Source organism: Gouania willdenowi, chromosome 4, assembly GCF_900634775.1.
Source record: "Gouania willdenowi chromosome 4, fGouWil2.1, whole genome shotgun sequence".
Lineage (NCBI taxonomy): Eukaryota > Metazoa > Chordata > Actinopteri > Blenniiformes > Gobiesocidae > Gouania > Gouania willdenowi.
In genome coordinates this window covers 29,016,328-29,088,416 of record NC_041047.1, presented here as the reverse complement: position 1 = coordinate 29,088,416, position 72,089 = coordinate 29,016,328, and the positions used below count along the sequence as shown (strand labels likewise).

Below are 72,089 nucleotides of genomic sequence, written 5' to 3'. Positions count from 1 at the left end.
GCAGCAATTTAAAATTGCTAATATTTTTCCTACTACTGCCAAAAATATTATACCCCCAATAGCTAGCATTATCCATTTAAGGTACCACATTATTTCTTTGGTCCACCACCAAACATTTTGAGCAGTTTCAACCACTCCCTTTTTTACTCCCTGTACGGCGACCCCGATCATCATAGCCCCAAACATCCTCCAAGCTGGCAGGCCTGTCCCCCTTTTTTCCATACTCTTTTCTCTATAACTATGCTTCCCTATTGCTTCACAGTTAAAAACATCATCCGAGGCCTCCAGTACAATTCTTGAGTTATCGATTTCTGTCACTGCACAATTCCTCACAGTATCAGTTGGGATATACCATGGGCTATCTTCTTTTAGTTTCATTTTTGTATTATCATTTTTCCATTCCTGAAAAATTGGAACAGTTTTCTCCCTATTTTTCAATTTGTTTCCATCACAAAGCACATTTCTAACAAACCTCAATCTATCATACATCAATCCTCCTATGTCTATTCCCTGTAACCATCCGACAGACGCCACATGGGATGGCCAGTGAGGTACCCTCACATGCTTTCCGGGAATCACACACATCCCTCTTCTGTTCTCGGTCAGCATATCGTGTGATGCAAAGGCATATGTGGAATTTACAGTTTTCTTTAGTTCCTGTATTAGAGTTTTATCTTTAAGACACTCCCATTCGCCTCCTCTCATCCTACAAGGTTGCCATTCAACTTCAGCTGTATTCCATATATTTTCTACATAAGTCTCACCATTCTTTATTACTGGTTTCTTTCCAATTATTCTCGCACCTGCCGCCTCTGTAATCGTCAGATTCCATGATTCATCTTCGTGAGACCAGCGAAGCTGATGCCATTGAGCATCAGGAGTTAGTGGCAACCATTTCTTAAATATTGTCTCATTATCCTTTTCGCCGTTCCAATCATTTATGGGTGCCGTGAGGAATAATGATCTCTCGGTGGTATAGAGGAAAGTCATTTGATAGGGGAACGGTGACTGTATGAAGTCTTGCCAATTCCATTCACCCTGGTGTTTGTGATGCTTTTTAATTGTGTGCAAAAAGTCTGGGAGTAGATGGCGGATTTTCCTATCTTCATTTGTTAATGTATATTTTTTTGCAGCTAATTTTTCTGCCCAAGGTTTAATCCAGATTTCACCTGTACTCTCTGTATTCTCATATTCTATTCTTTGTAAAAATGCTTTGTATGCCTTATACATTTTCATCACATCCATCCACTCTTGTCTCTTTCCAAAAGTAGTTTTTGTCAGGTACGAATAAAAGAACTGCATCTGCCAACGTATATGCATGTCCTCTATTAATATGCGCATCTCCTCTGGCAAAAACTCCTTCCTTGCTTCTCCCCATTCTGTCATATTTTCTACCCTGATCTCATCAGAGAAACTCCCCAAATCCTTCTTAACTTCTATTTTTCCTTTCCAATCAAAGGTGTTCCTCTCATTAAAAAATTCCAAACCGTCATGGTCTTCGGGAGGCAATGGATAAGCCAAAAATTTATGTAACACCGACCCATCCTCCCTAGGGATTGCTATCAGGTGCGGAATCACTAAGACTCCCATTACAGCCGAATCAAAACTATTCCAGCCTTCATTCTGTCCCAGTAATAAACCTGCTAATTGACTCCATTCCCAGGCTTCAAAGAATGCAGAGGGCCTCATCTTTGCTTCCTTTCTTAGTTCTGTGAGATTTATAGGTAGGTGTCCGCTGCAGTTCCACATCGCCTCTTCCCATAAATCACTTCTAAACGGTTCTTCAGCTACCTTTCTGCTGGTGTTGCTGAAGACCACTTCCAGTATTAATTTATATGCATTCGTAGCCTGCGTCAAATCAACCCCAAGTGTGAGAGACATACATCTCCTTGCCTTTACCCACCATGCTGTTTGGTTAATTTCTACCCATTTTTTGTATTTATTTTGTGTCATCATAGGTACCGTTATCCCAACAATTTGCCTAAAACAGCTACCCCCTTTGTCGGTGGGATTAAGATTCCTTCCATTTTTTGCATATCTACTCTGGCATAACAGATCATTTTCCTGATGCTCATCCGTCTCATACCACATGATTCTTTGTTGAACCTTAGGAAATTTCTGAAGAAATTTCATCATCTCAGGACCTTTTGTATGTCTTTTGTGACGAGCAGGATTTTCCCCTGCGTTATGCTTTTCTGAAGGTAATACAAACAATAGCCACTTCCAATAGACTCCTCTAAGCGCGGAATTAGCAGTAAAACAGTCTTCACTACTTCTATTGCATATTCCTAATCCTTCGGCAGTATTGCTATGTGGGTATAACGTTGGTATCACATGGGTGTCAGGTGCCACACTGGATGCCCACATTGGCGTTGTATTATAGGCATTAAGGTAAAAACATTGTTTGACTTCCTCCTCCTTATAAAGTCCCAACTCAACTGACTTATCGCCATTGGTCAATCTTCTCACCGGAATTTGGTTGTAATAGAAAACGCAATGTCTTAAAGGATTTCTGTCATCGTTTCCCTGTGTAATCCAATATTTCCTCCCTTGAATCCGTGACAGACTATCATTCCTTGTACGATATTGGTTCCCATTTAATTCTTTATCCCAAAATTCCTGCATCATTATTTTGTCCAAAATAGTCTCCTGTAACTTTATTGATTTACACTGCGTCCCATTACCATATGTGAAATTCCTAGTCCAATTACTTGTCACATCTTTCCATTTCTGGAAAATGTTGACATACCATTTTACGGCGTCCACGCTACATTTTTGTCCCCTATATTTTCCAATACCACGTTTCCATCTAATTTTCTTTGAGCTCTCCTTGTCTTTTTGTATTGCAAACCCCGGGGTCACCAATGGCATAGTCCTAATGTCATAAACCAGGGCCTTATTTTCTAAAGATTCTATTTTAAAATTACCAAAAACCTCTTCATTAATCGCATACGGATATTTTACAATGCTATACTGTTCTTCTGTGATCTCATCATGAGATGGAACATTCCACACGGAGTGTTCGTCTATTTTTTGGCATGTTTTATACATACCGAACTTCTCTTTAGTTATTTCCCATTTTTTCCTTATTATCTGGCTATAAGCTTGATACCTGCATTCTATTGAAGTATTCCTCCTTTCTATCCCTGACAGGATCAAATATCCCTCCTTTTCACTAATACGACTCTTTCTCACAACAAATCCTTCTTTATTAGTATTGCCATAAATCTCCTCATAATCTTCCCACGTGTATATTTTCATGTCCCCACTTACTGCCTCACACATGTTTTTATAGGCCACTCTTGAGAGTTGTTCCATTATCCTCATTATCATTTCCTCACAGCATGGCCCCTGATAAGCCTCAAAGGTTATCTTGCATCCGTTAAGTTTCATTGTTTCCATTTTCTTTACACACTTCTTACTTCCTTTATTTGTTATATTACCATTTGTACTGTCTAATGCAGCCGTCGGGGGAGTTGTTGTGTTTATCTTCCTTATAGGTGACTCAGGTGAAATTTTACTTTGTGGCTTTGTAATGTTTATACTCACTAATCCCGTTGGAGACAGTGTTTGCTCCTCCTTTGACCTTACACCCCGTGGGTGCGGGAACAGAGAAATACATCCCTCTATTGCATAGCCTATTTCTCCTTTATAGTCACTCAGGCCCCTTTTAACCATTTCTAACTTTATAAGTCTTATTTTCCTGCATATTTCCTCCCCTTTATCCATAAGATTTTCCATTAAAGCTGTGTTGTTTCTTAGCACCAGCTTTTTCCACATTAATTCCTTTAGGCATTTGTCAGGCCGATTTGACCTCGGGTGTTGGTCATATTCAATGCAGCTAAGCCGCCTATTCTCATCTCCCTCATTATGCCCTTGTTTTAATTTATGATCCGTAATTTCAGGGAGAAAAAATTCCCTGTCACATCTTCCCACCAAGCCTCGGGTGAGAGCTAGGAATTGGATCCCTCCTCTTATGTATCTTTCTTGATCAAAGACCATCTTTCTCCCAGTGCCAAAAGGGATGGGGATCTCTACCTCTGCCCTGGGTGTATATACATTACATGATTTACACCTAACCAGTTTCTCTTTAACCACTCGTTTAATGGAACCTGTCCTCCCTAGTTCCATCCATGTCCTGACTCCAATTGCCGTTAATAGGCCGAGGAGTGTCAATATCAGAAAGATTACAACGGCCTTACTGATTATCCCTATTTTTGATTTTTCATCCCATCTCCGCCTCCATTCCTTTCTTTTCCTATTCTTTTCGGCTATGGCGTAAGGTTTAAGTCTGTTTTCTTTGATATCCTTGATATAATCTCTTTCCCATAATACCTTTCTAGCCTCCTTATCATAATGTCTTTTATTCCAAATTAGGTGGAGCCGTTCCATTCTTCCGATGGGATGACTTCTCTCTCTGTAACGAGAATAGTACCACAATTATTTCCTTATATTATTCACATCTTTCCATTTCTATTTTTATCTCTCTATATTTTTTTTTTTTTTTTTGACGCTATTCATTATCAGATTCGTTTTCCTGTGGTCTTTTTACATCTCTTTCTTCACTAAAGACAAGCTTTCTCCTCGATCCTTCCTTTTCCTTATTATTATGTGCATTCACAGGAGCATCCACCCAAGTCTCCCTTGGTTCAACTTCTGCTCCCGTGAGGTCATCATCCTCTGTTTGATTTCTCCTTTTTGTCCATTCCGTTAGCCACCTAAGCCTCTTTTTCTTATCTTTTGGAGCCACCCGCATTAATTTTGATGTCCTGATTATTCCACCGCGGACCCATGCTTTAGCAGCTACAGCAATGATCTGACTCATGTTAGATTTATTTTCTATGCATCTTTGAGTGAGAACCTCCATAATTAAATAAAGATCCTCATATCTCTCTTCTGTTTTTCTCTTATCTTTTCTTTTTCCTGTCACTTCAGACCCCACTAAGATACTTAATTTACATTTTATCACTTGAACCCTCATTGGGTCCCCAGCCGGATTCACACTCCCCGTTGTTATCCAATCTTTCTGTGATGCACTTAGCGTTTGAGGCGTCCATTCCTCAATTTTTCCTCCCTCCTTTTCCTCCTGCAGGGCTATAATCATTTCTCCTAGCTTTTCTCCTATGTTTGTGAGCTCTACTTTATCTTTAGCAAACCTCCGTTTAGTTTTAGAAATTCGGCAGGCCCCAGCCAACTCTATTCCTGCCATCTTTCTCTACCAGCCGACAGTCATATCCTAACCTCCTGTCCTGTCTTCTACCCATCCATCTGAGACAGAAAACTTCCTCCATACATAGACAACACTTCCCCGGTTGATACTCCCTCTCCGTGGGAAGAGAACCAGGAAAATGTCCTGGAAACAGCACACGTACCGTTATTATCTCATCCACGGAGCAGAGAGCATCACCAATCCCATGGTCAGGTGGGCTCGGTCCAGTAAGACCTGGTAAAACTCATCAGCCTCCGAAGGGTGATACGGAACCTCCCAAGTGGGGAGAACCGCTTCTTCCACCTCAGTTTTTTGAAGTCATAAGTTCGGAGGCCCTGTTGGAATTGTGTCCTGCCTATCAATCCCTTTTACATCATTATTCCTTAAACCGCCTTTTAACTCGGACTTGCTGGGGGTGATATTTTTCCTCCATCCGTAATGTATATTACGTTACCTTCCTGTCGGTCGATTACCCGGAATTCTTTTCCGTTTTTTATCCACCTGTCTTTTGCCTGTAACACAGGATAATTCTGGGTCAATCTGGTAACTGTTTTTGATGTTTAGGCTGGCTTAATATTTGGTTGATGTAAAATAAATTGTCATGGCTCCACCAGTCTTTCCCTATCGCGGCTATTGCTTCTTTCGCTGATCTAACAGCTCGTTCCGCAACACCGTTTGTATTGGATTGGTATGTGATCGCAAGAACGTATTCTATTTGAAGATCATACAACAGTTTCTGGAACTTTGACTCAGAGAACATTGTGGCATTATCACTTTTTACTTCTGTTATTGTCATGTTTCCCTGTAGATATGACAGCGAGCATTTTTCTGCCTCTTCTTGTGTCTCAGGCATCAGGGGAAATATCCTTGTATTTCCTCCTGCGTTATCTGCTATTACCAAGAACTTTTTATATATTATTTATTTATTTATTTATTTATTTATTTATTTATTTATCTATTTATTTATATTTTTTTTTTCTTAATCTAATTTTTTCTTCTCTATCCTTACTTCGCTTGCCGTTTTTCTTGGATATTTTCCTGTTTTAATATCTCTCCTGTTTATATCCTTATTGACTGATATGGGCCATCGCGTTGCCACCCATCTCGCCACTCCGCCATTGTTGCTGGGTTGTTCTTTGTTGTTTTGTTTTTATTTATTTTATTTCTTTTTGTTGCTTGTTTTGTGCACCAACCACCAAGTCAAATTCCTTGTACTGTCCTCAAAACTGTACATGGCAAATAAAACATTTCTGATTCTGATTCTGATTCTGATTCTGATCTTCCCCACGGGGATTTCTTGGGTTTAGAATAGTACATTTTGGCCCTGATATTTCTGCCACCAATGTGTCTCCTAGGTTTGCTCTTACTGTTGTAATCACGTCATTGAATCTCACAGTTTCAATCTCTCTGCTAAGTACCCTAGTACCGGTGGAGCCTGTTGACAATCCTCCTGTCGAAACTCTTCGAACAGGAGAAAAAAATGGGGAGGTAACTCCCTCCGCCATTGCTTTATCTTACGTTCGTGTCAAAGTATTCCCGTAAGCGGAGACTGAGGTATCTCCTTGAGAAGAGGGCTTCAATAGCCTTTTTCCCCTCTGATTCCACGCGTGTTTGAATAGGCTTACCTCAACCTGATTCTTTTAATAAAGGAAACCTTTCTGATTTCGTGTTCAAAGTGTTAGACCTCACACTTCTAATCTCTCACTCTTTTTCTTTGCACACTCTGTCCAGGGTGATCAGGTCTGCCAGAGTAACAATTACTAAAGAGCTGGAGATTTTTCCACTACTTTCGTACTGAGTTATCCTTTATTCCTCATAGGGTGAAAGTCAATCGATTCACCCTCCTCCTACCAAGCAGTATGGTAGGGAAATGAGACTCTCTCTCTCTACTCCTTTATTTAGGGACACTCCGTAGGTTTTCTAATTAGACTCGGTACTCGTTTTATTTTTCCCGGACTAATAGGTTAACTTAGTCGAGCTCCACGTATGGGCGCCATGACGATAGCCCGCGGGACTTTATAACGGTAGGGGATCTAAAACTGCCGTTCTTAATACAAGAATTCCCCCTCTACCTTGTCACCGAGGCTGGCTGCCTATCCTTTATTATTGTTTTCTAATAAAAGATAAGACTAATTGTACCTCCTCTTATAGGAAGTCTAAGAGTCGTCTCGCTATTTTGTGGGATTGATATTAAGACCCACCGAGTGTAAGTCAAAGCTGGAAACAATTCTTTTTTACAACAGTATGAGCTAGCCCCCCCCCTTTCCCTTCTCTGTGAGGAAAGGAACCGAGGGGGCTTTCACTTACCAGAGGTCTAGGAGTGTGTTTTCAAAACCCGGGCGCTGTCTCAGGTGGATGATTGCAGGCGGTTAATTTACTCAAGAAGGCTTCTTAATAGTTAATATATTTTATTAAAGGTTTCACAAAAATTAAACAAAAAGAAAATCAAAAGTCAATCACAAGTTTCAAAGTATCAAAGTCCTGAACTGACAGCCGACAAGAACGGACAGGGGCCTGCCGAACAACTAGAATGTCCGTCTCTAAAAAGCTCTCCCTCTAAAAAGCTCCCGTTCTTAAAAATCAGTGAGATATATATAGCAAGAAGCGTGGCGTGATAGTGTGTCATAATTCATGCCCTGACCGCCTTAGCGAATAGGAAAAGAGAATACAAGTTCATTTTTTTTTTTTCAATGCCTTACTGGTGTAACAGATGCTTCAAGTTCACTCAGATGTCATGGCATACAAGAGTACAAAAGGTTATGCATATATGCAGATGTCATGGTTCAACGGGAGTACAACAGTGTAAAAGGTTGCACAAGGCGTTTTAGCAAAACACAGTATCCCTTTTTTATGAAAATAGAAGTATTAGCACCAGATGGTCATAACTTTTCTTGTGTAACATTTTTCCTATCATTAATAATGGCAGTTTAATAGGCGTGACACATCAGGACAGGCATATAGCTGTAGTGGTTAAATAAACACTTCTTTGCAGAATAATGAATGAATGATTAATACACACAACGTACAACAGATAATAAACTCAACTTCCAACTTCCTCAAAGCAAAGAACAACAAAAAGGGGTACATTTAAACAGCTTTCATGGGAAACGTGACAGTCACAATCAAGCGACGAGGCATCTCATTCTGTTGTTTGATTGGTTGATGAGTCAGTGGTGATGTCAGAGATAAATAAAGCCTTGCACACACACTTGTCTGGGGTAATTTATTCTTTCCCTTCATTATACAGGCCTCTGCGTCATTTCAAGGGTTTTGTTGTTTTTCTCGAGTACAGAGACAATTAAAAGGAACTTACATGTTAATTTGGTAGACGATGAAGGATATTTAGATATTCAAGTGATCAGGATAAATTGCACATCATTATTTTGATTGTATCCATCAGCTGACATAAACAGTTTTAGGGCTTTAACAAAGATAAAAAGAGATGTCAGAGGATCACAACCTCTCTCTGCTTTATGTGATGATGATTAGGATAAATATTTCTGCAAATGCATAGAAAGCGTGAATATCCCAGAGCTGCTTGATTTTGAGCCAGCAGATCAAACACTATAATAACAAAATATATTAATCTGATAGGATTACATTTAGTTTCTATCAAACCTAAAACAAAACCCTGAAGATATATCACAAAGATATACCTTTTTCATTTTTTTTAATGACTGTTTCCAATACTATCTCTAAAAGCGCATAAATCGGTCATTCAGAACTAAAGAGACCACTTCCTACAACCACCCACTGGTATAAAATGAAAGTGAAACTTTGTTCTAACAATTACAACACTATTCAGAAAATAGAGTTCTCGTAGAATAGAAATTATTCTATCTATCACTGGACATTTCTCTCTCCAATGAAGTACACTCACCCACCTAGCCAACCGACCGTGATGCAAAATGCATTTATGTTTTTGCCTGGTTAGGTTTTTGCCTTGGTTGTGCCCACATCTTGTGAGACAACTCAAAAAATTTCCAAGATTGAAGAGAGTTTTAAAGATATTTAAATGAGTTATAAATACTGTCTCCCAGAACATTTTCACCTTTTGACAAAACAAGAAAAAGTGCGATAGCGTCACTGTTGACTGGTTAAATGGTCTTGTAGATGTCAATTTAACCTAAAAGTGTGGTGGGAAACTGGAGAAGGTGGAGTAAACCCACACACTCACAGAAAGACTACGAACAGTAAGACTTGAACTCTCAATCACCATAGTGTAAGGCAGAAGATCCAGAGGTCCAGATGTGTACTTATGTAACATCACATCATTTCTTAGACTTGCTGCAGTGTAACCAACTCAGTCAGAACAAATCATATATTGTATTTAGATTTGTGTTAAATAAACATAAATAAATAGTATGTGTGTCCAATGTTTCAGGATAGCACAGATAGCCTGAAGCCGAGAGCCCCTTGGTAGAACTTAAGTCCCCGTTGAGTATTTCGTATTTCGGTTCGAACAACCATAAACACAACAACCTGACATTTTGATGCGACTGTTCAGTGTTAGATTTTTGTTATTTTCCTCGTGTGATGTAGACAATGTTGGGTAAATAGTCCGAGGCAGTACTTTTGTTTCCACAATGCGCACGCATCTGACTGATGATGGAGGCTGTGATTGGGTTTATGAAGACCTCGCATTACAGCAAATCAACAAATGCATTTTGTTTTAATGGATAAGAATTGGCAGTGGCTATCCGTATGGTTGGCTTATCAATATATCGACATTCCATCCTCACGCAGCACCCGTCATTGGCCAGTTTAGGTCACAAGATAGGTAAGTCATTGGCCAGTTTAGGTCACAAGATAGGTCAGTCATTGGCCAGTTTACTTCAGGTGACTAAGACTAAAACTAACCGGAAACCTTACCCTAACCCGAAAAAATGTTGTGATATAGGGTTATAACCAAACCCTAAACCTAAACATAACCCTAAACCTTAAATTAACCCTTACCCTAAGACGCTATATACGTGTACTTGGATAAACCGACCAATAGCACTGGGGGGTTTGTCCGTACGGCAACCGAACAAGTAGACATTTTCCTAAAAAATTCGATTGTGACTGGTTTAGTCATCGTCTGCGTCTTTGGTGGAGTATTTTTAAAGTCCCTCCTCAATCATTTAAGTGGCTCATATAATTTTAAAGCTGTCTTTCAAAATTCAGGTAAAACTGAAGCCTTTATTTGTCTTAATGTGCCCTTTAAAGACTACTGACGTCACACACATACCCAAAATGCATTACAGGCAATTAGAATTTTAAATCTCTATTCACTATTCTTTTGTTGGAGGACTCACTCATTCCTCGCTGATATTAATGTATCCTCCACTTTAAGTGGAGCCTTCTGAGTCAATGTAATATTTACCCTTCAAATCTCAGTGTGTGAAGTGAAGGGCTCAGCACTAAGCATACAGGCAGCCTTCGGCTAGAACCTCTTCACCAGACCACTTCATTGGATGAGGAGCGATTTCCTGTTTTCTCAGCAACAAAGAAGTATTAAGTAATACAGGAGAAAACATTCAGACCAAATCAACAAACTGTCAATGCAATCACCTACTGCGGTGATGGGCACATCTAATCCATAGCTGAATATGCTCGGCTAATCTTAGGGAGAACATGCCAACCTCCATGCATTACGTGTAGGACAACAAGACTTTAGTAAATCTTTGAAGCTAATTTGCTCAAATCTGACCAACAGAAATAGAAAATAGGTCAACTGTACCAGATGATATAGCTGCTAGAAGCTGACATATTGTTTGAGTGATTATTACACTCACATACTACATAAATATTCCAGTTTTAAACAGGTTAGTAATAATAATTTGTCTTTGGATCAAACTCATCTACGTTCAGGGGATGAATACGGAGCAGATTGGTCTCACGTGGGCCACAGTTTTAAGTATGGAAAAGTTTGCATTTCCACATATAAATGATGTACAGTACATTGTACCCCGACAATATCCAACTAATCAGTCCCTACAGGATCTCCACCCCAAAACTTCTTGATTTTGGGACTTTGTAATTTAGAGGAATATTGTGGCTTTTTTGTAAGAAATTGTAAGAATTAGTAGGATATTAAAGAAATTGAGAATTCTTTCAACAATTTATGACTGTAGTCATAAGCAAATTATATTCTTGAATTTTATTACATTTATGAATTTGGCAGGACTAAGATATCTACAACGCAATGATGATCATTTACGCAATGATTCATGTTTTCTCGATTATATTTTATTTTCCTGCAGGCTGACTAGGATGTTTTGGACTGTTATGTAAAATAGCTAAATATACGCCAACAACTACAAATATTACATTATCATTCTTGACAATATGTAAGATACACAGACCATTAAAACCAAATTTTATTTTTTAAATTATAATTTACCGACACTAGGATGACAGACAGTGCACATATCAAAATAAAGAAAAAAAATGCCTTCTGCTAATGTAAAAAATAAATAAATATATATAAGTAGATTCATAACAGTAGAATGAATTTTAATTGTTTGTATAGTCTAAATGTATTTGGGTTTAAAACAACATTGAAATAAATGTTCACTAGTATTGGAATATTATTACAAAAGATATGTAAATAAGTTTTAAATGTAATCAGTTTCTCTGATTTTGTCACGTTAAGTTTAAGTAGTTATGTGCCTTCACATACTGTAGATGTACTGAGCACTAATAATAATAATAATAATAATAATAATACAAATAATACAGTGCTCCCAGCATGTGTCTTGTGCAATCTTAGAAGTCACGAACTTCAGTTTAAAAACTCCAACAAGCAAAGACAAAACTGATACCAAACTTTATATGCTTTTTGATACATTTCAAATTAACAAAACATCTCAAAAAGAAAAATCACTTGAGTCGTCACATTTTTTTAAATGGAACAGTTAAATTACATTTTTGAGTTTTGGTTTATTTTTTAACAAAATAAAAATAAAAAAACAAATTCCTTTCTGGCAACAGGAGAGTCCGAAGTCGGAATACATTATTTTACATGGTGGGAAATGAAGTGTTTCCTTATAATCTCAGGAAAGCGGTGCTTGAGTTTAGTCTTTGGTTGCTTCAAAGTAGATGAAGGTGGAGGTGTATTGCAGGAGGAGATTGAAGCCACTTGTGTGTTTTGCTGCGTTGTCCCTCCTTTTGTTTGAAAGTCTTTTGGAATTTTGCTTGTCTTGTTTTTGATCATTTGTGTAGACTTTGGTTTTCTATCTTCCATGTTCATGTCTGTTGCTTTGTTGACAGAGGGTGAAACCTTACAGTCTTTCTTGTAGAAGCATCCCCGGCCTTGGTGGAGCAGTTCCTCCTCCTTGACCATTTTGGGGCTCTGGCCTAAGGTGACAAAGCCATACGGGGTGGTGACCTTGGTTAGATGTGGAAGAGAGAGGGCGGCTTTGCTTGTGGGGTCCAGGCACTGTTGGCTCTCCATGTGGGTGAGAGAAAAGTGTGTTTCTCTTTGAAGGAGAGGTTTGCTCTTGATTAAAGGGTCCGAGACACTGCGCTCAGCTTTCCGCTCCGATAAGACCAAATTGTTCATGGAGGACGATAAAGATGACGAGGTAGTGGCACTTGCCTGAGGAATCGATGACTTGTCTATATCCTGATCCAGTGATCCTAAACTGGTCTTTACACACAGGCTCGGTATAGTGAACTGTGGGATGCAGTCTGGTGTCAGGATGTTTGAATAAATACTCTCACGACTTGCCTGAGAGTCTGTTGAATCCCCAAATGTCTTGGCTTTGCTGGTGGCCCACAGGAGTGCTCGGATCCCTGCACTGCTTTGCCTGCGAATTGTGGAGAAGTTATCTGAAGCCTCTGGTCCACTGCCGATGCCTCCCAAGCTCAGCACTCTTGTGACCGCAGTCTTATCCATTTGTCTTCCACTTGTTGTCCACACAAGCTTGGTTGAAGGTTGGTGAGTTCAGTAGCAACTGGCAGCTTTTATACCTTCCTCCACTTTACAATAGCCTCCATCAAAATACATCAAAGTATATGTAAATGTCTCAAAACCGGAAATATCGACCAACTAAGGAGCTGGTTTTTCCAGGGGAATAATATTCAAGGATCTCGTCATTCTTTTCATATGCTAAAAAGCAGACGGAAGAACTGCATCATGCTTTTTGTCTGTGTAGTCGAGTGGAAAGACAATAATTTCTCTATTCTCTCTATCTATCTATCTATCTATCTATCTATCTATCTGTCTGTCTGTCTGTCTGTCTGTCTGTCTGTCTATCTATCTATCTATCTATCTATCTATCTATCTATCTATCTATCTATCTATCTATCTATCTATCTGTCTGTCTGTCTGTCTGTCTGTCTGTCTGTCTGTCTGTCTGTCTGTCTGTCTGTCTGTCTGTCTGTCTGTCTGTCTGTCTGTCTAGGCAAGGCAAGGCAAATGTATTTGTGTAGTGCATTTCATACACAAAGCAACTCAAATGTGCTTTACATGATCAAAAAGTGCAACAGAAAACATTCAACAGATTAAAATCTATGAGAACATAATTTAAAGTCATCAGTAAAATAATTTAAAATCATCAGTAAAATAACTTAAAATCATCAACAAACACTTTACATCAACAACATGACCAAAAATCTCTCTCTCAATCATACACAGTAGAGAAAAAAAGTGCCTTTAACTTTGATTTATAAATGTTCACATTGGATGCTGACTTTAGCTCTGCTGGCAGTTTGTTCCACTTCTTTGCAGCATAACAACTAAAAGCAGCATCACCATGTTTACTGTGAGCTCTGGGCTCCACTATCTGACCTGTGTCCATAGATCTGAGAGACCTGCTGGGTTCATACCTGACTAACATGTCACTGATGTATTCTGGACCAAACCCATTCACAGATTTATACACCAGCAGCAGAACTTTAAAGTCTATTCTGAGGCTGACTGGGAGCCAGTATAAAGACTTTAAAACTGGAGTAATGTGTTCTGACCTCTTTGTTCTGGTTAAGACGCCGAAGTCCATTTTACATCATAATTATATATAATGTATGATGAAAGAAAGTTGCAGTGGAAATGTAATGCCACATGTAGTAAAGTATGTTGCTGTTATGTATCATTCAAGATGTCGGATTTTCTGTCTTTGGTACATTTCTCAGATCAGAATTGAAATTCTCAAAACTACTTGTTCAATCTTCACATCATCGTGTCATTAGTGCACATCAAAAAAGCAGTTTCTTATTTTATTTGTTGACATAATTGGTGTTTTGCTGTTTGCACAAATTGTTTTGAGAAGTTCCCTATACTGTTGTGCAAATGATGAGGATGATTGGAGAAATGTACCAAAGCGACAGAAAAAAAAAAACTGTAATTAATGGGACCAATCAAGTGCATTTAAACCTATATTGTTTACCTGTATTTAGTGAGGATTTTTACCATTTCCAATTAATATGAGGCAAGCAATATGTTAAATTAATAGATTCACCCAAATTTGAAAGGATTTAAAACATTTGGAAAAACATTGTGAAATATCAACAAAATTGAAACAAGCAATAATCTCTCTATAAACTCTTTCTGTGTGTGTGTGTGTGTGTGTGTGTGTGTTTTCCTCAAATATCTGATCATGATCAGACTGACCTGAGAGTTTCAACATGGCTGCTGCTTGGTTCAAGGGTGTGCAACGTCAGATTTGTTTGGACTGCAATGATATCGTAAACAAATTATTTCATAAATGCTTTACAAATTTTGTTAGTCTTACCTCTACAGTGATTATGCCATCGGTCTTACCTCTACAGTGATGATGTCATCAGACCTCCCTTTACAGTGATGATGTCATCAGACCTACCTCTACAGTGATGATGTCATCAGACCTACCTCTACAGTGATGATGTCATCAGACCTACCTCTACAGTGATGATGTCATCAGACCTACCTCTACAGTGATGATGTCATCAGACCTACCTCTACAGTGATGACTTCCCACCTTTAAACACAACCTCATTTGGCTATTCATGAAAAAGCTACTTACCCTCACACTTTTCTATAGCATTACATACTTCTTACGGGCACTGCACTAGTATATATAAACCGTCTTGACACTTGTCATTCATGTTGGTCATTCATTGATCGTTAGTATACGGAAGTAATAATGGGACACTTTCATTGGTCAAGAGCAGGGATGCGCAACTTTTATTACACAGTGGGGTCCACTGTGTGTTTGTTTTGTGTGTTATATGAGTTGTTTTGTATATTTTTGTTGTCATTTTGTGTTTTGGAGGCATTATGGTGTACTTTGTATATTACTTGGTTATTTGTTGTTGGAGGAAATTTCTGTATTTTTGTTTAGTTTTATTTTTGCTATTTTTGTAATTTTGTATGTCTTTTTAGTAATTTTCTGTATTTTTGCTGTTGTTTTGTGTATTTCTCTTTTATTTTGTGTGTTTACTTCAGAAGCCACACAAAATTAGACTGAGTTAATACTAGTTACCCAAGTCTGGTCAAGGATAAATAATGTTTAAGTAGCTAAAGAAAGAACTACAATGTTGTGGCCCTTAAGCGTTCCCTGTGCGGCGTAATGAACTCTTGCCTTATGAACATTTTATACATGTTAGTAAATAAATTATTTTAAATATTTAAAAATAAGAGTCATCATCAGGTTTTTGTGCAAATATTTATTGATTTAGGGTATTCATAATTTATTTGCTATACTACTGATATACTTTATATAATATAATATAAGCCTTGAGTTTTTTTTTTTTTTAAATATAGTTCTAATTTCTAGGAGGAGATGTTACTCATTGTTTCAATGATTGAGAGATTTTAAGAAGGTATATATATATGAGATTTTTCAAGGACAGATTATTTCAATGCATAATAAACTTGATTTGACTTGATTGCACACTGATTTCAGTCTTTGTCAAGTGCATTTTGAGTATGCTGAGGTCGGTCCATGTGTCCTCTTCATTGGAAGTCAAAAGTCACCTTAGTGAGGGTGTGAGGACAAGCTGTGTGACATTATACAGTGTGTAAAATACTTCTATTATTCAAACTGTTTTCTCTTAATCAACTCTTGTCTAAAAAAATCCTGTCTAAAATTAAATGCAGTAATAATCGTCTCTCCACTTCATTTCTGGACAAAGAGAAGTTATCAGGTTTTATACTGAGGTGAAAGTAATGGATTACAAGTACTAATGTTACTGTAATTGAGCTGCTTTTATGGGTACTTGTACTTTCTTGAGTATATTTCTGAACCAGTCATGTTACTTGTACTTAAGTAAGTTTAAAAAGAAGTAAAGTAATTATTTACTTTTCTACACTCAACAGGTAATGAATAAATGATAAGCTCTTGTTTTAAAATGATCAATGAACATTGTGAAACTACCAATCAGATTAAAGGTAATGCACAGTGCCAAAACAGCATTAAATGCCGGTTCGGCCTGAGAACTTTATTTTCTTAGATTTTAATTCATTGGTGTTATTATTAGTGTTTTATGTATGACTTATTTGTAAGTATACGGAAGAAGGATTAGGACCGCTAAAAAAACCCCCAAAAAACAAAAAAGAATAAAATAAAACAGAATCAGTAGTGGAAGAAAAAACAAAAACAAAAACAAAGATCAACAAACAAAGCCACTAGTAAGGGAGGCCGTTTAGGAAAAAACACAGTGAAAATGAAAAAAAAAAAAAAAAACACAATGAAAACCAAAAACACACAACGAAAACCTTGGGTTTACACATTAGATGGCGCACTTGTACATTGAAATCAATTTCTTTAAAAAAAAAAAAAAAAATGTATATTTTTAAATATATCTAAAAACACAACAAACAACAACAAAAAAACAAAACAAAACCATTGACGTGTAACCGGACGTTGATTAATGTGTAACCGGATGTTGGTTGACGTGACCGGAAAAAAGCTGTTGAAGTCTGCTAGACAATAAAACTACGGCTACGTGCTTATTGCAGTGACTGAACTTGCTTTTTTCGTTTGCTGATAATGCTGATAATGACAACACTTTGTCATTGCTAGTAACCTGTTTGCAGGTTATCAGCAGAGCAACAAAAGGTTTTTTTTTTTTTAATGCGAATTTTTTAAAAAAAATTCAGCCACGCATTTTCATTGTGAAAAAAAACATATCCGATGAGCTTTATCAATGTAAAAAAAATTATGTAAATTGTAGATATATTAAAAAAAAAAAAAAAAAAAAAAAGCCATCTAATGTGTAAACCCATGATTTTCGTTGTGTTTTTTTTGGTTTTCAGTGTTTTTTTTTTTCATTTTCACTGTGTTTTTTCCTAAACGGCCTCCCATACAAAACTAGGGGTTTACACATTAGATGGCGCATTTGTACATTGAAATCCATTTATTTATTTATTTACTTTAAATATATTTAAAATTTACATCAGGTTTTTTTTTCCCACATTGATAAAGCTCATCGGATATATTTTTTTCACAATGAAAATGCGTGTCTGAATTTCATTATTTTTTTTCACATTAAAATAAAAAAAAAAAAAAAAAGATGTGCACCCGTACGTTGTTTGACGTGCAACCGGAAAATAGCTGTTGTTGCCATGGACATGAATGCTGTTGCTGGAAAGTTGCTAGAAAATAAACGTACTGCTACGCGCTATTGCTGTGACTCCACTCGCCAATGTTTTTTTTTTTGTGTGTGAAAAAAATAAAAATAAATAAAATTCAAACACGCATTTTCATTGTGAAAGAAACATATCCGATGTATGGAGCTTTATCCAAAAAAAAAAAAAAAATCTGATGTAAATTTTAGATATATTTAAAAAAAAAAACGATTTAAAAATAAATAAATTAAGGATTTCAATGTACAAGTGCGCCATCTAATGTGTAAACCCATGGCTTTCATTGTGTTTTTTTTTGGTTTTCATTGTGTTTTTTTTTTTTTATTTTCACTGAAAAACAGAAACAACTGGGTCTGAAAATGGATGGATGGATGTATGAATTGGAGTAACTCTACTTTGAGCCCAGCTTTCTTACTATGGACTTTATATTTTGCGCAGTGAGATGACTTAGTTGTAATTTGTGTTCTATAAATACAGTTGAATTGAATCCGTCCTTTTGTCGACTCTGGTTACCGGATGTTGCCAATTACGCGTGCTAATTGCACCAGCTGTTGGCTGCGCTCTGATTGGCTGTGCTCTGATTGGCTGCACTGGCTGCTTCCGCGTACATTTCACCCTCAGTTCCTCCAGACTGTGTAGTCTCCTCGCCTCTCACCGTCCTCCGTGTGGCCGACGGTCAGCTCCTGGAGACCAGCAGGATGAGTTGTGTTGTCCCTGAAGAGATTGTGGAGCACGGCCGTGAGAATAACACAGAGGTAGGAGTGTGTGCGCGCGCGCGCGTGTGCTAGAACTGTTTGGCTCGTCTCACGTGTGCTCACTCTTAGGACGGAGAGGTGAGGATCTCCAAGGCTGGCCTTGTGTACAACATCCTCCTCTGGCCTTTCAGCGTTGTGGTATGTGACTTTTTTTTTTTTTTTTAAGCGTGTACAAAGAGGCAGAGGTGGCATACGTACTAGTCTTCAGTACACAAGTGTAGATACTTCAGTTAAAAAAAAAAAAAAAAAAAAAAAAGCTCTGGTAAATGTATTTAAGTAAAATGACTACCTTCAATAACAGTGTTGTTAAACCACCAAATTCTGTATTTTAAAAAAAACTTAAATATTGATACATAAAATCAAGTTGAATCTGTTACCTTTTATGAACACCTTGAGAATCTAGCTCTCATTATTAATAATAAAATAAAATCAGTAAAATGTAAATACTTTTAAACTTAAATATTAACTGACACTAAAAGATCTCTTTAATAAAAGTATAACTTTTTTTTGTTTTTTTTTTTTTGTTTTGTTTTTCTCCCATGTAGTCTCGATAGAATCATGTTCCCCAGGTTTCTGGAATGAATACGTGGTCTTTTTGGTCTGAAAATGAGTCCTGCCTTTAAAAAATGTTGTCTAGTTTGGGTGACATTTTCTTAATGAGATCATTTTTTTTAAAAGTGTAAGTGTTTAAAAAGTACTAATTTGTTCATAAGTAAGGAGAAAGTTGAAAGACACTTAAGTTAAGTACAGTAACAAAGTATTTGTACTTAGTTACTTGTCACTTCTACAAAAGGTGAAACGTGCTGGCTAATTGAACTATCTGACATGTGTCATAAATAACCTCAATGCACACACCATGGTGTGGATCGTGCTGTCACAGCTCAATGCCAGCTGATAACTGGTTAGTCAGTAACAATTGAACTGTTATACAGCTGAGCTATTCAATTACATTTTGAACTTACCCCATTTAAACTAATGCAGGCCTTTTCAACTCATGTTGTTTTAGTAAAAAATTAAATTTGTCAAAATGTCAGTCGCTACCACTCTATAATTTGAAACCTGGCTATTACAGTTTAATTTTGCTATTGGCTGAGAATAGTCTTTCTGACATTTTTGATGGCTTCTGGTTTCATGAACCGCCCCTTTGATACCTAACACCTGTAGAATCTGCAATCTATGGTTAGGTTGGATTGAGTGAATTGTGACTGCGAGATCAGTATTGAGTAGCTATTTAGCATACTATAGTTATTCTTTAGATAATTTATAGTATAGACTTGATGTGTCCTAACTACTCCTAATCAAGGCCTTTGTGTTTTTTTTTTTTTAAATCTAACATTTCAATTTAACTAATGTTTTAAATATGAAATGGCAACACTAGACACCAAAAGGTAGCTTTTACTAAAGTGTTAACCATTTTTGCCATTATCTGTGGCATGTTCTGTGTATATTTAAGGTTTGACTTATTTTCAGGTCCGTGCTTATCGTGGGGTTTGGATGTTGCTGGGGTTTCCGCCCCAAGCAGCCATGGTTTCTCCTGCTACTGCTGCCACCCCCGCCCGCCACAGTCTGTCAGGCCGCAAACGCATCGGCCCCTTCACCCGCCTGCTGCTGTACGTCCTGCCCCGCTGGGTGCAGAGAATCCTTGGCTACCCGGTGCCCAGCAGCATAGGGTGCTCTCTCTCCCCGGGTATGTCTTATAGAAAAATGTCAAATCAAAAGCACAGATTGCTTTTAGTTCTTCTACCTGACATTGTGTTGTGTTGCATCAAATGAGTTTACTATATGCTCTTGATTCAGGATTTCATATTTGCTCTCTATGATAACCAGTTGGTACCAGTGGAGATGTGGCCTAATTTATTTAACTTGTAGTTGCTAGTTAAAACTGTGGTAATCTGGTCCTTAACTTTTTTTTTTTGGTGAAGAAATCAGAGTCTCTCCTACTAAACCTCATGGAAAAGGAAGCAAGAGAAAGCAAGATGATTTGTATGAGGAGGATGATGATGATGAGGAACCTCCGACTTGGGTGGAGGTGCTCAATCAGGATCTTCAAGAGGAGGGGCCAGACTTGGATCCTGACTACGAGGTTAGTAGAACTGTTCTGTGTCTGCATGCTCTGTTTTTCAGTATTGATACAGGCTCACAAAAGCTGTCATTTTTCAGCCTAGCACTATGGACACTGAAAGTGAGGAGTATCGCTCACACAATAGCACGGAAAGTGATCTTGAGGTGACGGACAAAGGTGTGGTCATTCAAGATGTGGCCGTTCAGGATGCTGACACGGTGTGTTTCAACAATGACGCCTGAATAATTCCAGTGGGGAAAGTCATGCATGTTAACTAAAATGATTTTTGTTTACAGGAAGTGGTTCAGTCCTGAGTCTTATCTTGCAGTTGGATGTCAGTTTTGTAAACTTACCATTTTTGTATGTTCATTAATAAACATTATTGTTGTCACTAGATGGCAGTGGTGTGAAGTTTATACTTAACTTGGACTTATTTTCTTTACTAAAAAAATTCAGGGGGTACATTTAATCTTTAAAAGATTGAACAGCGTCACGGCTGGTAAATTACATTACATACAGTAATTACATTTAAAAACGGTGGGGGAAAAAAAACTGTCAAATCAGACTGACTTGTACAATCTAGTTTTATTTATTTTTGACTAATTTTCTAACCATGCTGGATGAAAATGCAAAAAAAAAGACTGGAAATTGAGTTATTGTCTAACCCTATTGCTGTATTAGAAAAAAAAATAAAAAAATTGACCATGAAGTTGCGCAAGCCAAATAACTCCATTGCATTGATGCAGACAGTTCATTAAGTCATACTGGCTACGGGCCTCATCTATAAAAGTGTGCCTAGGTAAGCACATTTCAGCCAAAACCAGGAAGTGTAATTATTTTTTTTTTTTCTCAAAGATTTATAAATCACAATCAAGTTTAAGGTTGGTGCAAGTGAAGAAACGCTCTGCCCATGAAAGGTCAGGTAAACGCCCTAAATGAATATTCACTAATATGAATTTCGCAGGAAAAAATTTTCACTAAATGTAAGGTGGACACATGCAGGAGAGCATCATTTAGTGACAGTGTGCATTGCAAATGATAGAAAGGCAGATTGCGTTGCCTCAGTGTGACAGGTGAAAAATAAACAATGACAAAAGCGGAAGCTAAAATGTGAAATAATCTTCATAGGAAGAACGTCTGTTCAACAGGTGGAAGAAAAAGCACCAGAGCTCAGCCTCATAAAAACCAGGAGGATCAGTGCGTATCCCCCCGTGTAACGGAGGTGGGGGGCACACACAGATGCACTATATATGCACCAAAAACATAAACTCCGCAGCACCTCGTCTTCACGGGGGTCCTGCCTAGGTTTCACTGGTCTCTGTAGATTCTCCCCTCCAGCAGTGCCAAATAAACCACTGCATCTTTACGCATTAATGTGTTCCTTTTTGTAACAGCTACAGGTGTTGCAGCCAATTGATTGGCAGTTTTGTGCAACGATAATGTGAATTTGATTACAATTCATGTAAAACTGTATTTGTAGGCGCACGTCACTCACTCCCTGCGGGAGTCAGTAAGATTTTTTTCAAATGCATCCTCCAAATAATGTTTTGTGAAATGTTCAATGTGTTCGATTATTTCACCCAATTTCTATTAATTTCACAGAGCTGTCATTAATTTCATCCCTCTCCTGTTGGTGTCAGCGTTTCCCATTTCTCATGATTTTGTGCGTACGGCAGGGTCAGAGCTGCGTGAAGGTGCGCACATTATCTCACCAGGTTTTTCTTTTTTTATATATATCCCAAACTTTGCTTATATGTGACGTACGCTTTCTTTTGTACGTACGCAGCTTTTATAAATGAGGCTCCTGGTCATTAGTTTGTCTTCTTTAAATTTAAAGCACACTGAATATAAGTGATAATTCCAACTTTACTGTTCAAACATTTGCTTACGTCACATTTTCAGTCTGATTGCTATAGGAAGTTTATCTTGTGGGCCTCACTGTAGACGATGGTGTATTCATGCTCATTAGCTGTTCTAACTTGTAGATTCATGGATGCTGCTGCTTTTTTAGAACAAACTCATTGAGTAACAAGAGCACAGTGCAAATCTTCAAGTTTAAAGGTGTAAAGTCACCAGCAGGAGGTGCTGTAGAACCAGAAAAACATCTGTATGCTCTAAATTACTACCTGCTGGATTATCTTCAAAATCAAATTCCTTTTGACATTATCAGCTCTCCAAATTTATTTAAATCTATTGAGCTATCCTAAAATCCACATATGTACAGAAACACTGGTGACATCACCTCGTTGGCGGTAACTAGCATTAGCCCTGCTACTGTAATGTGGGGATGGATCTTATACTACCAACGGTTGAAGCTTGTCAAATCAAAAAATGTAAAGAGGCCGAATGCTCAACACAAAGAATACTGATTGGCGTTTAAAGACGGCTTGTTTGATCAAGCTACGTAACATGATGTTCCCACCAATGGGTGGTGTCCTATGATGTGGAACATAATGTCCTGTCTCTGTAAGTTACTAGTCAAATGCATCAACATTTCCTAAGTAATATACTGTAGCTACATGTATTTTAAAATTTCTGTTTATAGTCTAACTGAAAATAAGCTTCACATAAAATCAGAAAGTTCAACATTAGTCTTGATGTATTAATCTTTTGTAGTTCCAGTGTTCTGTAAGGCTATCATTTCCTTTACTCTGTTCAGATGTTTTCTTGATGAAAAATGACCTAAAGAAAACATTTCTACATTAATCATGGTGTTCTTTTGAGCAGATGGTGTTTGTGCTGTTGGGTCATTAATTTGGTTTGGACACTTTAATGTACTACACTGTTCTTTGGTTTCAGCGGTCATTTGTGAAAAAAGTATGCCAACATCATCAATTATAAGTATTGTGTACTGGAGGTATGATCATTGATAAAAACAAGAATAAGAATCAACTAAAAAGTTTAAAGGTTCAACAATCATTCTTAAATCAAGTTTTTGACAACATAATCGTTTTTAGTAACCCCCCCCCTTTTTTTTTTTTTTTTAAATGTATTCCAATTAATTTCTTTTACCAAACATAAATGGCAGCTTTGCCATTTAAACAATCGTATCTAGACAATGAGTGATTTGGTTGTTGAAAACTCTTGAGGTTACTTTGACAGAAATCTTTGTGGCTCACTTTTCCCCCCTCAGATGTTTATTTTTCCCCCCCTGGGCACTTCGCTTGAAGCTAGATAAAAAACACAAGTATGAATTAAACAATGTGTGTGTCAGTGGGAAGGGCAGCAGTAAAAAGCTGGATACAGAGCAGTGTCTCCATGGGGTTCTCGTGGCTGTCTGAGCGTTTGAAGGGTAGACGCTCTGCAGATGCAGCAATGCGGAGCATCGACCTCTGTCTTTGGTATTTGGAGCCAGCTGGAGCACTGCTTTTAAGTCAAAAGCTCTGCCTTTGCCTTTAAACTGCAAGGTGGAAAAAAACAAAATATCAGCAGTAAGGGGGTGAAAAAGAGTTACATCCAAAGAGCTACAGAACAAAAGTTTTCTTTTTGCCTGAAGCAGTGATGATCTTTGGCTGTGTGTGATGTGATGGTGCATGCAAAGTGATCACTGTAATCACTGTTGGTGCAGATGACTCCTTCATTATACATCATGGCTTGATATCCCCTTCCTACCCAGGATTCATGAGAAAGCTCAGTGATGCAGCACAGATGGTTATGAAACCCCTTTGACACACTCACACAGCCAGAGGTGGAACACTGCAGAGACACTTTCAGGACTCCGACATGGAGTTATTGTCACCTCAGACGAATGGCAGCAGGTGGACCTGCAGGCGATCATCTGCTGCATTACAATGTGACTGCGTAATGTCTACCAACAGGAGCCTCCTCTACTTTTCCACTATAATGTTCTTCTTATGTGAACTGCTTTACCTCCAGCCTAATAGCCAGTTGTCCCCATAGATTTAATAGCATCCATCTTCCTCAGAGCAAAAAAGAGGCCTGTAAAATGAAGCTGACGTGCAGGTTTCTCTTAGTTATACACTTTGATGCCAAGGAATGAAAACTCTCAGAAAAGTTTCAAAGTAACAGAAAAGTACAGATTGGGTGTTACTGATGTTGTTCCAAAGTCTGCTGAGCGAGCAGAGGAACAACAGTTGGTGCAAAAGTGTTTGCTGCCTCAGGGTGCTGAATTTTACAGAGTTGTGGACAGAAAATCGCATTGATTTGTGTTAGAGAAAGTTTTCAAATGTGTCTTGTAGAAAAAAAAAATGGCTAATGTTCATTTTTATTCCTTACATACATTTTCCGATGACTTGAGCAAGCTCACTCAAAGTTCACCAGCGATATCAGGCAGGAGCCCTTCAATTTGTCATCTGGGTGAGTAAACATCACTTGTGCTGGATTTAAAGGCTTTGCTGCCTTCCCATTCCTGTTTGTCCTTGCCTGTTCAGAGATTGCTCTTTGAGTCACATTTGAGATATTCAACAAACTGTGGTGCTCAGTGTGTGAAGTCAGCTGCTGACGACGGCAGCGAACAAATGCACTCACAAGTTCAGTCTGCTATTCTGAGTTTTGGCCTGCCCTACAGCCCAATGGGTAGGCTTGGGCCGATAACAGATTTTGCTGGATGATATATTGTCCCACAAATTACACCGATAAACAATATTGTTGTCAATTTTTTTTTAGACCAAATTAATGTAATAACATATCATAAAAATGCAAATATAACCTTTAAAATTCAATCAACTTGTATTTTTCAATAGTAGTTTTTACCATTGTAATTGGAACGTCAAGAACTTTTAAATATTTTAAACAAATAAGACTCTCAGTCTCAAAAAAAATGCACTTTAATAAATATCACAAACAAAAACAATAAAAAAGATCCTGTCTTTGTTAAAGGTCCCATGTCATGCTATTTTTCACCCATCTCCATTTGTTCTAAGAACCCAAGATTTGCCCCTTTCTTACTGCAGGGTGAGCCCAAACAACTCGCTCCAAGTTGATGAAGCGTTCCCACTTTGATGACAAATTTGACGTAGCACTGAGCTGAAGAAGCCGCGCCTCCAGGAAGCTCTCTGCTGTGATTGACATGTAAACAGACAAGCCCACAAAGGAGAGCATTTCAGCGTCCTTCGCACAGTGCTATGTATGTATTGTCTATGTATGTACCGGCGAACGCCCCGCCCCCACACTCTGTCTCGTGTTTTGAGCTCGGCTATTGAGTGGGTGGGGGGGCCGTCCTCTGGGTCTACATCACCGTGTGGGGAGGAGGAAGTCAGTGTTTTGTATATAAATGCGCCCACTCATTATTATGCATAAATAGGCTGCAAATCAGCCTGTTTGTGTAGAGTTGCTCATAAAGTGACTTTTCAGAGGGCTAAAACTCTGGAAAACAGGCAGATTTGGAAAAATAAACCTCAAATACTAGGTTCTTAGAATTCTGTTCCGTTTTCATTCACTCTTCAACCATACAGAATGGACCAAATAGTTTCTAGTTTACTCTGTTCATTCCGTTATGGAACAAACATGCAGGTGCTGAGGGTGAACCCCCTTGTCGTCCAGCCTCTTTGGAGGTGAAAGACAAGAAAAACAAAAGACTTAGACTTAGCTTCAAAAATCAAAAATCAATCCACAATTGTTAATAAAAGAAAATCGGTTTACGATCAACCTCAAATGTGCACGTATTGACAAGATTTACACACATACTAACATAAATATATTATTAAGTATTAGAGATCAACCGATACGGAATTTTTAGGGCTGATGCCGATACAGATTTTTTTTTCCATCAGCCTTAGCCGATGACCAATACAGACTGCAGATTTTCTTGATCCGACGTTTGGAGCCGATACCACTTTTGATCCCTCAATTTGCATCATAAAAGTTACACAATGATGATAACAAATGGTACAAAAAACTGAGAAAAATGGCTTTTTCTGAAAAAAATTATCAATGACTTTGAAGCAATTATTTTCGCTTTAGGGGCACCTCCATATTGGATTCCTATTATAAAACTACAAAAAGAACACTTGGACAGGGCTTTTGCTATCTAGGTCAGAGTTGAATGGATTGCTTACTGTATTTTGGCCTTCCTGCAAGTCTCTCCTTTCTTCAGTCTGCACACAAGCACCTTCCTCCTCCTCCTGGACATGCCGAGTGTCACCGCTTGCCCCGTTTTTTTTTAATTGTGTTCTTTCACCATCGCGACACTCTCAGTAAAAAGGGTCAGTGCTGCGACCGGGGTCGAGGCGGACAGACAACCCCGCGCACGCTGGGTCACCCGTCCCCTCTGATCCCCAGCGAAGGCGGCCGACAAGGGAAGCGAGGCCAGTGAGTAGGGGGGAGCGCCACCGACACGGCAGGGTGGGCCGAGCACCGGGTGTCCGGCGGCGGGGAGAAGAGTGCTGCGGTGGCGGCTGCTCCTCCAGCCCATACTCCAGCCCATAGACTGTAGCCGTGGCATGAGCCCAGCCCACCTTCGCACCCCAGCCCTGAGCTAATCCTTATTCCGAAGTTACGGATCTGACTTGCCGATTTCCCTTACTAAAAAATCCACGTTTAACTGAACTATCGCGGCGATTAGTGCACCATTAACCCAACACAAAACTACCATATTGTGCTCTTTTGGCTGTAAACAGAGGCTAACTTGTTTCAGCTGCCCACAGCAATGGCGCTGGGTCGGGAAATGCCTGTATTTTGTGACGTCACTTGGGAACTACATATTCGAACCTGTGGTCACGTGACTGCTGTAAAGTGAAATGTTCTCCAGGCATTCTCTAGATCACATGACCTGGCCAAAGACGTTCCGTCTCTCCAAACTTATATAGTTGGTATTTCAAGAGGGAAGCCCCGCTCGGAGCATCGATGCTGTCAAATGCTGTATATTGGCCAAAGTAATTATTTAAAATAACTCGTGTCAACTCTTTAGGTCAGAAAGTCCGTGGTGTGCCTTTAAATTAACAAATGTGACTTAGAATTAATGTAACGGGAATGTTGTTATTGTGTGTCGTGTGAAAATCCTTAAACAGGGAGCGACACACCCTCGCTTCACAAAGTTTAGAATGCTAATAATAATAATAATAATAATATAAGATGCTTTTGTTTTTGCTTCAGATGTTATGATGATATGAAGTGCGCATGCGCCACCGTGCGTGCTAACTGTTACAGCCACTCCTGCTCTTTTCATACTTTTTCAACCTTTAACTTCTTTTATATTGTTTTTCTCCAGTTTCTTCCTTGTTTTGACTTGCTTACTTACACTTTTTAATAGTTTTTGTTGATGATGGACACCCTACTTTCCTCCAGCTGACTCTGCCGAGCGCAACAACACGCTCGCATTGTTTACACCAGGGATCAGCTGATGAGGCTGAAGCCGGCTGGTACGCAGACCAGATCAGAAAATCTCCCCAAAGAGATCTGGAGCAGGACTCATAGAGGCTGCAGGGGAGGTAATAGACAGCCGACTAACAAAGCCAGGTTGAAACAGCGGAGGCTTAAGGGCAAAAAACGTTTTAAATCGAGTATCCCCTCGGTTACCATGGGCAACGTGAGGTCGCTGGCAAACAAGATGGAGGAGCTAACGGCACTAGTCCGGAGTCAGAGGGAGTATCGGGAGTGCAGTTTAATGTGCTTTACGGAGTCATGGCTGCACCAGGATATTCCTGACGACAACGTTTCCATCGAAGGCTTTCAGACTCTTAACGGTTGTCATTCTATTGCTCAAAATAGCAAATAGAGATTTAGAGTAGGCGAGTTACAAATCTGTTGAGAGGGATCCTCCCAATGGACTCGTATACCTTGTCTTTAAATGCACCACACAGTATAGGAATATCATCTACCAAATCAGCTAGTTAGGGCAGCTGGGTGGGGGTTTGTTTGTTGATAAGGAGCTACTGCCCTCTTCAGTGGACCTGCTCTACACCGTGGCTTTTTAATGCACTACACTATGCAGGGCTTACATATTACATAACTCATCGTACATTAAAAAAAAAAGCAAAGAAAAAAAAAAAAAAGAAAGCAAAATTGTACACAAATCAATACCATATCAAGGATGGAAATGACAACTGGGAAGTAGCAAGATCACGGATAATATGTATATTAATATTCTTTTAACACATAACTAGTGACTTTCAGGAATGTTCACTATGTTTGGCATTGATTGATAACCATCTGTAAGTAAGAAATTATCGCCTTTTGTCACTTGCCTTGTAACAGACATCGTACATGAAATGAGACCGTTGTTGTAGTTGTGCTTCGCTTCTGTTCATTTCTGTTAATTATATGAACATTTCAAACAGTGCTCTGTAAGTGTAGTCCGTGGTAAAACAGCCACTTTGATGTGTAACAAGTTCTCTTTTGCTAAAGGGTAAAATCACAATCAAAATATGTGCTGAATGTATCATTGATAATGTCTAAGGTTAAATCACAAACGGATATGTTGTGTGTTGTGTGCATGCTGTGTTCCTATGCTCTTGTACTTTATTCCTTGTAATTTGTTCCCTTGTACTGTGTGATATGTTATTTTCATTGTAATGATCTCGGGGGTGGGCGCTTATAAGCTCTTGCTTCGGCCCACTCGTTTTGAGCAGAACTTTAACTGCTCAAATAAACAAATAAACTAAACTAAACTAAACTAGACTGTTCGGGTGGACGGGGAGTGCACCGGGAGCGGCAAGAAGAAGGGCGGGGTTCTTGCTGTTTTTGTTAACAACCGGTGGTGTAACCCAGCGCACATTACCATCAAAGAGCACTTCTGTTGCCCGGACATTGAACTGCTTGCTGTTGGGCTCCGACCATACCTGTATTATCTACCCATGAGTTTTCTCATGTTTTAATGGTGACTGTTTACATTCCTCCTGCTGCTAACCCAACATCAGCCTGTGAAATAATTTACTCAGCCACAGCCCGGTTATAGACTCAGTACCCGAGTGCATTCATTGCTATCTCAGGTGACTTTAATCTTTGCCTGGTTTCACTCAATATGTGACCTGTCCGACCAGAGAGGGGAAGATGTTAGACCTGCTGTATGCTAATGTTGCTGATGCATACGGGTCCTCTCCTCTCCCACCGCTGGGTCAGTCAGATCATAACCTCTTTTTCCTCAGCCCCTGTTATTTGCCCCTGGTGAAACAACATCACAGCTGACCAGGTGAAAAGGCAACTGGTGAAATTCCATGCTGGAAAAGCTGAAGGACCTGATGGAGTCTGCCCCAGAGTACTGAAGGCTTTGCTTTGCAGCTCTGTGGAATATTCCAGCACATCTTTACCATGAGCCTGAGTCTGCAGAGGGTCTCTGTGCTGTGGAAGACATCCTGCCTGGTTCCTGTTCCAAAGACGTCACGTCCCAGCGACTCTAAGGATTACAGACCAGTTGCGTTGACCTCCCACATCATGAAGACCCTGGAGAGACTTATCCTAGTGCAGCTTCAACCATCTATCAGACCATACCTGGACCCACTACAGTTTGCCTACCAGCCCAATGTTGGAGTTGAGGACGCCATCTCCTTCCTGCTCAACCGTGTCTACTCTCACCTGTACAAGCCGGCGAGCACTGTGAGAGTCATGTTCTTTGAATTTTCCAGTGCTTTTAACACCATCCGTCTGGCTCTACTGGGTGAGAATCTGACAGAGATGCAGGTTGACTCCTCCATTGTGTCCTGGATTGTGAACTACTTAACTGTCAGACCACAGTTTGTACACCTGCGACACTGTGTGTCTGACAAAGTGGTCAGCAACACCTGGGCCCCTCAAGGGACTTTACTCTCTCCCTTCCTCTTCATCACCTACACCACGGACTTCAGCTACTGCACTGACACCTGTCATCTCCAGAAGTTCTCGGACGACTTTGCAGTGGTTGGATGTATCAGGGAGGGGGACGAGGTGGAGTACAGGGCTGCTGTGGACAGCTTTGTCACATGGAGTGAGTGGAACCATCTACAGCTCAATGTGACAAAGACTAAGGAGCTGATTGTCGACCTGAGGAGAACCAAGAGGCCAGTCAGCCCTGTCTCCATCCAGGGGTTCAGTGTGGACATTGTAGAGGAGTACAAAGTGCGATCCTCTACGCTGTTGTTTGCTGGGGGAGCAGACTGAGGGTCGCAGATGCCAACAGACTCATCCACAAGGCCATTGACATTGTAAGGATTAAACTGGGCTCTCTGAAAGTGGTGACGGAGAGAAGGAGCCTGTCCAAAGTGAAATCCATCTTGGTCAATGAGTCCCATCCACTCCATGATGTGCTGGTCAGTCACAGGAGCACCTTCAGCACCAGGCTGATCCAACCACGGTGCTCCACAGAACGTCACAGGAAATCATTCCTGCCTGTGGAGATCAAACATTACAATTCATCACTGTCCTGTCAGCTTTGATTGTTGTACATATCTAAATCATATTTGTATTATTTTTGTAAATATCTGAATCATATTGCTATATATTTGTATAATTATTATTATTATTTGTAGTATTATCTATCCTACTTTATTTTCATTTGACACTGTAGATCATACAATTTTGTTGCACAGATTGCAAACATGGGTTGGACTAAATGGAAAAGTAATGCAATGGTTTAAGTCATACTTGGAGGAGCGAAGCTATTTTGTAAGCATTGGAAACTTTGAATCTGACAGATTACCAATGTCCTGTGGGGTTCCTAAGGGATCTGTTCTTGGACCCCTTCTGTTTAACCTTTACATGCTTCCTTTAGGACAAATTTTACAGAACTGTAAGGTTGATTATCAAAGCTATGCAGATGACACACAACTATATCTATCACTGAACCCAGATGACCATGGTCCCATTGAGGTGTTGTGTGACTGTTTAGAAAAAGTAAACTGCTGGATGAGTGAAAACTTCCTTCAACTAAACCATGACAAGACGGAGGTGATTGTCTTTGGTAACAAGGAAAAGAGGACTGCTGTCAGCAATTATCTTGAGTCTCGATCTTTAAAAGCTAAAGACCAAGTCAAAAACCTTGGTGTTCTGATTGACTCAGATCTTACATTCAGCAGTCAGATCAAATCTATCACAAAAACAGCCTTCTACCACCTAAAGAACATCTCCAGAGTGAAAGGTTTAATGGCTCAGAAAGACCAGGAGAAACTGGTCCATGCTTTTATCTCCAGCAGACTGGACTATTGTAATGGTCTTCTGACAGGAATCCCCCAAAAGAGCATCAAACAGCTACAGCTGGTTCAGAACGCTGCAGCTCGGGTCTTAACCAGAACAAAGAGGTCAGAGCACATTACTCCAGTTTTAAAGTCTTTACACTGGCTCCCAGTCAGCCTCAGAATAGACTTTAAAGTTCTGCTGCTGGTGTATAAATGTGTGAATGGGTTTGGTCCAGAATACATCAGTGAGATGTTAGTCAGGTATGAACCCAGCAGGTCTCTCAGATCTATGGACACAGATCAGATAGTGGAGCCCAGAGTTCACAGTAAACATGGTGATGCTGCTTTTAGTTGTTATGCTGCAAAGAAGTGGAACAAACTGCCAGCGGAGCTGAAGTCAGCATCCAATGTGAACATTTTTAAATCAAAGTTAAAGGCACTTTTTTTCTCTACTGCATATGATTGAGAGAGAGATTTTTTGTCATGTTGTTGATGTAATGATGATTTTACTGATGATTTTAATTGATTTTACTGATGATTTTAAATGTTCTTATTGATTTAAATGTTCTTATTGATTTTAAACAATTGAATGTTTTATCATGTAAAGCACATTGAGTTGCCTTGAGTATGAAATGCGCTATATAAATAAATTTGCCTTGCCTTGCCTTGCCTTTTCTACTACTGTAATGTGTGTGTTTCTGATCCTTATTTTAAACAGTCTTTTACTTAATTATACACTTATTTATTGTTTATTCTTTCTTTTGTCTTTGTTAATGTTTTTATTATTTTATTTGTGATTTTTTTTCTGTGGCTGTAACAAAAGCAATTTCCCAATGGGATTAATATAGTAATTCTGATTCTGATACTGATGCAGATGTTCTCCTACTGTATGATATCTCAGCTAGTTTGTTGTTCTTTCCCAGGTTACTTTATCCAGTTCTAAAAATCAGCTGAAGATGGGAATCTCTGGACTGCTTCAGTTAATGAAGAGCCCATTAATATGAAGAAATACAAAAGCCAAACGGTAGCTGTGGACACCTACTGTTGGCTGCATAAAGGAGACTTCTCATGTACTGAGAAACTGGCTAAAGGAGAAGAAACTGACCAGTAAGCAGCATTAATTTAGCAGAAGATCAGGAATGACTTGGTGATTATTGTTCATCTTTCTCCATCCCAGGTATGTGTGGTACTGCATAAAGTTTGTAGACGTGCTGCTAAACTTTAGAGTCAAACCCATCCTGGTCTTTGATGGAAGCATTCTGCCTTCAAAACAGGAAGTGGATAAAGCTCGTAGAGAGTGAGTATGTTTAAGGATTTAGAAAGGAAATCTACTCTCTGCTATTTGAAACACATGTTTGATTCAGCGCGTAAATGTAGAGCTTTAATGGAATATTCTGCTTATTACAATATTTGACAATTAAATGTGGTTCCCAAAACTTTTCACAATCCCGTACCCCTTCAGATATTTAACCTGAAGCCATGTACCACCTACTCCTGCTCACTTTACAACACAATCCTGTAATGTTATATACAATGTTGCCAGTAGCAGAACAAATCCGGGCTGGGGGCGGGGCAAATGACCGGGCCCTTTAAACTTAAATAATAAAGCTCATACATAATAACATCATTTTATTACATACATATGCCTGCAACAGTGAGGCTTACACGCTTTGACACCACGAAGTGTGACTATGTCATTTTGAAGTCCATCGAACAGACATGAAGTATAACAAGAGAACAACAAAAACATTAGGATGGCCACTAACACAAATTCAAAGCAGTTCAGCACCACGGATAGCGACCTCTTTATTTTAACACCCACTTTAACCATTTCTACTCAGAGCCTGTATCATTAGCTAAGTTGAGTAAAACTGGCACAGCGGCCCACATGTTCAAAAACACTATTTCAATATGAAGTAATATAGACCTACTCACCACTATTTGAAGGGCATATGATGAGCCTTGCACTCTGTGAACTAGTCCACGATGCTTTGTATGTTCATTTCCTTTGCTCTGTCATTCTGTATGGACATCATGGCAAGTCCACTCAGTCTCTCCTGTCCCACTGTGCTCCTCCAGTGGTTTTTAGTAGGTTTTAACTTGGAGAATGACCAGGACACGTGACTGACGTGCGTGCACATACTCTGTACAGAAACCTTGTTGTATACATATGTGATGCTTGAAAAACTGAAAAATGGCAATGAAGGAACTGCAGTTAAAGCTTGTAAATAGTAGTATAGTAGTATGTAGAAAGCTTATCACCTGAGGACGTGGACACTTATTTAAGGACACTCACTTTAAATACAGGTGAACAATTGAGGGACCCATGCAGCATTCCTGAAAACAAGTGGTCCGATGTGCGCTCCTTGTCCGATGTTCACTGGCCAGATATTTATACATATCTGATAGAAAAACCCAGTGTTTAAACAAAAGAAAACCGAAAAGTATTAAGTATCTAGATGTTTATAACTACTTACACATATGCACCTTATTTAGTATGCATACGTCACACAAAATGGGTCTATATAACCCCAGTATAAATCTGCATGATGGGTGACTGCCCATATTCTGGGCACAAGTCACGGGAGGGCCCGCCTTCTCCAGCTCCCCTGAACCTTGGTAGAGGCTTGGCTCCGTTAAGTTCTACCTCCTATCAGGGCCGCTCTGGGGCCCGGGCCGGGGGCGTGCCGCCCTCCCAGCACCCCCTTTGCTCCACCCCTGAATGTAGCCCTACAGTGAAATCTGTCTCTGAACTTTACCTATCTTGATGAGGAATAAATCATAATAATAACAAAAAGTAAAAATTATTATTATTATTATTATTATTATTATTAATAATAATAATAATAATAATAATAATAATAATAATAATAATAATAATATGCACACAAAACAACATATTGTTCAGAATTATCACTTGTTCAATGTATTTAATTAATTAGCTTACTGGTATTTTAATTGGAAAAAAAAAACTCTTATTTTGGAAAAAATAAATACCATAAATTGAACATATGGCAGCAATACAACAAATTAATAAGCCTGAAACTATGAAATGCAACTTGCTCCAACTTTAATGATGAGGGTGATGTTGAGCGGCTGTTGCTTATAACTTCAACAATACTGGTTTGATACTTGTTCGGAACAGAATGTGATCAAGGATGTTTGCAGTGGCGTGCCGTGCATTTCACACCTAGGCCTTCAGTGATGTCCTACACTGAATGAATCCACCTCTTAATACCATAATTATGACGCCGTCTCTCGAAACCATACATTTATACAGAAACAAACATAGTCGAGTACAACTACTTTATTTCCAGAGCATTTAAAATCAATACATTCGTATTAACAATTAAGAGTAGTAAAGTAAAAGTTTTATGATCGCTTGGATACTGTCACAACTTAAAAATAAAAGGAAATTAGTGTACAAAAGTCCACTAAACAGCACATTGTCGCACCCGTAAAGCAGTTTCATTCATTCATTTCCGACAGTGGTGAAATGGTGTAGCCTACTCCTTGAACGTTTGATATAGATTAAAGTGAAACAATTCAGTCGCTTCACTTCAGTAATGAACATTATCATTTAGGTCTACTTTTAGTACTGAGGTACATGTAACAAAAACTGTTGTTTTACTTAAAAACACTATACAAAGTGACTATATATGTAATTCTGCATATGGTAAATTATTTCTTGAGTAATTTTAATGCACATGTGCTTGAATTACAAACACTTTCCTAAAACCCTCGTTTTTGTAAATCTCATTTAATCAGGGTGACAACACTATTTTTATGATAAAAGAATGCATAAAGTATGAACACAAATTACACATGCCTGCCAAATATAAAACAACGTTTTGAATGTTTAGATAACATAGCAATAACAATTTGCTTTTAAGTGTATAATAATTAATTTATTCACCATCATAATTGGACATATAGCAGTCATACAACAAATTCATCATCCTAAAACTGTGAAATACGTTTTGAGAATTTGAAAGTCTGAGTCTTTAATTGTTCTCCATGCAAAGTTTTGCTAGCGCAAAGCAACGTAGCTCTAATATCACTCCAAAAAAAGAACATTTAGAACATTCCTTTGATGTTCTGCCCTGTCATTTCTTCCTTTGATGTTCTCTGTGGCTAGGTGAATTCTGACACAGTAGTACTGGAGAGATATTACAAAGAATTGTTTAACCGCAGTGGATGTAAAGCGAGCACAGGATTGATTTAAAGAAAATATCAGAACAGAAGTTGTTGCAAAAAGAAAGAAGCTTTCAAATGAGTGGAAGTAAAAAAGTAAGTGGACTTTTCAGAAATATTTTGGCTTATTTAAAGTCTAGAATTCATAATATCACTCTAAATGAGTTGTAAATGACTGAAAAGCTCTCAGCATTTCAGCAGTAAATAGATTTTGGAATACTCATCATGTTACCTCTGTGAATTTGTTCTACTTTGTTCCTTGTTGACTGCTAAATAAGTTTAAATACATCATTTACTGTGTCTTACAAGAAACGCTAAATCCTGAATGTTTCCAGTGAAGCAGGGTGAGCAGGTGTGGCTTAGGGTTAAAATGATGACCTTCATAGTAAAAAGGAAAAAGTCCACTTTGAATGAGATCCTTGGAAACCTCTAAACTTGATGAATCTATCGAGATTTTTTTTTTCAGCGAATAAAAAAATTTCATTTCAGAAGCATAATTATTTATTTAATATGAAATAAAAAAAGCTAAATATTGTAAAAATTAGGGGTGTGCATTGCCATTATGCTGACGCTACAATTTACGATGTGCATGTCATGATACAATATATTCCGATACTAAACCATCCATTTTATATCACAATATCTGTAAATACAAGTTTCACCTTTACAACAACAAAATGGCATGAAACACTATTTATTTCATTTTTTTTTTCAAACTTGTGAAAACAACTAAATGGTAACTAACTGTAATTCATGTATCAATAACAAAAACGAGTTCTATGTTAATCAAACTATTAAGTTATAATTTTCAAAAAAATGCTTAACCTTTGCTTCTAAATCAGATTCTGATTCTGTTAAGATCTTAAATAATTTAAATAAAAGTAACCACATACATCTGTCAAAGTGCCCAGTATGTTTTATGAAAATAAAGTGCAATCAACTTCCAGTGAAAATGCATTGAGGAGTGAGGTAGTTTAACAAGGTCTGATGGTTCGTTCACTGACACCTAGTAATCGGGCGTTTACGTGCTATGCTAATGTTAGCACAATGGATATTTTTTGGATCAATACAATGATCTTGCAGTGAAATATTGCAATCTATTGCCAAATCATTTTTTTCTTACACCCATTCTATGCTGATTGTTTCAGGTTTGCAAAACGTCTGCTGGGCTTTGTTTGCTGCTCTGAAATATCCATTAAAAGCTCAATATTATAAAGACTTGTTCACCGAATCGTGTGAATTTAATGTATTTTTCGTAATACATTTTTCATTTGTTTTTTCCATAGTTGATACAATGGGTACAGGAACAGTTAGCAGTTCTTTACATACTGGGTAAGAGCATGTGGTCGGTCACATTGAGTAGCCATTGTTTCTGTACATATCATCCCATCCCTCCCCACACTCTCCTATGCATCCCCACAGAATGCAGCCAAGGCTTAAGACCACTATGAAGAAAGAGAATAAACAATAAAAAAAATGATATAGCAACACACACACACACACACACACACACACACACACACACACACACACACACACACACACACACACACACACACACACACACACACACACACACACACACACACACACACAAACACATACGGTCCATGAGTCCTTTGACCCTCATATTTGCAAAAATTCTCAAATAAATTTGTAAACTAAAAATAATTATAAAACGAGGCGTTTCACATCTACCTCCTCCATCATGACGATATCCCCAGACATAGTATGGAAAATGTAAACATATGTCTATATATCATCAAAATATACAGGTGAAGTAAGTAACATTGTAAATATAATATTAATAACATAATACTTGACAAAATAAAGGCAGAAAATAGACAAGATGACATTTACAACATATTGGTAATTTTCACTCGTAACTTTGACCAGCAGTTGATGTTGGGTGTTTTGGCACTGTTCAAACAAGTTGTGGAAAGCTCCAAGTGGGCAATATCCCTGTAACCGAGAAGCCATTCCCTCACTGACAGTGTATGTGGTGGTTCCCAACGACAAACTATCATTCTTTTGGCAGCTGTCAGACCAGCCAATAACATACACTTGTTTTATACAGATAATTTTAAAGATGTTGTTTTATTTAGTGAATCTAATATGTGTACACTAGTCTGTTTCTGATCCATCTTCTTCTCCTCCAGGTGGACTTCAAGGTCCCAGCTCCTTCTCCTCCTGGTCACCATGGAGAACCTGGAACCTCAGCTTTCCCCTCCTCCTGCCCCTCAGCACAACTCACCTCCAGTCAGAAGCAGCTGGATGGAGGCCCTTCAGGGCCACTGGATGGGAACTCTTCTTTCTTAGGGCCCTGCCAGCCAAGGACCAGAGTGAACCTGAAAGGAGTAGTGTGCTGTGAGACAGAGGGAGGTAAGCAATAGTATGGACGTTTACACACTAAACTGTCCATTATTAACGCCTTCATCTGTGATCTGTGTGTGTGTGTGTGTGTTTATTATTGGGGTAGTTTCTTCAAAAGTAATTAGTTACTAGGGATGTAAGGCTAATGGGAATGTGATGAAATTCTGCAATAAAAAAAAAACAAAAAAAAAAAAAACGGCGATATAAAATTCAAAGATTCACAAAATCAAATCAAAGATTAAAAAGAGCTCAGTAGTGAGATGACATTTGATCCTCCTGCTTCCTGTAGCAGCTCAGAGCCTGCATTGTTTACAACATGGCAGACATCGTGGAGGCTTCGTAGATACTTATCTAAGCTTATTTTATCTTAGTCACTCGTCCTTTCTGCGTCTCAACTTCAAAAAGCCACTGGACCTCCACACTATATAGTTTTCTCATTATCAGTAAATTTGAAAAAAGACTGAGGTTTTAAAATAATCAACACAGAACATTTTTAAATGACTATATCTTAAATCTGCTTGGGAGGTTATATACCAGAAATAGTTTATGTCCTTTAGATCAATAAATAAAAAAAAAGCTCTAAAAAAAGTAAAAGGTGTAAAAAAATTTGGATGTCCACTGTAAATACTCGGTTTATTGACATTGTTGGAAAGTTTTCATATTTTGGTAAATCCTTGTGTTTAATTGGATGTGTAACATTATGTGTTGGTTGAAACAACATGTGCTCACTGATGTTTTTATTTCCTACGTGATGACAGGTATTCTGATGGTAGATATCAAATGGCGAAATAGAAGCTACGTGGGAACTCTGTTAGACTCCACACAACATGATTGGGTTCCTAAAAGGTAACCTTGAGCTTTCCTCTTTAAATCAGATCCTTTTATTCACCCAATACTTTGGCTGATGGGCTATATAACATGAAATACTTCTGGGTCCATTTTTTTTCTAAGAATCTCATTTCTATGTTTAATTCCTTTCTCTTGATCCAGCTTTTCTGAGTGGCAATCCAAGAACCCTGAGCTGCGTGGTGGCCGTGAACCAGAGAAGCGCAAGCGAACAACAGACGGGGATCAATAACTATGCAAAGTGTTCCCCTGACCCAAAAGTTAAACGAGTTTCAAAGCATAGCAGCTTTTCTGAGTGGCGATCCAGGAACCCTGAGCTGCGTGGTGGCCGTGAACCAGAGAAGCGCAAGCGAACAACAGACGGGGATCATAACTATACAAAGCGTTCCCCTGACCCAAAAGTTAAACGAGTTTCAAAGCATAGCAGTGGTAAAGGACGTAAAGCTGGAGTTTGTCCAACAAGTAAACAGGTGTTTGCTGATAGAAACAGGGTACCAGCTGTGTACAGACGTGCATCATACCAACTCCAGGCTCCACAGGCTGCCCATGAGGGAGATGGACTGGCTCCTGCTGTCTCAGGTGAGCCCCACTCCATGGGGGCATCAGAGACGCGCAAGAACCCTGCGCGGCTACGCAGGCCCCCGGTCACCTAGCTGAGTATGTGGATTGATGGGGTCGCCGGAGGGGGCTATGTGATGCTGGTGTTGTGACAATGAACTGACCCCCTGACAAAATTGGCACCGTGGGAAAGTGCACATATTCGGCGAGGGTGGGAAAATGCTGTTGATCATCTTATAATAAAAGCAAGAAAGATCTGTGTGTGTGTGTGTGTGTGTGTTTGTAGAGCAAATATCTTTGTCAATGGCTTCCAATTACCCCAAGTGTGTGCATCCGTTATTTTGGAGTAATTTGGTCTTTTCAAAATGTTTATATTCATGTTTGTTTGACCGTTCGCAGTTTAGTCAAAATACACAAAACTAAATATCTTTATACAAAAATACACAAAATGACTATAGAATCACACTCCAAAAGCAACACTATAAGTTAAATTTTACAAAAAATGCACAAAAAGACAAGAGAAAGATACAAAAACACACATAATCACTTCAAAAAACATCTTTTTTTTATAATAACTCGCTCAGTCCCAAGTCAACTCTTCATCGTCTATGGAATGGGCCGCATGCCAATGCTGGGATTAACACATCCTGCCCCATCATCAAAGACTGAGAACCTGTGGGCGTTTGAGTTGGTTGGTCACTCCCCAACCAATGAGTTGAGGGTTGAACACCACGATTACTGCCTGAATGATGGGCAGCAACTGCAGACTGATCACATGTCTGCTGGAACATCTTCACCAAAAAAGACACTGTTTCACAAAGCTACGTTGATACCAAGTTCGCATGAAGTCCACCACAGCCTTTGGTGGTAGTTGAACTTTGGCATGGGGTGGGACAACTAGCAAATAGCCATCAAGCTTCTCCTTTGATAGGACAATACTAACCCCTCTATTTTCTGACTGTACGCTAGATTATTTTGTTTTCATTTATTCTCTGACACGCTTTGAGATACACTTAGAAGTATGTATGTAACTATGAGCTGAAACACAGGACCACCATAACTTCACACAGAACCCACATTTATTTACACTGCTTTTGCCTTTATGGGAAAGACAAACAAAAGGGAGGAAAATAGTGTTACTAATGGTTTTGTTTTTGTATGCTTTTCTTTCCTTTTATTTTCCTGTTGAGGGGAGGCCCCCACAATGCAAGATATGGTTACATCCGTTGAAGAAAGAGCCCTCTGTTGCCTCAGCTTTTGGAGCTGAAGTTTTTATTTTTTATTCTTTTATTGACCATGATTTTTTTTGAGCTCACACGTTTTTTCTCCTTTGTTATTTCTGAACGATTCTTCTTTTACTCTTTTGTTTTTACTCATATTCAGGAAAATTGAGACAGAGATTGAGGACTGCAGCCTCAACCAAGTTTACATTTTGACATTTTTGACCGATACCCTCGTAAACAATCTGTACCTTACCCTTTTCAAGCTGCTTGCGACAGACAGCCTAGTTCAACATTCATCGTTTTCATTTTGCACGCCTCCTCCATACCGCGTCGGACTGTCTTGCCGGCCCGAAGCCACTCGACAGCAGGGGGGGTACCAAATTTTTCCTGAGAAAACTGTCCCATTAGTTGCTATGAGTACATAGACAATTACTCTTCAAACAAAAAGTCCTGGTTTAATGTGCAGAAAAAGGATAAACCTTGCTGGGGGAAGCGCTCTTTGGGGGATAGTGGTCCACCTGATTTGATACATGCTTGGTAACCGAATACCGTTCTGAACAAATTTCTACGTTCTCTTAGAGTGAGGGTTATTAGAGGTTGCGTGCTCCATTCAATGTTGAATAATATTAGGGGTGCCCAAAAGTCCTGACAAGTCCTGCATAAGTGTGTTTATATGTTCTCCCAGTTCTTTATTTTTAAGAGCGTATGTTGAGAGCCTCCCGCTGATTCAGAGGTTTTCTTAAATCTCTGGAGATACCAGCGGTGGAGGGGATTTCTCCCAGTTCTTTATTTTTAAGAGCGTACGTTGAGAGGTTCTCCGGCTGATTCAGATATTTGTCTTAAATTTCTGGAGTTAGCAGCTGTTGAGAGAGTTGTGAGTTTATTAGTGCATGGCCGTGCCATTCCTGTCTGATCAGCAGATAGCAGACTGTCAGTACTACCATGGGCAAAAATCTAAGTGTAGACTCCGCCAAGACGGAAATAAAAAGGAGCGTACCTCTTATTAATCAGATGATACCAGTGAAAAGCAATTAATTAACGCTATAAGGTTGCCAAGCATGGGGGGAAATAAGAGCTCATTGACCCCGAAAGAGGAGGTGGACTGGCTATCGCCACTGGTGGGTTAGATGAGGCCTATATTCTACTTGGACACTATGCAGCGAAACCTTGTGAATGCATGGACGTGAAAATTGAGGCATGATCGTGTGCGGTGCATGAATGACTGAATGATGACACGTTACGTATGCCTGAGAGAACCGCGTTGTGAGTGCGAATGTGCCGTGGACGTGTCATTGAGTGATTGACCGATGAATGGCTGTTTGACTACACATTTTCCTCTGTTTCACCTTCCTTTCCTCCTGGGTTTTGATGCACTAGATCTTCTCCCCGTTTTTGCCAATTATGTAGTGGGGTGTTCAGATCTCACTGCTGCTTGTTAATAGAATTATGGTTTTAGGCCTTGGGCCTTCTAAAAAGTTTACCAGGTTTTAAAGGTTATTTTTCTGGGTGTTTAAAAACACCAAATGACATTTTTAATATATAATGCCACTTTCAGTGGAATGACTGGCTTTGACCTTGACTGACCTTACTGTTCATGTTCAGTGTCCATGTTTTTGTTGTTGTATGTGTATACTCGTTGTTGTGTGCACTTGTCTAAGTCTTCGTCTTAGTTGTTGTTATTGTGTTGTCTTTTTCCAATATACAGGTTGCTTGCTGTATACTCAAAGGAGATGAATCAAATCCAACTAAAGAAAAGGGATGTTTTAAATTATTCATTTAAGTCTTAATGTTTTCCTCTCTTTCTGTTTCTGAGTGTTTCCGAACAGAAAATGCCACCACCTTTTCGACTCCGATCCTGCCTCCTACAGCTGTCATGCCTGGTCACTGCTTCTTATGATGAAGGATGAGAATTAAAGGGAAGTATTGTCCATAACTATAACTGGGAAGCAAAGGGGAAATAGATTGAAATAGACACATGACAATATGCCATATTGTGGATGTTCTAACATAATATCTATTCCAGAGACTACAGAGACTTCCAATCCAACTGCGAAAGTGGGGACAGATCTTCAAATTTCCAAAAGGAGCGTACAGTTGACCCTGGCTTTGACCTTTATGGCTGAAGAGTAGGAGGTCGAGGAGGCTGGAGGGCACAAAAGCAGGTGGACACAAGAGAGAGGAAAACGGAGACATCCAAAATGATCAGATAAGTGATTTTCCAATGATATTTATCATATGGTTTTAAGAATCCAAATGTATTCTTATGTAAAAAAGGGAAGGGAGAGGGCCAACGTCCCTCTGATTTTTGATTTATATTTTATCATAGGAAAATGATATACCTCAAAACCCTCCAACCATTTTCTTCCCCCACCAGCACTTAGCGTGCAAGACCATAAAACACTTTCACTGGGTTTAGACATTAAGAGTAAAATAAAAGTTCTCAACATTTGGTTGGTGGCCCAATCTGGGTCGCCTGAGATTTAAAGAGGGTCCTCCTGAAATTCTTAATAATTGATAGATATAAATGAGATAGTTTAAAGTTAAGTAACTTCTGAGCATTTAAGGAAGCTCTCAAAACCGTGCTATGGCTCGTCGCTCCTACGAATGGGATAAATGCAGAGAGCAAAAGACAATATGATTGTTCGACTCAACTTAACTTTAATTCTGTCTAACCTTAAAAGGGCCAATAATCTTGCTTAACTCTGGTTCAGACACAGAATAGGAGACACTTTTGCCACCAATTTAGAAATAAATGAACTGACAAATTCAGCTCTATAAAATAATTAGATTATGTTATTATGTGTGGAGTGTTAACATTATTCAGAATAAATAAAGGATAGAATAAGATTTCTCCTTCATAAACAAGAGATAGCAGAGAGAAATAAAACAAACAATTTAAATAAATAACATTTATTTATTTGGTTAAACTTATTTGGCTTTCTCACATCTCCATGTCTCCCAATTGTATGCATTCATCTTGAGAAGACATGTAGTCACGCTCCACACTTTCCATCTGACTTGCATGTCCTCTGTCCGAACTCTCCGCCCTTGTCACACCAGCCGACCGCCGCAAATGGCAGGCCTCAGACTGTCACCAGGTGAGTGGGGTTTGGAATGGCCCCGATTCAAAACCTTGCCTCCCGACTGCTCTTTTCCCTGCTTATGCTAAATTGACACACGGTCAAGCCCATGTGTCAAAGGGTGGTATGGTATCTGCTGTTCAGACAGTGTGGTACACAAAGGGATTTTCTTCCTTTGCAGCCGAGTTTTGTCAGAAATGTATGATCTGTGCTAAAAACAACCCAGGCAGAAAGAAACCATTGACTAGCCAGACAGCCCATCCTCAGCTATCCATGCCTTTTCATCACCTGCAGATGGATTTTATTGAGCTAACACCATGTGAGGGAAAGAAGCACTGTTTGGTCATCATAGACATGTTCTCTAAATGGATTGAGGCCTTTCCAACCAAACACCAGACAGCGACGGCAGTAGCCAAAGCACTGCTAACAGACATCATTCCTAGGTGGGGCATTCCATACAAAATCTCTTCTGATAACGGCACACATTTTGTCAGCCAGGTGATAACAGAGTTAGAGATAAGATTAGACATGGATCTTAGAAAACACTGCAGCTATCACCCTGAGTCTGCTGGGGCCGTAGAAAGAGCTAACGGTACTCTGAAAAACAGGTTAAACAAGTGCATGGAGGGCTGAACTGGATCAAAGCTTTACCGCTTGTCCTCCTTCAGATGAGACAACAGGTCCATCCAAAATCTAAACTTTCACCCTTTGAAATCCTTTTTGGGCGGCCACCCCATGTGGGTCTATCCCCCTCTGTTTTGTCCTGGGATTGTGGTGGCAAAATTGATTAATTATGTATACTCATTTATTTGCTTTTTGATCTCATTCAACTTATTACCCCAATTTGTAACTTTCCACTCCTGTCTGATGTCTTTTCCTCTTCCTGCAAAGTCAGTGGACCCATACTCCCACGATACAGCTTCTCTAAAGGAATGTCAGTTGGCCTCAGTTTAATCTCCAAGGCCAGAGCACATCCAAACCCACCCCGACATCGGAGGTGTCACCTCCGGCAGACTGACCTTCCCCCCCTGGTCTCTTCTTTGTTGTCTGTGGAAGGGGGGAGGTGGGACAGTGGGGTATAAATGTGTGTGAAAGGAACTTTTGGTCCCTTCTTCTTCGCGTCTCTCCTCTGGCCAGAGGAGACCACTTCTTTGTCTATCCCGCTTTGTACCTTTTTATTTAGTTTAGATTAAATCATTTTTTTATTACTTCATCATCTCTCCTGTCTGGTCTTCATCATTTATCACCACAGAGTGTGTTTTCAAGTCAAAGACGAGGTAACCGTAAATTTCACCGTAACACAGGACTGACTGAAAAGTTTCTGCCAAACCCCACCCAAGGAGGAAAAAAGAAAGGAAGGGTGTCAGAATGCTCCCATGAGTTCGGCGCCACCGGTATAGCATATGATAATCACATGCTTAGGTGTGTGCGTGTGTGTGTGTAGTGTGTGTGTATGTGTATGTGTGTGTGTGTATGGTGTGTGTGTGTTGCAGTAGCCTTGGGATAGTTGCTGGCTATCTTGTGTTAGTGGGGGGAGAGGCATGTGAGAGCATCTGACCTTCCCAAGGGAAAGACAAAGAGAGGATAGAAAGTTACATCTTATGAGTAAGCATACATTCAATGAGTAAGATATACGAGTAAACATGATTTATTAATTTTGCCACCACACACCCTAAAACGAGCACACAGTCCACCATTAAACTTCAGCACTCTCTCAACTTCACTTCACTTCAAAGACGTCACGTCCCAGCGACTCTAAGGATTACAGACCAGTTGCGTTGACCTCCCACATCATGAAGACCCTGGAGAGACTTATCCTGGTGCAGCTTCAACCATCTATCAGACCATACCTGGACCCACTACAGTTTGCCTACCAGCCCAATGTTGGAGTTGAGGACGCCATCTCCTTCCTGCTCAACCGTGTCTACTCTCACCTCTACAAGCCGGCGAGCACTGTGAGAGTCATGTTCTTTGAATTTTCCAGTGCTTTTAACACCATCCGTCCGGCTCTACTGGGTGAGAATCTGACAGAGATGCAGGTTGACTCCTCCATTGTGTCCTGGATTGTGAACTACTTAACTGTCAGACCACAGTTTGTACACCTGCGACACTGTGTGTCTGACAAAGTGGTCAGCAACACCTGGGCCCCTCAAGGGACTGTACTCTCTCCCTTCCTCTTCATCACCTACATCACGGACTTCAGCTACTGCACTGACACCTGTCATCTCCAGAAGTTCTCGGACGACTTTGCAGTGGTTGGATGTATCAGGGAGGGAGACGAGGTGGAGTACAGGGCTGCTGTGGACAGCTTTGTCACATGGAGTGAGTGGAACCATCTACAGCTCAATGTGACAAAGACTAAGGAGCTGATTGTCGACCTGAGGAGAACCAAGAGGCCAGTCAGCCCTGTCTCCATCCAGGGGGTCGGTGTGGACATTGTAGAGGAGTACAAAGGGCGATCCTCTACGCTGTTGTTTGCTGGGGGAGCAGACTGAGGGTCGCAGATGCCAACAGACTCATCCACAAGGCCATTGACATTGTAAGGATTAAACTGGGCTCTCTGAAAGTGGTGACGGAGAGAAGGAGCCTGTCCAAAGTGAAATCCATCTTGGTCAATGAGTCCCATCCACTCCATGATGTGCTGGTCAGTCACAGGAGCACCTTCAGCACCAGGCTGATCCAACCACGGTGCTCCACAGAACGTCACAGGAAATCATTCCTACCTGTGGAGATCAAACATTACAATTCATCACTGTCCTGTCAGCTTTGATTGTTGTACATATCTAAATCATATTTGTATTATTTTTGTAAATATCTGAATCATTTTGCTATAAATTTGTACAATTATTATTATTATTTGTAGTATTATCTATCCTACTTTATTTTCTACTACTGTAATGTGTGTGTTTCTGATCCTTATTTTAAACAGTCTTTTACTTAATTATACACTTATTTATTGTTTATTCTTTCTTTTGTCTTTGTTAATGTTTTTATTATTTTATTTGTGATTTTTTTTCTGTGGTTGTAACAAAAGCAATTTCCCAATGGGATTAATATAGTATTTCTGATTCTGATACTGATGCAGATGTTCTCCTACTGTACGATATCTCAGCTAGTTTGTTGTTCTTTCCCAGGTTACTTTATCCAGTTCTAAAAATCAGCTGAAGATGGGAATCTCTGGACTGCTTCAGTTAATGAAGAGCCCGTTAATATGACAGAGATGACATTGAAATATCTTCCAATGTTGCTATGACAGACGCAGAAAGTAAACAAAGACGGTGTCCCGCAAGGCTCAAAACTTCAAATCGCGCAACAGCGAAGCAGAGGCAACTCAAGTTTTTCCAGACTGTAAATCATGCGCAAGTTATATGGAATCCGCAAACGAAACCCAAAGGAATACTAGGTGGACATCTCAATGTTAGAAGTATTTTACCAAAAATAGACCAAATACATAACCTATTAACTGACTCGAATTTGGACTTTTTGTGCGTTTCTGAAAGCTGGCTAAATCAGTGTACTCCAACAAATCTAATTAATATACCAGGCTACAAGTGCTTTAGAAGAGATCGGGAAAAGGGAAATGTTAATATACATTAGAGATCAATTTCAATGTGAAGAGGTTGCAATTAATGTGAAATTTGAGTGCCTTGCCCTAATAGTCACTTTGTCCACAACTATGAAATTTACCTTATGTGTTCTTTACAATCCACCCTCACACAGTGTGAACTTTTACAATGAATTCAAGAGTTTTCTTTCAAACATGGATTGCTCTGAAAGCATAATATTGGGCGACTTTAATATAAACTGGCTGGAAAAAAGTAGCAAAATGAAACTAAAAGTTCTAGTAGATAAATTTAAATATAAACAGCTGATAGACAAACCTACCAGAATCACTAGAAGTAGTAGAACACTGATTGACCTGATTCTCACAAATAGGCCAGAAAGAATAACAAAAACCTATAACCTCATTACTGGGCTCTCGGATCATAACATGACCTTAACTGTTAGGAAATTGGGTAAAAAACGATTGATTTATTATAACCAAGAAACAAAAATACAGAAAACAGTAATTCCAAAAGCAAAACTAAATATCTTTGAAGATGAACTGAACCAGTTAAACTGGGATAATGTTATGAAAGAGTCCAATATGAACCAAGGTGCTAATATCTTTGTCACGACACTGAGTAATATGGTAAAACAGTTTACTAAAACATGGACAAGTAAACCAAAAAAATATTCCCTCCCATGGTTTAACGACGATATTTGGCATATAATGAAAAAACGTGACACTGCACGTAAAAAGTCTCTGAAGTCTAGAAACGGCACGGATCATCAAATTTATACCACACTTAGAAACCAAGTCATAAGCAATCTACGTAATGCCAAAACTGACTACTTTACTAAAAAGATAGAAGAGGCTAACGGTTGTAGCGCCACACTGTGGCAACACATAAACTACTTAACCAACCCTGCAAAGAAAAAGCACGTAATGATAGATTCCATCAAAGTGGATGGCACTCTGGTCAATAACAATGAGTCAATGGCAAATGTTTTTAATGATTTTTTTATAGACTCTGTGCATAAACTAGCAAGAACATTTAAAAACAAGGTGACATGTGTTGAAGATGTTAACTTAGTTAATGCAAGCCTTTTTAAAATCCAAGAGGTCTCTTCTGATTAAAAAGATAATTACAAATATGAACAACTCCGCGGCAAAAGACATCCATAACTTAAGTATGACCTTGATTAAAAAACATCAGGACAGTCTGCTACAACCAGTTACATATTTAGTTAATCTCTCAATCAGGTCAAATACATTCCCACAGTGCTGGAAGCCCGCTGTAATAACACCGATCCACAAGTCAGGCGAAAAGGACACACCCAACAACTACAGGCCTATTGCCATTCTCCCTGTCATGTCTAAAATCCTGGAAAAGGTAATTGCAGAACAACTCATTGAACATCTTGAGTCAAACCAGCTGCTGCATCCTCAACAATTTGGTTTTAGGCGCAAATACAGCACCGAAACAGCTAACTGTTTCCTGCTAGAGAAGATCAAAGGGCCTCTAGACAAAGGGCAAGTAGTCGGTGCAGTATTTCTAGACCTAAAAAAAGCCTTTGACACTGTGGATCACAGCGTTCTGTTTAACAAACTCCAGCTCTTTAAAATGTCACCAAGCTCTTTAGAATGGTTAAAATCATATTTGGAGGGAAGACAGCAGTGCATTAAGGTTAATGGGGTGATGTCAGCTCTCTTCCCTAACAACATGGGGGTTCCTCAAGGATCAGTACTGGGGCCATTGTTGTTCACAATGTACATCAATGACCTCCCTGATAGCTGCCAAGGTGTCAACTGCCAGCTGTACGCAGATGATACAGTAATCCATCTGTCTGCTAAAACTCCAGCTCTGGCAGCGCAGCAGTTGACACTTGCCCTAGTAAACATCTCTAAATGGCTCGAGCTGTCTCACCTAACCTTAAATGTAAAGAAAACCGTTGCTGTCTGTTTCTCAATTAAAACAAGACCCTCTAACAGCACCTTTGAAGTCAGCATAAACAATGAAATCATACAAGTAGTAAAAGAGACCAAATATCTTGGAATTATTATTGATAACAACCTTAAATTTCAAAGTCAAGTCACAAATGTGTGTAAAAAGGTCAAATCCAACTTGAACTGTTTTCGCTTCATCAGGAGGGATCTGTCCCATCAGACCGCCCTGCTATACATGCATGCAATGATTTTTTCACATCTGTCCTACTGCATCACATCCTGGTCACAAACCTTCCCGTCCACACTCAAGCCAGTTGTTTCATTGTACAAACAGGCAGTCAAGGTATTTGATAGAAAACCTATGAGATGGCATCACTGTGACATCATTCATAGACATAATCTTTTTACTTTCGAAAACTTTATAAATTTTAGTACTCTGAAATTGGTCTTTAAATGTTTGAACAGTCATGTGTCGCCGCTGTTCTCAGCTCTCATTGTTCGGCGTCAGGACTCCCGTAGACCCAACACCAGAGCCTCGGTCAGTGGGGACTGTGTTCTCCCAAAATTTACAAAATCTTTTGGACAGTCCAGTTTCTCTTTTAATGGATCCAGCCTGTGGAACTCTCTGCCCACTGATTTAAAACTGCAGACTGACATGAACAGGTTTTACAGAGGTCTGAAACAATGGCTGAAGTCAAGTCAAAGCTGCTCACATGGTAACGCTTTATGAAATGTATCCTGATGTGTATTGTTTACCTTTTAAATAGTGTAATGTGTATTGTATTGCATTGTGTATTGTGAAATGTGTTGCCTCCTATGGACAGGTGTTGCAAATTAGCAGTTTTGCTATAACACTGAAAACGATGTATCTGGTTTGTCCAATGCAGTTGTTTTGTCCATATCAAATAAACGAATAAATAAAAAATAAAAAAATAAATAAATACAAAAGCCAAACGGTAGCTGTGGACACCTACTGTTGGCTGCATAAAGGAGACTTCTCATGTACTGAGAAACTGGCTAAAGGAGAAGAAACTGACCAGTAAGCAGCATTAATTTAGCAGAAGATCAGGAATGACTTGGTGATTATTGTTCATCTTTCTCCATCCCAGGTATGTGTGGTACTGCATAAAGTTTGTAGATGTGCTGCTAAACTTTAGAGTCAAACCCATCCTGGTCTTTGATGGAAGCATTCTGCCTTCAAAACAGGAAGTGGATAAAGCTCGTAGAGAGTGAGTATGTTTAAGGATTTAGAAAGGAAATTTACTCTCTGCTATTTGAAACACATGTTTGATTCAGCGCGTAAATGTAGAGCTTTAATGGAATATTCTGCTTATTACAGTATTTGACAATTAAATGTGGTTCCCAAAACTTTTCACAATCCCGTACCCCTTCAGATATTTAACCTGAAGCCATGTACCCCCTACTCCTGCTCACTTTACAACACAATACTGTAATGTTATATACAATGTTGCCAGTAGCAGAACAAATCCAGGCTGGGGGCGGGGCAAATGACCGGGCCCTTTAAACTTAAATAACAAAGCTCATAATAACATCATTTTATTACATACATATGCCTGCAACAGCGGGGCTTACACGCTTTGACACCACGAAGTGTGACTATGTCATTTTGAAGTCCATCGAACAGACATGAAGTATAACAAGAGAACAACAAAAACATTAGGATGGCCACTAACACAAATTCAAAGCAGTTCAGCACCACGGATAGCGACCGCTTTATTTTAACACCCACTTTAACCATTTCTACTCAGAGCCTGTATCATTAGCTAAGTTGAGTAAAACTGGCACAGCGGCCCACATGTTCAAAAAAACTATTTCAATATGAAGTAATATAGACCTACTCACCACTATTTGAAGGGCATATGATGAGCCTTGCACTCTGTGAACTAGTCCACGATGCTTTGTATGTTCATTTCCTTTGCTCTGTCATTCTGTATAGACATCATGGCAAGTCCACTCAGTCTCTCCTGTCCCACTGTGCTCCTCCAGTGGTTTTTAATAGGTTTTAACTTGGAGAATGACCAGGACACGTGACTGACGTGCGTGCACATACTCTGTACAGAAACCTTGTTGTATACATATGTGATGCTTGAAAAACTGAAAAATGGCAATGAAGGAACCGCAGTTAAAGCTCGTAAATAGTAGTATAGTAGTATGTAGAAAGCTTATCACCTGAGGATGTGGCCACTTATTTAAGGACACTCACTTTAAATACAGGTCAACAATTGAGGGACCCATGCAGCATTCCTGAAAACAAGTTGTCCAATGTGCGCTCCTCGTCCGATGTTCACTGGCCAGATATTTATACATATCTGATAGAAAAACCCAGTGTTTAAACAAAAGAAAACCGAAAAGTATTAAGTATCTAGATGTTTATAACTACTTACACATATGCACCTTATTTAGTATGCATACGTCACACAAAATGGGTCTATATAACCCCAGTATAAATCTGCATGATGGGTGACTGCCAATATTCTGGGCACAAGTCACGGGAGGGCCCGCCTTCTCCAGCTCCCCTGAACCTTGGTAGAGGCTTGGCTTCAATAAGTTCTACCTCCTATCAGGGCCGCTCTGGGGCCTGGGCCGGGGGCGTGCCGCCCTCCCAGCACCCCCTTTGCTCCACCCCTGAATGTAGCCCTACAGTGAAATCTGTCTCTGAACTTTACCTATCTTGATGAGGAATAAATCATAATAATAACAAAAAGTAAAAATTATTATTATTATTATTATTATTATTATTATTATTATTATTATTATTATTATTATTATTATTATTATCAATAATAATAATAATAATAATAATAATAATAGTAAGCACACAAAACAACATCTTGTTCAGAATTATCACTTGTTCAATGTATTTAATTAATTAGCTTACTGGTATTTTAATTGGAAAAAAAAACAACTCTTATTTTGGAAAAAATAAATACCATAAATTGAACATATGGCAGCAATACAACAAATTAATAAGCCTGAAACTATGAAATGCAACTTGCTCCAACTTTAATGATGAGGGTGATGTTGAGCGGCTGTTGCTTTCACACCTAGGCCTTCAGTGATGTCCTACACTGAATGAATCCACCTCTTAATACCATAGTTATGACGCCGTCTCTCGAAACCATACATTTATACAGAAACAAACATAGTCGAGTACAACTACTTTATTTCCGGAGCATTTAAAAACAATACATTCGTATTAACAATTAAGAGTAGTAAAGTAAAAGTTATATGATCGCTTGGATACTGTCACAACTTAAAAATAAAAGGCAATTAGTCTACAAAAGTCCACTAAACAGCACATTGTCGCACCCGTAAAGCAGTTTCATTCATTCATTTCTGACAGTGGTGAAATGGTGTAGCCTACTCCTTGAACGTTTGATATAGATTAAAGCGAAACAATTCAGTCCCTTCACTGAAGTCACAGGTGCGCCAGGTACCGGCACATTATGGGCTCTGTCAGAGAAGGCCTTGCTGGCCCTGACGGCCCACCACTGGATGTTTGTAACATTTACTGTTAGTGTTCACCAAGGTACGTTTTAGTGGTTCAAAAGCCAATTGTAAATGCATTGTATACATAACAGGTTAATTACAGTATGCTTTTGCACAACTGTAACAAAATGTACATTATATATTTTACTGATATATCCTCTACATTAGATTTATGATATACAGTAATGAACATTATCATTTAGGTCTACTTTTAGTACTGAGGTACATGTAACAAAAACTGTTGTTTTACTTAAAAAACACTATACAAAGTGACTATATATGTAATTCTGCATATGGTAAATTATTTCTTGAGTAATTTTAATGCACATGTGCTTGAATTACAAACACTTTCCTAAAACCCTTGTTTTTGTAAATCTCATTTAATCAGGGTGACAACACTATTTTTATGATAAAAGAATGCATAAAGTATGAACACAAATTACACATGCCTGCCAAATATAAAACAACGTTTTGAATGTTTAGATAACATAGCAATAACAATTTGCTTTTAAGTGTATAATAATTAATTTATTCACCATCATAATTGGACATATAGCAGTCATACAACAAATTCATCATCCTAAAACTGTGAAATACGTTTTGAGAATTTGAAAGTCTGAGTCTTTAATTGTTCTCCACGCAAAGTTTTGCTAGCGCAAAGCAATGTAGCTCTTATATCACTCCAAAAAAAGAACATTTAGAACATTCCTTTGATGTTCTGCCCTGTCATTTCTTCCTTTGATGTTCTCTGTGGCTAGGTGAATTCTGACACAGTAGTACTGGAGAGATATTACAAAGAATTGTTTAACGGCAGTGGATGTATAGCGAGCACAGGATTGATTTAAAGAAAATATCAGAACAGAAGTTGTTGCAAAAAGAAAGAAGCTTTCAAATGAGTGGAAGTAAAAAAGTAAGTGGACTTTTCAGAAATATTTTGGCTTATTTAAAGTCTAGAATTCATAATATCACTCTAAATGAGTTGTAAATGACTGAAAAGCTCTCAGCATTTCAGCAGTAAATAGATTTTGGAATACTCATCATGTTACCTCTGTGAATTTGTTCTACTTTGTTCCTTGTTGACTGCTAAATAAGTTTAAATACATCATTTACTGTGTCTTACAAGAAACGCTAAATCCTGAATGTTTCCAGTGAAGCAGGGTGAGCAGGTGTGGCTTAGGGTTAAAATGATGACCTTCACAGTAAAAAGGAAAAAGTCCACTTTGAATGAGATCCTTGGAAACCTCTAAAATTGATGAATCTATCGAGATTTTTTTTTTCAGCGAATAAAAAAATTTCATTTCAGAAGCATAATTATTTATTTAATATGAAATAAAAAAAGCTAAATATTGTAAAAATTAGGGGTGTGCATTGCCATTATGCTGACGCTACAATTTACGATGTGCATGTCATGATACAATATATTCCGATACTAAACCATCCATTTTATATCACAATATCTGTAAATACAAATTTCACCTTTACAACAACAAAATGGCATGAAACACTATTTATTTCATTTTTTTTTCAAACTTGTGAAAACAACTAAATGGTAACTAACTGTAATTCATGTATCAATAACAAAAACGAGTTCTATGTTAATCAAACTATTAAGTTATAATTTTCAAAAAAATGCTTAACCTTTGCTTCTAAATCAGATTCTGATTCTGTTAAGATCTTAAATAATTTAAATAAAAGTAACCACATACATCTGTCAAAGTGCCCAGTATGTTTTATGAAAATAAAGTGCAATCAACTTCCAGCGAAAATGCATTGAGGAGTGAGGTAGTTTAACAAGGTCTGATGGTTCGTTCACTGACACCTAGTAATCGGGCGTTTACGTGCTATGCTAATGTTAGCACAATGGATATTTTTTGGATCAATACAATGATCTTGCAGTGAAATATCGCAATCTATTGCCAAATCATTTTTTTCTTCCACCCATTCTATGCTGATTGTTTCAGGTTTGCACAACGTCTGCTGGGCTTTGTTTGCTGCTCTGAAATATCCATTAAAAGCTCAATATTATAAAGACTTGTTCACCGAATCGTGTGAATTTAATGTATTTTTCGTAATAAATTTTTCATTTGTTTTTTCCATAGTTTATACAATGGGTACAGGAACAGTTAGCAGTTCTTTACATACTGGGTAAGAGCATGTGATCGGTCACATTGAGTAGCCATTGTTTCTGTACATATCATCCCATCCCTCCCCACACTCTCCTATGCATCCCCACAGAATGCAGCCAAGGCTTAAGACCACTATGAAGAAAGAGAATAAACAATAAAAAAAATGATATAGCAACACACACAAACACACATACACAAACACATACGGTCCATGAGTCCTTTGACCCTCATATTTGCAAAAATTCTCAAATAAATTTGTAAACTAAAAATAATTATAAAACGAGGCGTTTCACATCTACCTCCTCCATCATGACGATATCCCCAGAGATAGTATGGAAAATGTAAACATATGTATATATATCATCAAAATATACAGGTGAAGTAAGTAACATTGTAAATATAATATTAATAACATAATACTTGACAAAATAAAGGCAGAAAATAGACAAGATGACATTTACAACATATTGGTTAATTTCACTCGTAACTTTGACCAGCAGTTGATGTTGGGTGTTTTGGCACTGTTCAAACAAGTTGTGGAAAGCTCCAAGTGGGCAATATCCCTGTAACCGAGAAGCCATTCCCTCACTGACAGTGTATGTGGTGGTTCCCAACGACAAACTATCATTCTTTTGGCAGCTGTCAGACCAGCCAATAACATACACTTGTTTTATACAGATCATTTTAAAGATGTTGTTTTATTTAGTGAATCTAATATGTGTACACTAGTCTGTTTCTGATCCATCTTCTTCTCCTCCAGGTGGACTTCAAGGTCCCAGCTCCTTCTCCTCCTGGTCACCATGGAGAACCTGGAACCTCAGCTTTCCCCTCCTCCTGCCCCTCAGCACAACTCACCTCCAGTCAGAAGCAGCTGGATGGAGGCCCTTCAGGGCCACTGGATGGGAACTCTTCTTTCTTAGGGCCCTGCCAGCCAAGGACCAGAGTGAACCTGAAAGGAGTAGTGTGCTGTGAGACAGAGGGAGGTAAGCGATAGTATGGACGTTTACACACTAAACTGTCCATTATTAACGCCTTCATCTGTGATCTGTGTGTGTGTGTGTTCATTATTGGGGTAGTTTCTTCAAAAGTTAGTTACTAGGGATGTAAGGCTAATGGGAATGTGATGAAATTCTGCAATAAAAAAAAAACAAAAAAAAAAAACGGCGATATAAAATTCAAAGATTCACAAAATCAAATCAAAGATTAAAAAGAGCTCAGTAGTGAGATGACATTTGATCCTCCTGCTTCCTGTAACAGGTCAGAGCCTGCATTGTTTACAACATGGCAGACATCGTGGAGGCTTCGTAGATACTTATCGAAGCCTATTTTATCTTAGTCACTCGTCCTTTCTGCGTCTCAACTTCAAAAAGCCACTGGACCTCCACACTATATAGTTTTCTCATTATCAGTAAATTTGAAAAAAGACTGAGTTTTTAAAATAATCAACACAGAACATTTTTAAATGACTATATCTTAAATCTGCTTGGGAGGTTATATACCAGAAATAGTTTATGTCTTATAGATCAATAAATAAAAAAAAAGCTCTAAAAAAAGTAAAAGGTATAAAAAAATTTGGATGTCCACTGTAAATACTCGGTTTATTGACATTGTTGGAAAGTTTTCATATTTTGGTAAATCCTTGTGTTTAATTGGATGTGTAACATTATGTGTTGGTTGAAACAACATGTGCTCACTGATGTATTTATTTCCTACGTGATGACAGGTATTCTGATGGTAGATATCAAATGGCGAAATAGAAGCTACGTGGGAACTCTGTTAGACTCCACACAACATGATTGGGTTCCTAAAAGGTAACCTTGAGCTTTCCTCTTTAAATCAGATCCTTTTATTCACCCAATACTTTGGCTGATGGGCTATATAACATGAAATACTTCTGGGTCCATTTTTTTTCTAAGAATCTCATTTCTATGTTTAATTCCTTTCTCTTGATCCAGCTTTTCTGAGTGGCAATCCAGGAACCCTGAGCTGCGTGGTGGCCGTGAACCAGAGAAGCGCAAGCGAACAACAGACGGGGATCAATAACTATGCAAAGTGTTCCCCTGACCCAAAAGTTAAACGAGTTTCAAAGCATAGCAGCTTTTCTGAGTGGCGATCCAGGAACCCTGAGCTGCGTGGTGGCCGTGAACCAGAGAAGCGCAAGCGAACAACAGACGGGGATCATAACTATACAAAGCGTTCCCCTGACCCAAAAGTTAAACGAGTTTCAAAGCATAGCAGTGGTAAAGGACGTAAAGCTGGAGTTTGTCCAACAAGTAAACAGGTGTTTGCTGATAGAAACAGGGTACCAGCTGTGTACAGACGTGCATCATACCAACTCCAGGCTCCACAGGCTGCCCATGAGGGAGATGGACTGGCTCCTGCTGTCTCAGGTGAGCCCCACTCCATGGGGGCATCAGAGACGCGCAAGAACCCTGCGCGGCTACGCAGGCCCCCGGTCACCTAGCTGAGTATGTGGATTGATGGGGTCGCCGGAGGGGGCTATGTGATGCTGGTGTTGTGACAATGAACTGACCCCCTGACAAAATTGGCACTGTGTTAAAGTGCACATATTCGGCGAGGGTGGGAAAATGCTGTTGAACATCTTATAATAAAAGCAAGAAAGATCTGTGTGTGTGTGTGTGTGTTTGTAGAGCAAATATCTCCCCGACACGGTATCTGTTCGACCTAAAACTTTGTCAATGGCTTCCAATTACCCCAAGTGTGTGCATCCGTTATTTTGGAGTAATTTGGTCTTTTCAAAATGTTTATATTCATGTTTGTTTGACCGTTCGCAGTTTAGTCAAAATACACAAAACTAAATATCTTTATACAAAAATACACAAAATGACTATAGAATCACACTCCAAAAGCAACACTATAGGTTAAATTTTACAAAAAATGCACAAAAAGACAAGAGAAAGATACAAAAACATCTTTTTTTTATAATAACTCGCTCAGTCCCAAGTCAACTCTTCATCGTCTATGGAATGGGCCGCATGCCAATGCTGGGATTAACACATCCTGCCCCATCATCAAAGACTGAGAACCTGTGGGCGTTTGAGTTGGTTGGACACTCCCCCACCAATGAGTTGAGGGTTGAACACCACGATTACTGCCTGAATGATGGGCAGCAACTGCAGACTGATCACATGTCTGCTGGAACATCTTCACCAAAAAAGACACTGTTTCACAAAGCTACGAGGATACCAAGTTCGCATGAAGTCCACCACAGCCTTTGGTGGTAGTTGAACTTTGGCATGGGGTGGGACAACTAGCAAATAGCCATCAAGCTTCTCCTTTGATAGGACAATACTAACCCCTCTATTTTCTGACTGTACGCTAGATTATTTTGTTTTCATTTATTCTCTGACACGCTTTGAGATACACTTAGAAGTATGTATGTAACTATGAGCTGAAACACAGGACCACCATAACTTCACACAGAACCCACATTTATTTACACTGCTTTTGCCTTTATGGGAAAGACAAACAAAAGGGAGGAAAATAGTGTTACTAATGGTTTTGTTTTTGTTTGCTTTTCTTTCCTTTTATTTTCCCGTTGAGGGGAGGCCCCCACAATGTAAGATATGGTTACATCCGTTGAAGAAAGAGCCCTCTGTTGCCTCAGCTTTTGGAGCTGAAGTTTTTATTTTTTATTCTTTTATTGACCATGATTTTTTTTGAGTTCACACGTTTTTTCTCCTTTGTTATTTCTGAACGATTCTTCTTTTACTCTTTTGTTTTTACTCAATTTCAGGAAAATTGAGACAGAGATTGAGGACTGCAGCCTCAACCAAGTTTAAATTTTGACATTTTTGACCGATACCCTCGTAAACAATCTGTACCTTACCCTTTTCAAGCTGCTTGCGACAGACAGCCTAGTTCAACATTCATCGTTTTCATTTTGCACGCCTCCTCCATACCGCCTCGGACTGTCTTGCCGGCCCGAAGCCACTCGACAGCAGGGGGGGTACCAAATTTTTCCTGAGAAAACTGTCCCATTAGTTGCTATGAGTACATAGACAATTACTCTTCAAACAAGAAGTCCTGGTTTAATGTGCAGAAAAAGGATAAACCTTGCTGGGGGAAGCGCTCTTTGGGGGATAGTGGTCCACCTGATTTGATACATGCTTGGTAACCGAATACCGTTCTGAACAAATTTCTACGTTCTCTTAGAGTGAGGGTTATTAGAGGTTGCGTGCTCCGTTCAATGTTGAATAATATTAGGGGTGCCCAAAAGTCCTGACAAGTCCTGCATAAGTGTGTTTATATGTTCTCCCAGTTCTTTATTTTTAAGAGCGTATGTTGAGAGCCTCCCGCTGATTCAGAGGTTTTCTTAAATCTCTGGAGATACCAGCGGTGGAGGGGATTTCTCCCAGTTCTTTATTTTTAAGAGCGTACGTTGAGAGGTTCTCCGGCTGATTCAGATATTTGTCTTAAATTTCTGGAGTTAGCAGCTGTTGAGAGAGTTGTGAGTTTATTAGTGCATGGCCGTGCCATTCCTGTCTGATCAGCAGATAGCAGACTGTCAGTACTACCATGGGCAAAAATCTAAGTGTAGACTCCGCCAAGAGGGAAATAAAAAGGAGCGTACCTCTTATTAATCAGATGATACCAGTGAAAAGCAATTAATTAACGCTATAAGGTTGCCAAGCATGGGGGGAAATAAGAGCTCATTGACCCCGAAAGAGGAGGTGGACTGGCTATCGCCACTGGTGGGTTAGATGAGGCCTATATTCTACTTGGACACTATGCAGCGAAACCTTGTGAATGCATGGACGTGAAAATTGATGCACGATCGTGTGCGGTGCATGAATGACTGAATGATGACACGTTACGTATGCCTGAGAGAACCGCGTTGTGAGTGCGAATGTGCCGTGGACGTGTCATTGAGTGATTGACCGATGAATGGCTGTTTGACTACACATTTTCCTCTGTTTCACCTTCCTTTCCTCCTGGGTTTTGATGCACTAGATCTTCTCCCTGTTTTTGCCAATTATGTAGTGGGGTGTTCAGATCTCACTGCTGCTTGTTAATAGAATTATGGTTTTAGGCCTTGGGCCTTCTAAAAAGTTTACCAGGTTTTAAAGGTTATTTTTCTGGGTGTTTAAAAACACCAAACGACATTTTTAATATATAATGCCACTTTCAGTGGAATGACTGGCTTTGACCTTGACTGACCTTACTGTTCATGTTCAGTGTCCATGTTTTTGTTGTTGTATGTGTATACTCGTTGTTGTGTGCACTTGTCTAAGTCTTCGTCTTAGTTGTTGTTATTGTGTTGTTTTTTTCCAATATACAGGTCGCTGGCTGTATACTCAAAGGAGATGAATCAAATCCAACTAAAGAAAAGGGATATTTTAAATTATTCATTTAAGTCTTAATGTTTTCCTCTCTTTCTGTTTCTGAGTGTTTCCGAACTGAAAATGCCACCACCTTTTCGACTCCGATCCTGCCTCCTACAGCTGTCATGCCTGGTCACTGCTTCTTATGATGAAGGATGAGAATTAAAGGAAAGTATTGTCCATAACTATAACTGGGAAGCAAAGGGGAAATAGATTGAAATAGACACGTGACAATATGCCATATTGTGGATGTTCTAACATAATATCTATTCCAGAGACTACAGAGACTTCCAATCCAACTGCGAAAGTGGGGCCAGATCTTCAAATTTCCAAAAGGAGCGTACAGTTGACCCTGGCTTTGACCTTTATGGCTGAAGAGGAGGAGGTCGAGGAGGCTGGAGGGCACAAAAGCAGGTGGACACAAGAGAGAGGAAAACGGAGACATCCAAAATGATCAGATAAGTGATTTTCCAATGATATTTATCATATGGTTTTAAGAATCCAAATGTATTCTTATGTAAAAAAGGGAAGGGAGAGGGCCAACGTCCCTCTGATTTTTGATTTATATTTTATCATAGGAAAATGATATACCTCAAAACCTCCAACCATTTTCTTCCCCCACCAGCACTTAGCGTGCAAGACCATAAAACACTTTCACTGGGTTTAGACATTAAGAGTAAAATAAAAGTTCTCAACATTTGGTTGGTGGCCCAATCTGGGTCGCCTGAGATTTAAAGAGGGTCCTCCTGAAATTCCTAATAATTGATAGATATAAATGAGATAGTTTAAAGTTAAGTAACTTCTGAGCATTTAAGGAAGCTCTCAAAATCGTGCTATGGCTCGTCACCCCTACGAATGGGATAAATGCAGAGAGCAAAAGACAATATGATTGTTCGACTCAACTTAACTTTAATTCTGTCTAACCTTAAAAGGGCCAATAATCTTGCTTAACTCTGGTTCAGACACAGAATAGGAGACACTTTTGCCACCAATTTAGAAATAAATGAACTGACAAATTCAGCTCTATAAAATAATTAGATTATGTTATTATGTGTGGAGTGTTAACATTATTCAGAATAAATAAAGGATAGAATAAGATTTCTCCTTCATAAACAAGAGATAGCAGAGAGAAATAAAACAAACAATTTAAATAAATAACATTTATTTATTTGGTTAAACTTATTTGGCTTTCTCACATCTCCATGTCTCCCAATTGTATGCATTCATCTTGAGAAGACATGTAGTCACGCTCCACACTTTCCATCTGACTTGCATGTCCTTCTCTGTCCGAACTCTCCGCCCTTGTCACACCAGCCGACCGCCGCAAATGGCAGGCCTCAGACTGTCACCAGGTGAGTGGGGTTTGGAATGGCCCCGATTCAAAACCTTGCCTACCGACTGCTCTTTTCCCTGCTTATGCTAAATTGACACACGGTCAAGCCCATGTGTCAAAGGGTGGTATGGTATCTGCTGTTCAGACAGTGTGGTACACAAAGGGATTTTCTTCCTTTGCAGCCGAGTTTTGTCAGAAATGTATGATCTGTGCTAAAAACAACCCAGGCAGAAAGAAACCATTGACTAGCCAGACAGCCCATCCTCAGCTATCCATGCCTTTTCATCACCTGCAGATGGATTTTGTTGAGCTAACACCATGTGAGGGAAAGAAGCACTGTTTGGTCATCATAGACATGTTCTCTAAATGGATTGAGGCCTTTCCAACCAAACACCAGACAGCGACGGCAGTAGCCAAAGCACTGCTAACAGACATCATTCCTAGGTGGGGCATTCCATACAAAATCTCTTCTGATAACGGCACACATTTTGTCAGCCAGGTAATAACAGAGTTAGAGATAAGATTAGACATGGATCTTAGAAAACACTGCAGCTATCACCCTGAGTCTGCTGGGGCCATAGAAAGAGCTAACGGTACTCTGAAAAACAGGTTAAACAAGTGCATGGAGGGCTGAACTGGATCAAAGCTTTACCGCTTGTCCTCCTTCAGATGAGACAACAGGTCCATCCAAAATCTAAACTTTCACCCTTTGAAATCCTTTTTGGGCGGCCACCCAATGTGGGTCTATCCCCCTCTGTTTCGTCCTGGGATTGTGGTGGCAAAATTGATTAATTATGTATACTCATATATTTGCTTTTTGATCTCATTCAACTTATTACCCCAATTTGTAACTTTCCACTCCTGTCTGATGTCTTTTCCTCTTCCTGCAAAGTCAGTGGACCCATACTCCCACGATACAGCTTCTCTAAAGGAATGTCAGTTGGCCTCAGTTTAATCTCCAAGGCCAGAGCACGTCCAAACCCACCCCGACATCGGAGGTGTCACCTCCGGCAGACTGACCTTCCCCCCCTGGTCTCTTCTTTGTTGTCTGTGGAAGGGGGGAGGTGGGACAGTGGGGTATAAATGTGTGTGAAAGGAAATTTTTGGTCCCTTCTTCTTCGCGTCTCTCCTCTGGCCAGAGGAGACCACTTCTTTGTCTATCCCGCTTTGTACCTTTTTATTTAGTTTAGATTAAATCATTTTTTTATTACTTCATCATCTCTCCTGTCTGGTCTTCATCATTTATCACCACAGAGTGTGTTTTCAAGTCAAAGACGAGGTAACCGTAAATTTCACCGTAACACAGGACTGACTGAAAAGTTTCTGCCAAACCCCACTGTGGAGGCCACACTATGTAGCTCCACTTAAGTTAAGTTATTTTCTCAGTTACTTCACATCAATATTTCTTTCAGTTGAAACTCAACATGTTTTGTTTTGTATTGTTTGCAGCTCTCCCCTGAACAATAAGAGTGGCATCATCCAAGATGGCTGCTAAAGGAGGGCGGAGTTAAAGCAGAAGCTACCATCTTGGGGAAGCCACTGGGGGGGGAGGAAGCTGTCTGTTTAATTTGTTTAGTGATTTAATAGTGAATTAGAAATGTTAGTTTAGAGTTATATTGGATTGGTTTATTATGTTTATAGTTTAGTTTGATACATTGCTTCTATTAGTTTAATTATAGGTTTTCACCACTGTATGTTTGTAAATTCCCACCCCCTAATTATCTTTGTTGGCCAGTCACCTGTGTTTATAAACAGCACCATATTTGTCATTGGGAGGTCAGTGGGGAAAGGTAAAGTTCCTGTGTTCACATCAGTTCATTAGTTTTGTTTGAATTGACTTTATAGGTGAATTTTTGTTAAACTTAAATATTTTGTTAATAAATTCAATCATCTTTTTTGAAAGCTACACTTGTGTTCCTGCTTTTGCTGTTTGGTCCATGACACCCACCCAAGGAGGAAAAAAGAAAGGAAGGGTGTCAGAATGCTCCCATGAGTTCGGCGCCACCGGTATAGCATATGATAATCACATGCTTAGGTGTGTGCGTGTGTGTGTGTAGTGTGTGTGTATGTGTATGTGTGTGTGTGTATGGTGTGTGTGTGTTGCAGTAGCCTTGGGATAGTTGCTGGCTATCTTGTGTTAGTGGGGGGAGAGGCATGTGAGAGCATCTGACCTTCCCAAGGGAAAGACAAAGAGAGGATAGAAAGTTACATCTTATGAGTAAGCATACATTCAATGAGTAAGATATACGAGTAAACATGATTTATTAATTTTGCCACCACACACCCTAAAACGAGCACACAGTCCACCATTAAACTTCAGCACTCTCTCAACTTCACTTCACTTCAAAGACGTCACGTCCCAGCGACTCTAAGGATTACAGACCAGTTGCGTTGACCTCCCACATCATGAAGACCCTGGAGAGACTTATCCTGGTGCAGCTTCAACCATCTATCAGACCATACCTGGACCCACTACAGTTTGCCTACCAGCCCAATGTTGGAGTTGAGGACGCCATCTCCTTCCTGCTCAACCGTGTCTACTCTCACCTCTACAAGCCGGCGAGCACTGTGAGAGTCATGTTCTTTGAATTTTCCAGTGCTTTTAACACCATCCGTCCGGCTCTACTGGGTGAGAATCTGACAGAGATGCAGGTTGACTCCTCCATTGTGTCCTGGATTGTGAACTACTTAACTGTCAGACCACAGTTTGTACACCTGCAACACTGTGTGTCTGACAAAGTGGTCAGCAACACCTGGGCCCCTCAAGGGACTGCACTCTCTCCCTTCCTCTTCATCACCTACATCACGGACTTCAGCTACTGCACTGACACCTGTCATCTCCAGAAGTTCTCGGACGACTTTGCAGTGGTTGGATGTATCAGGGAGGGAGACGAGGTGGAGTACAGGGCTGCTGTGGACAGCTTTGTCACATGGAGTGAGTGGAACCATCTACAGCTCAATGTGACAAAGACTAAGGAGCTGATTGTCGACCTGAGGAGAACCAAGAGGCCAGTCAGCCCTGTCTCCATCCAGGGGGTCAGTGTGGACATTGTAGAGGAGTACAAAGGGCGATCCTCTACGCTGTTGTTTGCTGGGGGAGCAGACTGAGGGTCGCAGATGCCAACAGACTCATCCACAAGGCCATTGACATTGTAAGGATTAAACTGGGCTCTCTGAAAGTGGTGACGGAGAGAAGGAGCCTGTCCAAAGTGAAATCCATCTTGGTCAATGAGTCCCATCCACTCCATGATGTGCTGGTCAGTCACAGGAGCACCTTCAGCACCAGGCTGATCCAACCACGGTGCTCCACAGAACGTCACAGGAAATCATTCCTACCTGTGGAGATCAAACATTACAATTCATCACTGTCCTGTCAGCTTTGATTGTTGTACATATCTAAATCATATTTGTATTATTTTTGTAAATATCTGAATCATATTGCTATAAATTTGTACAATTATTATTATTATTTGTAGTATTATCTATCCTACTTTATTTTCTACTACTGTAATGTGTGTGTTTCTGATCCTTATTTTAAACAGTCTTTTACTTAATTATACACTTATTTATTGTTTATTCTTTCTTTTGTCTTTGTTAATGTTTTTATTATTTTATTTGTGATTTTTTTTCTGTGGCTGTAACAAAAGCAATTTCCCAATGGGATTAATATAGTATTTCTGATTCTGATACTGATGCAGATGTTCTCCTACTGTACGATATCTCAGCTAGTTTGTTGTTCTTTCCCAGGTTACTTTATCCAGTTCTAAAAATCAGCTGAAGATGGGAATCTCTGGACTGCTTCAGTTAATGAAGAGCCCGTTAATATGACAGAGATGACATTGAAATATCTTCCAATGTTGCTATGACAGACGCAGAAAGTAAACAAAGACGGTGTCCCGCAAGGGTCAAAACTTCAAATCGCGCATCAGCGAAGCAGAGGCAACTCAAGTTTTTCCAGACTGTAAATCTTGCGCAAGTTATATGGAATCCGTAAACGAAACCCAAAGGAATACTAGGTGGACATCTCAATGTTAGAAGTATTTTACCAAAAATAGACCAAATACATAACCTATTAACTAACTCGAATTTGGACTTTTTGTGCGTTTCTGAAAGCTGGCTAAATCAGTGTACTCCAACAAATCTAATTAATATACCAGGCTACAAGTGCTTTAGAAGAGATCGGGAAAAGGGAAATGTTAATATACATTAGAGATCAATTTCAATGTGAAGAGGTTGCAATTAATGTGAAATTTGAGTGCCTTGCCCTAATAGTCACTTTGTCCACAACTATGAAATTTACCTTATGTGTTCTTTACAATCCACCCTCACACAGTGTGAACTTTTACAATGAATTCAAGAGTTTTCTTTCAAACATGGATTGCTCTGAAAGCATAATATTGGGCGACTTTAATATAAACTGGCTGGAAAAAAGTAGCAAAATGAAACTAAAAGTTCTAGTAGATAAATTTAAATATAAACAGCTGATAGACAAACCTACCAGAATCACTAGAAGTAGTAGAACACTGATTGACCTGATTCTCACAAATAGGCCAGAAAGAATAACAAAAACCTATAACCTCATTACTGGGCTCTCGGATCATAACATGACCTTAACTGTTAGGAAATTGGGTAAAAAACGATTGAATTATCATAACCAAGAAACAAAAATACAGAAAACAGGAATTCCAAAAGCAAAACTAAATATCTTTGAAGATGAACTGAACCAGTTAAACTGGGATAATGTTATGAAAGAGTCCAATATGAACCAAGGTGCTAATATCTTTGTCACGACACTGAGTAATATGGTAAAACAGTTTACTAAAACATGGACAAGTAAACCAAAAAAATATTCCCTCCCATGGTTTAACGACGATATTTGGCATATAATGAAAAAACGTGACACTGCACGTAAAAAGTCTCTGAAGTCTAGAAACGGCACGGATCATCAAATTTATACCACACTTAGAAACCAAGTCATAAGCAATCTACGTAATGCCAAAACTGACTACTTTACTAAAAAGATAGAAGAGGCTAACGGTTGTAGCGCCACACTGTGGCAACACATAAACTACTTAACCAACCCTGCAAAGAAAAAGCACGTAATGATAGATTCCATCAAAGTGGATGGCACTCTGGTCAATAACAATGAGTCAATGGCAAATGTTTTTAATGATTTTTTTTATAGACTCTGTGCATAAACTAGCAAGAACATTTAAAAACAAGGTGACATGTGTTGAAGATGTTAACTTAGTTAATGCAAGCCTTTTTAAAATCCAAGAGGTCTCTTCTGATTAAAAAGATAATTACAAATATGAACAACTCCGCGGCAAAAGACATCCATAACTTAAGTATGACCTTGATTAAAAAACATCAGGACAGTCTGCTACAACCAGTTACATATTTAGTTAATCTCTCAATCAGGTCAAATACATTCCCACAGTGCTGGAAGCCCCCTGTAATAACACCGATCCACAAGTCAGGCGAAAAGGACACACCCAACAACTACAGGCCTATTGCCATTCTCCCTGTCATGTCTAAAATCCTGGAAAAGGTAATTGCAGAACAACTCATTGAACATCTTGAGTCAAACCAGCTGCTGCATCCTCAACAATTTGGTTTTAGGCGCAAATACAGCACCGAAACAGCTAACTGTTTCCTGCTAGAGAAGATCAAAGGGCCTCTAGACAAAGGGCAAGTAGTCGGTGCAGTATTTCTAGACCTAAAAAAAGCCTTTGACACTGTGGATCACAGCGTTCTGTTTAACAAACTCTAGCTCTTTAAAATGTCACCAAGCTCTTTAGCATGGTTAAAATCATATTTGGAGGGAAGACAGCAGTGCATTAAGGTTAATGAGGTGATGTCAGCTCTCTTCCCTAACAACATGGGGGTTCCTCAAGGATCAGTACTGGGGCCATTGTTGTTCACAATGTACATCAATGACCTCCCTGATAGCTGCCAAGGTGTCAACTGCCAGCTGTACGCAGATGATACAGTAATCCATCTGTCTCCTAAAACTCCAGCTCTGGCAGCGCAGCAGTTGACACTTGCCCTAGTAAACATCTCTAAATGGCTCGAGCTCTCTCACCTAACCTTAAATGTGAAGAAAACCGTTGCTGTCTGTTTCTCAATTAAAACAAGACCCTCTAACAGCACCTTTGAAGTCAGCATAAACAATGAAATCATACAAGTAGTAAAAGAGACCAAATATCTTGGAATTATTATTGATAACAACCTTAAATTTCAAAGTCAAGTCACAAATGTGTGTAAAAAGGTCAAATCCAACTTGAACTGTTTTCGCTTCATCAGGAGGGATCTGTCCCATCAGACCGCCCTGCTATACATGCATGCAATGATTTTTTCACATCTGTCCTACTGCATCACATCCTGGTCACAAACCTTCCCGTCCACACTCAAGCCAGTTGTTTCATTGTACAAACAGGCAGTCAAGGTATTTGATAGAAAACCTATGAGATGGCATCACTGTGACATCATTCATAGACATAATCTTTTTACTTTCGAAAACTTTATAAATTTTAGTACTCTGAAATTGGTCTTTAAATGTTTGAACAGTCATGTGTCGCCGCTGTTCTCAGCTCTCATTGTTCGGCGTCAGGACTCCCGTAGACCCAACACCAGAGCCTCGGTCAGTGGGGACTGTGTTCTCCCAAAATTTACAAAATCTTTTGGACAGTCCAGTTTCTCTTTTAATGGATCCAGCCTGTGGAACTCTCTGCCCACTGATTTAAAACTGCAGACTGACATGAACAGGTTTTACAGAGGTCTGAAACAATGGCTGAAGTCAAGTCAAAGCTGCTCACATGGTAACGCTTTATGAAATGTATCCTGATGTGTATTGTTTACCTTTTAAATAGTGTAATGTGTATTGTATTGCATTGTGTATTGTGAAATGTGTTGCCTCCTATGGACAGGTGTTGCAAATTAGCAGTTTTGCTATAACACTGAAAACGATGTATCTGGTTTGTCCAATGCAGTTGTTTTATCCATATCAAATAAACGAATAAATAAAAAAAAATAAAAATAAATAAATACAAAAGCCAAACGGTAGCTGTGGACACCTACTGTTGGCTGCATAAAGGAGACTTCTCATGTACTGAGAAACTGGCTAAAGGAGAAGAAACTGACCAGTAATCAGCATTAATTTAGCAGAAGATCAGGAATGACTTGGTGATTATTGTTCATCTTTCTCCATCCCAGGTATGTGTGGTACTGCATAAAGTTTGTAGATGTGCTGCTAAACTTTAGAGTCAAACCCATCCTGGTCTTTGATGGAAGCATTCTGCCTTCAAAACAGGAAGTGGATAAAGCTCGTAGAGAGTGAGTATGTTTAAGGATTTAGAAAGGAAATCTACTCTCTGCTATTTGAAACACATGTTTGATTCAGCGCGTAAATGTAGAGCTTTAATGGAATATTCTGCTTATTACAATATTTGACAATTAAATGTGGTTCCCAAAACTTTTCACAATCCCGTACCCCTTCAGATATTTAACCTGAAGCCATGTACCCCCTACTCCTGCTCACTTTACAACACAATACTGTAATGTTATAAACAATGTTGCCAGTAGCAGAACAAATCCGGGCTGGGGGCGGGGCAAATGACCGGGCCCTTTAAAATTAAATAATAAAGCTCATAATAACATCATTTTATTACATACATATGCCTGCAACAGCTTTGACACCACGAAGTGTGACTATGTCATTTTGAAGTCCATCGAACAGACATGAAGTATAACAAGAGAACAACAAAAACATTAGGATGGCCACTAACACAAATTCAAAGCAGTTCAGCACCACGGATAGCGACCTCTTTATTTTAACACCCACTTTAACCATTTCTACTCAGAGCCTGTATCATTAGCTAAGTTGAGTAAAACTGGCACAGCGGCCCACATGTTCAAAAACACAATTTCAATATGAAGTAATATAGACCTACTCACCACTATTTGAAGGGCATATGATGAGCCTTGCACTCTGTGAACTAGTCCACGATGCTTTGTATGTTCATTTCCTTTGCTCTGTCATTCTGTATGGACATCATGGCAAGTCCACTCAGTCTCTCCTGTCCCACTGTGCTCCTCCAGTGGTTTTTAATAGGTTTTAACTTGGAGAATGACCAGGACACGTGACTGACGTGCGTGCACATACTCTGTACAGAAACCTTGTTGTATACATATGTGATGCTTGAAAAACTGAAAAATGGCAATGAAGGAACCGCAGTTAAAGCTTGTAAATAGTAGTATAGTAGTATGTAGAAAGCTTATCACCTGAGGATGTGGCCACTTATTTAAGGACACTCACTTTAAATACAGGTGAACAATTGAGAGACCCATGCAGCATTCCTGAAAACAAGTGGTCCGACGTGCGCTCCTTGTCCGATGTTCACTGGCCAGATATTTATACATATCTGATAGAAAAACCCAGTGTTTAAACAAAAGAAAACCGAAAAGTATTAAGTATCTAGATGTTTATAACTACTTACACATATGCACCTTATTTAGTATGCATACGTCACACAAAATGGGTCTATATAACCCCAGTATAAATCTGCATGAAGGGTGACTGCCCATATTCTGGGCACAAGTCACAGGAGGGCCCGCCTTCTCCAGCTCCCCTGAACCTTGGTAGAGGCTTGGCTTCAATAAGTTCTACCTCCTATCAGGGCCGCTCTGGGGCCCGGGCCGGGGGCGTGCCGCCCTCCCAGCACCCCCTTTGCTCCACCCCTGAATGTAGCCCTACAGTGAAATCTGTCTCTGAACTTTACCTATCTTGATGAGGAATAAATCATAATAATAACAAAAAGTTAAAATTATTATTATTATTAATAATAATAATAATAATAATAATAATAATAATAATAATAATAATAATAATAATAATAATTATTATAATAATAATAATAATAATAATAATAATAATAATAATAATAATAGTAAGCACACAAAACAACATCTTATTTTGGAAAAAATAAATACCATAAATTGAACATATGGCAGCAATACAACAAATTAATAAGCCTGAAACGATGAAATGCAACTTGCTCCAACTTTAATGATGAGGGTGATGTTGAGCGGCTGTTGCTTATAACTTCAACAATACTGGTTTGATACTTGTTAGGAACAGAATGTGATCAAGGATGTTTGCAGTGGTGTGCCGTGCATTTCACACCTAGGCCTTCAGTGATGTCCTACACTGAATGAATCCACCTCTTAATACCATAATTATGACGCCGTCTCTCGAAACCATACATTTATACAGAAACAAACATAGTCGAGTACAACTACTTTATTTCCAGAGCATTTAAAATCAATACATTCGTATTAACAATTAAGAGTAGTAAAGTAAAAGTTATATGATCGCTTGGATACTGTCACTACTTAAAAATAAAAGGTAATTAGTCTACAAAAGTCCACTAAACAGCACATTGTCGCACCCGTGAAGCAGTTTCATTCATTCATTTCTGACAGTGGTGAAATGGTGTAGCCTACTCCTTGAACGTTTGATATAGATTAAAGTGAAACAATTCAGTCCCTTCACTGAAGTCACAGGTGCGCCAGGTACCGGCACATTATGGGCTCTGTCAGAGAAGGCCTTGCTGGCCCTGACGACCCACCACTGGATGTTTGTAACATTTACTGTTAGTGTTCACCAAGGTACGTTTTAGTGGTTCAAAAGCCAATTGTAAATGCATTGTATACATAACAGGTTAATTACAGTATGCTTTTGCACAACTGTAACAAAATGTACATTATATATTTTACTGATATATCCTCTACATTAGATTTATGATATACAGTCATGAACATTATCATTTAGGTCTACTTTTATTACTGAGGTACTGTACATGTAACAAAAATTGTTGTTTTACTTAAAAACACTATACAAAGTGACTATATATGTAATTCTGCATATGGTAAATTATTTATTGAGTAATTTTAATGCACATGTGCTTGAATTATAAACACTTCCCTGAAACCCTTGTTTTTGTAAATCTCATTTAATCAGGGTGACAACACTATTTTTATGATAAAAGAATGCATAAAGTATGAACACAAATGACACATGCCTGCCAAATATAAAACAACGTTTTGAATGTTTAGATAACAATTTGCTTTTAAGTGTATAATAATTAATTTAATCACCATCATAATTGGACATATAGCAGTCATACAACAAATTCATCATCCTAAAACTGTGAAATACGTTTTGAGAATTTGAAAGTCTGAGTCTTTAATTGTTCTCCACGCAAAGTTTTGCTAGCGCAAAGCAATGTAGCTCTTATATCACTCCAAAAAAAGAACATTTAGAACATTCCTTTCAAATTCCGCACTTCCTTTGATATTCTGGCCTGTCATTTCTTCCTTTGATGTTCT

General features: G+C 39.1%; 3 protein-coding genes across 4 annotated transcripts; all 3 read left to right on the top strand.

Moving 5' to 3' along the window:
• The first annotated feature begins 18,355 nt into the window (after positions 1 to 18,355).
• Positions 18,356 to 20,970, top strand: org (oogenesis-related gene). The gene is made up of 6 exons (XM_028445351.1): positions 18,356 to 18,514; positions 18,584 to 18,652; positions 19,985 to 20,201; positions 20,437 to 20,597; positions 20,675 to 20,794; positions 20,873 to 20,970. Exons 1-6 carry the CDS (start codon positions 18,458 to 18,460, stop codon positions 20,888 to 20,890), a joined length of 642 nt encoding a protein of 213 aa, XP_028301152.1. The 5' UTR covers positions 18,356 to 18,457; the 3' UTR covers positions 20,891 to 20,970.
• Positions 20,971 to 35,803: 14,833 nt separating this feature from the next.
• Positions 35,804 to 39,717, top strand: LOC114462507 (zinc finger protein 608-like). The gene is made up of 4 exons (XM_028445397.1): positions 35,804 to 35,911; positions 37,975 to 38,197; positions 38,947 to 39,034; positions 39,179 to 39,717. Exons 1-4 carry the CDS (start codon positions 35,894 to 35,896, stop codon positions 39,264 to 39,266), a joined length of 417 nt encoding a protein of 138 aa, XP_028301198.1. The 5' UTR covers positions 35,804 to 35,893; the 3' UTR covers positions 39,267 to 39,717.
• Positions 39,718 to 53,685: 13,968 nt separating this feature from the next.
• On the top strand, positions 53,686 to 57,497 carry LOC114462502 (zinc finger protein 608-like). 2 transcript variants are annotated; one of them, XM_028445393.1, is made up of 4 exons: positions 53,686 to 53,806; positions 55,783 to 56,005; positions 56,746 to 56,833; positions 56,978 to 57,497. In XM_028445393.1, exons 1-4 carry the CDS (start codon positions 53,714 to 53,716, stop codon positions 57,063 to 57,065), a joined length of 492 nt encoding a protein of 163 aa, XP_028301194.1. In that variant the 5' UTR covers positions 53,686 to 53,713; the 3' UTR covers positions 57,066 to 57,497. The 2 variants fall into 2 exon arrangements, with proteins under 2 accessions (XP_028301194.1, XP_028301193.1); XM_028445392.1 differs by lacking the exon at positions 56,746 to 56,833.
• Positions 57,498 to 72,089: the final 14,592 nt, after the last annotated feature.

Excerpts from the sequence above, each read along its gene's own strand:
- LOC114462502 (XM_028445392.1), top strand. The coding sequence starts at position 53,714 with ATGTATAGCGAGCACAGGATTGATTTAAAGAAAATATCAGAACAGAAG. Across the intron at positions 53,807-55,782 it reads AAATGAGTGGAAGTAAAAAA|GTGGACTTCAAGGTCCCAGC; the intron begins GTAAGTGGACTT and ends CTTCTCCTCCAG. Across the intron at positions 56,006-56,977 it reads GTGCTGTGAGACAGAGGGAG|CTTTTCTGAGTGGCAATCCA; the intron begins GTAAGCGATAGT and ends CTCTTGATCCAG.
- org (XM_028445351.1), top strand. The coding sequence starts at position 18,458 with ATGAGTTGTGTTGTCCCTGAAGAGATTGTGGAGCACGGCCGTGAGAAT. Across the intron at positions 18,653-19,984 it reads TCTGGCCTTTCAGCGTTGTG|GTCCGTGCTTATCGTGGGGT; the intron begins GTATGTGACTTT and ends ACTTATTTTCAG. Across the intron at positions 20,202-20,436 it reads AGGGTGCTCTCTCTCCCCGG|AAATCAGAGTCTCTCCTACT; the intron begins GTATGTCTTATA and ends TTTTTGGTGAAG.
- LOC114462507 (XM_028445397.1), top strand. Across the intron at positions 38,198-38,946 it reads GTGCTGTGAGACAGAGGGAG|GTATTCTGATGGTAGATATC; the intron begins GTAAGCAATAGT and ends ACGTGATGACAG. Across the intron at positions 39,035-39,178 it reads CATGATTGGGTTCCTAAAAG|CTTTTCTGAGTGGCAATCCA; the intron begins GTAACCTTGAGC and ends CTCTTGATCCAG.